Here is a 72,089-nt window from a genome sequence, read left to right on the forward strand (position 1 = left end):
TCTAGCATGGAAGGCTCATAGAGTTTTAGATTATTTACATTTACCACTAAGTAAATGAATATGTATGAGAGTAAACTAAGCCAAAAGGTGTTACCTCCCACCTTTTTCAGTATCTGAAAGGGCCATATGATAGAGAATTGATTTTCTTACTAGGACCATGTAACCACTCTATGTTTTGTAACCATACTATGTGTAAGGTCCTTGAGTTTAACCGCACGGGCGGGCGCACACGACGGACGCGCGGGCGGGCACGCGGGCGTGCGCGCAGGCTGACGCACACGGCGGGCGCGCGGGCGGACACGCAAGCGGGCGCATGCACACGACAATGCGATGTTTTGGCGAGTTCAGTGCGACGAAACAATATGCGATGGAAAATACAAGGGGGAATGCGATGGTGTTTATACCAACTCTTTGGAGCGATGAACGATGATGAAGGTCGACTACATGATGGGCAAACATCATATGTTTGGGGCGCTTAGAGGGGTGTGCAACACGAGTTGGGGTGGTCGGCCAAGCCACCACCCCACCCTTGAACATGCATATATACATGAAGGTTGAGCGTTCAAACAACTCATTCGACTCAAGCATCTTCGCTAGAGCTCAAGAAGGAGTGCGTAGAAAAGAGAAGGGAATGCACATAACTCATGCGCTCTTCTCATAAATGGTTGCACGCTTGATTAGTGTTCTTGGAATGAGTCGAAGGTTGGGCAAGGTGTGCCCGGGGTTGTTCTAAAGCACAGATTTGTGTCAAGACTTGACGAGGGTGTCTTGGTGGCTCAGGTGAGCACCCGTCCATCGTGCAAGGTGTGCACAAAGGTTGTAAAAGGCAGGTTTGCCTTTGATTGTAAAATTGGTTAAGTATGAGACTTGGTCTTGCCAGGACATACTTGTGAATTGATATTCTTAATATATTATCGGGCAGACTCATTGTTCAGGGAGTTGCCCCTCCCTTTATACTGTGCAATTGTTGTTCTCTTTTATAATTGCTGATGATAATGAATGAGTATGGGTGTTCATTAGTATAAAGGTTATGCTTAATATTACTTGGTTGCGAAACACAAACTAAGTAAGGAAAAGTGAATTAGGCGTAGTCCATGAACATTAGTATTGGTGAAAAGAAAGTGTTAGGTGGTGCCGCACCTCGCTATAAGCGGTTGGAAGACTACCACAGGTGTAGGGGCGTGACAGGTGGTATTAGAGCAGTTGATTCAGGGTATTGAAGGTGGAAGCTGCTACACACCTTCACCGAAGTGAAGGTGGTATCAGAGCAGCTGATTCAGGGTATTGAAGGTGGAAGCTGCTACACACCTTCACCGAAGTGAAGGTGGTATCAAAGCTTCGGTTTGAAGCTGGTGAAGCAAGTGTGCATACACTTGGAAGTTGATGACAGGTACTTGCAGGTGAAGGAAGCTATTTCACATACAAGTGGAACAAGGGCTGGTTCAGGGTTGCAGGTGACTTGGTGAACATGGAGAAGGCTGAAAAAGCAGAGATGGTAGATGAACCTACGATAGGTGAGTCTAGCCATAGTGCAGTTGAAGCTTTCCGGCACAAAGTGTTGGAATAGATGAGTCGATGGAGTTATGATTGGGTTTTAATGAAGGCTGAGAACATGAAGATTCAAGAAAGCTGTTCGGAACTAAGAAGAGAACTTGAAGAACTCAGGAGCCAATGCGAAAGTACGACAGATGTTGAACTCAAGGAACTTGATGAGGAGATCCAACGGGGTGGTATTAATCTTCAAGAGCTCTTTGATGAAAGAGCCCGGTTAAGGAAGGAAAGTGCCAGGGTGGAAGCCGAAATCAAGCAAGTTGAGGAAGAGATAAAGAAGAAGCTTCTTGGTAAGAAGGTTGTTGTGATTGAGCAGGAAGAGCTCGACTACATTGACAAGTTGGGAACTCACTACCGAGAGAATCCAGAGGACATTCGGAAGTTTAGTTCTATGAACTTGGTCAGTGGACACTTGGTTGGTGCACTTGAGCAGAATGCGATGGAGGGCAAGCTTGAAGGAAGTCAAGCTAGACCAGGATCGAGTTGCTTAGAAGAGCCAAGCAAGGAGGTGAAGTACCTTAGGAGGAAATTCAAGGTGGAGCATGAGCCAATTGACACTTCTGAGGCCGAATTCTTGAAGAAGGTTGATGATGTGAGGCACAAGACAAAGCCAACAGAGGGAGGTGATTCCTTGAAGCTAAGTTTTGTATAGGTAACTGTAAAGGGCAAGAGATTTGCAGCTTTGGTGGATACGGGAGCCACTCATAGCTTCTTAAGCAGGAAGGCAGCAAAGTCTTTTGGGAAGAAAGCAAAGATGGAGAGGGAATGGAGTGCTTTCAAAGCAGTCAACTCTACCATAAGGGATGTTGATGGTGTGTTGAAGGACACTCAAGTGAAAGTAGGATCGTGGTTTGGAAAGTTGGACTTGAGGTTTGTGGACATGGATGATCGTTCTATGGTGTTGGGGCTGGACTTTTTGGAGCTTGCACAAACCATACCAATGGTGGACCGGGACATTCTCTTGATCACAGCTGAAGGAAGAACCATGATGGTACCTATGAATACAAGAAGTTGCTTGGGGTATAGACCAAGGATGACTTCTATGGTTTTGTATCCCAAAGATTCGAATGTGAAACATGAGGATGTGGAGCAAAGAGGACTTGGGAGTGTGACTCAAACAACGAAGGAAAGGAAGCTGGTTGACTTCATTGCAAGAGCTGGAAAGAAGAATGAAGAAGTTGAGAAGATAACCTCACGAACATGGAGACACTTGTTGGGAGCATCTTCTACTAATGATCTTCACAATGGAGTTGCAAATGAAGGGAGTCCGAGTACTACTTTAGAGGCAGTGGTTGATGAGGATTATGGAGGTAGGGATCCTACTAGGATAGTGGACTTTTGTAGATATGCTATGGGCATATATGACTTTCAGTTGATGAAGGACAAGCTAGGTGAGCTTGGATGTACATGTGAAGAGATTGAGGCTGTGCATAGATATTTGAAGACACAACATCAATCTGACACATGGGTGGATGAGAGTCAGGGAGGAAACTTCCTGGCCCTCCTTTCTCTATAGACAACCTTGGAGATGGGTTGGTGTGGAGGCCTTGATAAGGAGGAACCACACCAACTTTGCAAGGGGCCTTGGAAGGAGGCTTCTTTATGACAGATACAGACTTGGATGCAGATGGCCAGATGTTGGGATGGAGTCTACATGGGTTGGACATCATGGACAACTAGAGTCATGGACATCAGGTTGGAGACATGGAGCATGACAGTTATGCAGGGACATTATGCAGGAGCATGTGTAGAGGTGTCATTCATGGACATTCTATGGAGTGCCGAAGCAAAGGATGTTGTGCTGATGCTGTTATGATATGGAGATATATGAGCTAGTGGAGAAGTTGTACACTCTTGTGCAACAAGACCATGAGTTGAACATGTTGCAAATGAGGTGGAGTTTCCATGGACCTGAACACGGAAATTGAGATAGATTCTTGATGAGTCCGAGATGTAGCAGAAGTCAGGGAAAGACTTGTGGTGGCATAGGATGTGCATTCTTATGATTTTGGATGTATGGTTGGACTGATCACCCGACTAGTTCGATTCATGAGGGGTACCAATGTGCAGAGAGATGTGACTATCAGTTTTACACTTGGCAGGAACATACATAGGTGTGTTCTGATGAAAGACTACATGGAGGGATGACACGTGATGAGGTCGACACAAGATGTTGCAGTGGAGATTGTGGCAAAGGGGTCAATGGTCATGGATCAAGATGATATCTGATATATGACATACTGTTGAGGTGTATACCTTGGTATGGAGTACTTGGTGACAGTTGGTCACTAGGGAGAGACATGATGGAGCTCTACATATGTTGCAGGGATGTTTTCCTTATATGGAGGAGTTGACATCATGGATAGTGAGGATCTTGGTGGATGGCTACCGAGATGGTATTTTGACGAGGATGACAATGACTTCAAGTGGAGGAGGATGTAAGGTCCTCGAGTTTAGCCGCACGGGCGGGCGCACACAGCGGGCGGGCGCACGGGTGGGCGCACACGGCCGGTGGGCACACACGGCGGGCCCGCGGGCGGGCGCACAAGCGGACGCACATGGCGGGCACGTGGGTGGGCGCACGGGCGGACACTCAGGTGGGCGCACGCACACGACAATGCGACGTTTTGGCGAGTTCAGTGCGACGAAACAATATGCGATGGAAAATACAAGGGGGAATGCGACGGTGTTTATACCAACTCTTTGGAGCGATGAACGATGGTGAAGGCCGACTACATGATGGGCAAACATCATATGTTTGGGGCGCTTAAAGGGGTGTGCAACATGAGTTTGGGTGGTCGGCCAAGCCACCACCCCACCCTTGAACATGCATATATATACATGAAGGTTGAGCATTCAAACAACTCATTCGACTCAAGCATCTTCGCTAGAGCTCAAGAAGGAGTGCGCAGAAAAGAGAAGGGAATGTGCATAACTCATGCACTCTTCTCATAGATGGTTGCACGCTTGATTAGTGTTCTTGGAATGAGTTGAATGTTGGGCAAGGTGTGCCCGGGGTTGTTCTAAAGTGCAGATTTGTGTCAAGACTTGACGAGGGTGTCTTGGCGGCTCGGGTGAGCACCCGCCCATCGTGAAAGGTGTGCACAAAGGTTGTAAAAGGCAGGTTTTCCTCTGATTGTAAAATTGGTTAAGTATGAGACTTGGTCTTGCCAAGACATACTTGTGAATTGATATTCTTAATATATTATCGGGCAGACTCATTGTTCAGGGAGTTGCCCCTCCCTTTATACTGTGCAATTGTTGTTCTCTTTTATAATTGTTGATGATAATGAATGAGTATGGGTGTTCATTAGTATAAAGGGTAACATAATATTACTTGGTTGCGAAACATAAACTAAGTAAGGAAAAGTGAATTAGGCATAGTCCATGAACATTAGTATTGGTGAAAAGAAAGTGTTCGGTGGTGTTGCACCTCGCTATAAGCAGTTGGAAGACTACTGCAGGTGTAAGGGCGTGACACTATGTCTCCTGCCTTGAAGTACTTCTTTGTTTTGTGTTAATCATGCCTAGCCTTATATTTTTCTTGTGACTTCTGTGATGTTTCTTGTACCTATATATGGATATTCCTTATCTTCTCGAGAAATTTTGTTGCCCTTAAGGAATCCCATGTAAGATCCTCCCTCACTCCTTGTTTCCCATCTGTAATATCCAAAGATGAAGGTGGCAGATATCTAAACAATTTTCAAATGTGAACTTAACCCAAAGGTGAAGGTGGGAGATTTCTAAAACAAGTTTCAAATGGGGAGTTACCAGTAGAAGCATGAACTACTTTGTTATAAGAGTTTTTTATATACTAAATTTTCATCCTAGATATACGGATGCTTTTGATGATAACCTCTCAAAAGTTGCACCAAAGTCTTATTGACTACTTCTATTTGCCCATATGTGTGTGGATGGAATGATGTATAACTCTTTAACTTTGTGTCCATCTTCTCCCATAATGTAGTCCAAAATGCACTGATAAATCTTGTGTCCCTATCTAAAACAATGCAATGTAGTATCCCAAATTACACTTAGACTTGTCCAAAGAACAAATTCACTGCTTCTTTCCTATTGATGGTCCTTTTACAATGCATCAGAATACACATCTTGTTGAACCTGTCAACTACCATGAACAAGTAGTCATATCCCTTCTTATTTCCCAAGCACAAGTGGGTTTAGATAAGGGATTGTATAGACCCTATTTCATGTTACTAGGCTTGTTGGTACAATAAAGCATGCATCCTCTTATAAACCTAGCTACATGTTCTTGCATCTTGGTTCAATACACATACCTCTACAAGTTGGCCAGAGTCTTGCCTACACTAAAGTGTCCTTGCAACCTTGGAGGTGTGAGTCTCTCTAATCAGCCACAATCACTCACCTTTAGGAACACAGAAGTTATCCAACCTATAGAGTAACCCGTCCTGGAGATGGTAGTTAAATGTGATGTCACCATTGTGCACATTGTTGAAACACTTCCTTGAAGTCCTCATCGTTTGAACATGTTTATCCATATGCATCATGGGTGAATGGCTCTATGTGCATCAAAGTTTCCAAAGCTATGATATTTGATGTGGTTGGCCTTGAAATCATGTCAACCAACTTGTTTTTTCTTCCCTTCTTGCATTTGATAACTAGTTTAAATTGTTGTAAAAATATCATCCAATTGTAATGCCTAGTTTGTTGTAGCTTACTCTGGGCCTGTAGATACTATAGTGATTAGTGATCTATGTTGATTACTATCTCTTTTCCCATAAGATTACTTTTTTATTTCTTCATAGCTTGCACCATGGCATATAGATCTTTGTCATTGGTAGGGTACTGAAGAACAATCCCATGAAATACTTCAAAATGGTAGCATACAAGATTTCCTCCCCACATCAAGACCATTCCCTTAGCATACCCACTTGCACTTGTCTCCACTTCAAAGGACCTTTACAACTAGAACATGGTCTTAACTAATCTTCTTCATTGACGCCTAAAAGGCCCTTTACTGTAACTAACCATGCCAACTAGGGTAAACATGAGACGAGAGGCCACTATGATCAGATTCTACCTTCTTTGTGACCTTAAGGAAGCAGAATCGATGGAACATCACACACAGTCATCCAACATCATCAAAAAAATCCTCAGGAGACAAGTCTGCCACTCAGACAACCTATCCCTTGGCCCCGTTGTTGTTCTGGATCTCTTAGGCCATAGTTTCTCTCATGCTATGGGCAAGGGAGTGACCAACAACCAAATTCGCTCTCACAAACTTGCCTATGAGTGACCAGGGACCAAAATTACTAGTTTTGTGCCAACAACCCTGGGATTTAAGCCATTTTTTCAGGCCATACCACTGCCCAGAATGGAGTGATAGCTTAGAATTAGTAAAAATACAGGGAAACAATGATGCAAAACCAAGAAACAGAACAATACCATACACAAAACCCAACTAGCCATGATAGGAATTTCGTCAAACACATCATCAACATGTAACCTACAAGTGTAAACAACAGAATTAAGTGTAGGGATCTCATACTTACCTTAGAATCGCTATGAACCATTTTTCCCTCATGTAAATTGTTACACTATCATATATTAGCTCATAGACATGTTATCCATTCATATACAAGTAAACATGCTGAGACCCACACATAGTTGTTGTCATAAAATATACATATAACCAACATAATAGGAATAGATATACCATAAACATATCATCCATCAAAATCCACATACACATCAATACATTTACACATGAAAATCAAGGGAATGAATTTCTCATTAATGAATGCAATCAACTAATCAGAGATGGGACTGCCACGTTCCACCCAACCATAGATTGGCTAAGCCAAGTCTCTCTTCAACTAATCACCCTCGTTCCATATTCCAAGCATGAATGTGGGACTCATAGAACACACCGAAAAAACACCAACAAGAATGGATTCCACCGGAGTTCTTTACCTACATCATGAGGAATTTGAGTGCCTCCTAGTCTCTCAAGCTTTACCATGCATCCATAATCTGATATGGGGATCACTAGGCCCTACACTGAGACATACTCTCCAGGCTTTACCGTGTATCCCATCCCAGGACCACTAGGCCCAACAAACATAAAATTGACCTCTTGGCTTTACTATATATCCTATCATTCACCAGCAAGGGTTCCTAGGCCCACCGAGGCACACAATCTAGCTTTACCACAACCCATAGTTTGTCTCAGGGGTTACTAAGCCAGTGGATTTGTGATCCCCAGTCTGGTTCAGGGACCACTTAGACAATGTGTTTATCAATTCGGATATCCACCCACTCAACTTCAAATCCAATCAGGCCATCCCACATAAACTGAATGAGAGAACCCATCTCATCAAAGTTATTAGGAGATGGCAAGGCTAGGCTGAAAATACTGTGACACCTAGAAAAACCCATGCCATGGTAGAAAAGAAACACATGCAATCCCATGCATGCCAAATCTAGCAAGAAAACTACACATGAAATTTGATACTTGTAATGAAGCCTGTTGTAGTTGCTTGATCTTGCATTTCCCTACTTGATCTTTTCTTTCTCTTGCCTTCTTTTCCTTTCTAGCTCCAATGCAAAAGTGCTCCAAGAAAATCTAAGTGTCCAAGAGTGTGTGTGAGAGAGAGAGAGAGAGAGAGAGAATAATGACTAAGATCCAAAACTAAACTAACAAAGGTTACCAACTGATCTCAGAAGCCTTTTTATGAATGAGGCATATATTTTCTTTATTTTCCATTATTTTCCTTCATTTTCCTCCTCACATGAAACCTGTGACCCTTCACATCCCTTTTCTCCTAATTTCCATTATTTTCATAAAATTACGCCAAAAATGCCATTTTTCCTTTCCAAATCCTTAGCCATTTCCTTTGCCAATTTTCTTAGCCATAAAAAACCAAATGAACACCCCCTAGGATGTCTTGCCCAACATTAAGCTTGGAATAAGTGTCCCATCAACTGTGTTTATTGTTTTTAACTTTTATTACAGGGAATTTTCACTAGGGTTTTTACACAACCCTCCCCATTGGAGGACACCATCCTCAATGTTCAATCACACATATACCTCAACAACACGTTGAAAGAAGACATGCTGCTCATGGAAAGTTTATAACACAGCTCAATGTAGTATTTGGAATGAAAGATTTGCTAAAAAAAAAACATCATGACAAGATGGTAACATACCGCATAGTGGAGCTTTATATCACAACTCATTACGGTATTTACAATGATCATCTTACTGAGTACCAACCCACATGAAATCATACCATCATGATAACATGACCACATGATAACATAGTAACATGACAACATAATCATAATGACATAACACCCATACTACATAGTGGAGCTTTATAACATAGCTCATGGTGGTATTTACATCAATATACATGTGTACATATAACAACATTACCAAAAACATATACCAAATCATATACCAAAGCATATATAAAAACACATACTAAACACCATATCTAAGCATATATCAAAACATCATATAGCATATACCAAACCACCATAAAGCACATATCAAACCACAATAAAGCATATACTGACCACCATATCGAAGCTGCTTTTCCTCAATCAACAAACAAGGAAGGATACATAGCCTACATCTGATCCACCATTTCCCATGTAGCTTCATTGGGCCCAAAGTGATGCCATTTCAAATTCAACTTGCTCGATTGTTTAGTTTTGGAGCATGAACACCTTTTTCTGCAATATGCATTGAGGCTCTGGTTGGAATTCTCCATTTGGTTCCACCTCCAATACAAACCAATCAATTACATGATCAACATCCTTAACATACTTCTTAAGCAAAGATACATGGAAAACATCATGGAATTTCACTGTTGGAGGTAGTGCAAGTCAATAGGCTATTGGCCCAATCCTCTCAATGATACTGAAGGGTGCACAAAACCATGGTGCCAACTTAGCACATGACCCAATCCACAAGGAACTCTTCTTCAATTTGATGCGCAAGTACACCTGTTCCCCAACCTAAAACTCCTTGAACAACCTACTCCTATCTACATAAATCTTCTACCTATCCTATGTTGCCTCTAGATTCTTCTTGATCACCTACATTTCCTGTTCTATGTCTACCAACATCTCTGATCCAATCAACACCCTGCTAGTTGGATCACTCCAACTGATAGGAGTGTTACAAATCTACCAATACAATGCCTCAAAAGGACTCATCCTCAGTGACTCTTGATAACCATTGTTGTATGCGAACTCTACCAAAGGGAGATACTCTTCCCACTTCCAATTTTGATGCATCACATACATCCTCAACATTTCCTCCAATATCATGTTGACCCTCTCTATCTATCCATCTGTTTGCAGATGATAAGTTGTATTGAAGGCAAACTTTGTGCCCAAACTTGTAAATAACTCCTTCCAAAACTTGGAAGTGAACTTTGCATCCCTATCTGACATAATCTTCCTTGGAACACCTTGTACCCTAACCACATCTCTGATGAATACCTATGCCACATCACTAGCTGATAATGTATACTTCACCAGAATGAAGTGTGCAACCTTTGTTAACATGTCTACAATGAACATGATGCAATCATGTTGTTTCACTGTCTTTGGAAACCTTGTGATGAAATCCATGGAAATAACCTCCCATTTCCATTCGGGAATCACAATCAGATGTGGCATTCCACCTAGATGTTTACACTCTGATTTCATTCACTGATAGGCAAAAAAACTCACTTAAAACTCTGCTACATCCCTCTTCAAATTTGGCCAATAGTAGAATCTATTCACCGCTATCAATGTGTTCTGATAACCTAGGTGACCTGAATAAGATTTCGCATGAAACTCCCTCAAGGTCACCTTCTTGAGCTCACTATTATCTGGTACATATATCCTTTCTTGGAACATGACAAATCCATCGGCTGTAAGACAATAATCCATACCCTGTGCACCTATGCCTGTACCCATACTGCAACCTGTAACTGTACCACTACCCTGTTGCAACCTGTGCACAATCTCCATATACTTGGCATCCTACTAACCTTCCTACAAGATCTTATCCTATAAGTCCATCCCGTAGGAGATCATAGTTTCCAAGTGATGTACATGTACCTAAATACTGAGAGCATCTGACACCTTGTTCTCTTTACCTTTGATGTACCTAATCTCAAAATCAAACTCGCTGATTGTGGCTAACCATCTAGCTTGCCTAGCGTTCAGATTCAGGTGGTCAAACAAATACCTCAACCTAATGTGATCACTCATCAGTAAAAACCTATTGCCAAGAAGATAGTGCCTCCACACCTTCAATGCATGTATGATCACTCCTAACTCAAGATCATGCATGGGTTAGTCTTTGTTCGTGCTAATTTAGTTTTCCGGACTCATAACATACCACCTATCCATATTGCATAAGGACTCCACCAAACCTTCTCTTACAAGCATCTATGCATACCACAAACTCTTTGTCCAGATCTGCAATCTGTAACACTGGTGCATGTGTTAGCAACTACTTAAGCTGTTGGAAGCTAGCCTCACACTCTTCTATCCATTCAAACTTCTTACCCTTCCTCCGCAATGATGTAATAGGATAGGAAATCTGTGAGACGTTCTTGATGAACCTCCTATAATAGCCTTCCAGACCCATGAAATGTCTTACCTTATTCACACTTTTAGGAGCTACCCACTCTATGACAACCCTTATCTTCTCTGGATCTACTTCAATGCCTTCCTTGGAGACAACATGTCCCAAGTAGTGTACCTCAGCCTGAAAGAAACTACACTTGTTGAGCTTAGCATACAACTGATGCTCCCTCAACAACCTCGACAATGCTACTAAATGCTCGGCATGCACTTCCTCCTTTTTAGAATATACCAGTATATCAACACTGAACACAATAACAAACTTATCCAAATATGGATGCAACACACTATTCATCAAACACATGAATGTAGTTAGAGAATTAGTTGAGCCAAATAGAACAACAAAAAACTCATAATGTCCATACCTGGTCCTGAATACAATCTTGTAAATGTCCTCCTCTTTGATGCATACCTGATGGTATCCGGATCTCAGATCAATCTTTGAGAACATTGTTTCTCCCTTCAACTAATCGAACAAGTCATCAATCCTCGACAAAGGGAACCTATTCTTGATGGTCACTTTTTTCAAATCCCTGTAGTCAATGCATAATATGAGAGTACCATATTTCTTCTTCATGAATAATATCAGTGCACCCTAAGATGATACAATGTATCCCTTGTCCAACATTTCCTTCAACTGCAGTTTCAGCTCAACCAACTCAGGTCTACTCATCCTGTAAGGTGATTTCAATGTTGAAGTTTCCCCTAGCACTAACTCAATATAAAAGTATACCTCCTTGTGAGGTGGAAACTTTGTAATTTCCTCAAGAAATACATCCTAAAACTGGTACAAATTTAGGTACCTACTCAACACATCTGCATCCTCAACCTCCTTATCACTAGAAATGTGTACCGCAAATATTTTTCACCCTTTCCTACAACTACTCTTTGCTTTCATAGTTGTCACCATCCTAAGTGATGTGGATTTCTTCCTACCCTGCAATACTCTTGGTTCCCTATTGCCATCAACACACTCAATGGCTTTTCATAACAATCTACCTTGGTTCTACGAAGATACAACCAATCCATGCCCAACAACATGCTGTATGATTCCAATTGTAACAAATTTAGATGTGTTGCAGTAGGGTACCATTCAAATCATGCACAAGCTCTTACCCAATGATGAACTCGCTTCTTTGTACCTGTAGCTAACTTCACTAACCAAGAATCTGCAAGAAATTCCTTGCTCAAACCACACTTATCCACCAAGTTAGGACTAACATAGTTATAATTAGATCCAAGGTCAATCAAAATATAAATAACTTGATCACAAATCTTACCATCCATCTCAATGATAGATGCATAGTGTTCTGCTTGCCTGTTTCCCATAGCTGCATAGATATGTGGAATACTCTGACCAACATCCCCAACAGACAATGCCTCTTGTGCACTGTATATCCTAGGCCTTCCACCCTGATGCCGCAAGCAGGGAAAATTTTAAGAACATCCCCCCCCCCCCCCCCCCCCCCCCCCCCCAAATTTATATGTATAATAAATGGACGAATCTCCATGGTATATAGGAAAAATGGAAGGCGATTTTATCAATAATATAATATGTATATATAATTTTTTGGCGAATCTCTCACCAAGCATGGCGAATATTTTACTCAATTATAAAATCTTGTAAGATTTTGGCGAGTGTTTCACTAAATAATAAAACTTTGTAAGGTCCTAGTGAATCTTAACATTGTGAAGAGAATTTTTTGAAAAAGTATAAAACCATATATGACAAGAGCCACATGGTGGCAATATCACTATTTTTTTTCACATTTCCATGACATGGAACTTGTTTATAAAATTATAAAAAAGCCAACCAAGTCCCTTATAATATCCAGGTAAGCTTATAACAGAGTCTGATACATCTACTATGCTTGTCTTCATTCAAGTGTCATAGCTGCTATACTTAACACTGTGAATCACAACTCTCTCAGAACTCAACTCTATAGTGTAATTAAAACCTTTGGAAATTGAATCTGACAACTCTATAGAAAGGATTAGTGAAATAGAAGCTTTTGTGAATGAGCCCACTAATTATCACTGCTAAACAATCAATCTAGACTATGAAGTCTTCCATCTTGATCACAATCGTGCTCACGATCAAGGGAGTGCGACCACCTAGCCTGACATAATGGCCATCATAGCTTCCAATAATCAACAACCACCTTGCAAGGACATCCTAGCTCATGTCTCATGAATTTTATTCATCAATCTTAACTGATATAGATCTTATAAAGATAATATTAGAATCCTCTTCGGATTCACTATTAATACAAGGGTAAAGGAAATTTTCTAGCTCAAGGCACTAGCCAATACCAACTTTGGTATTTGTGACCCCTTTGTGGGGATGCACCTACCTTGCCCCGTTGGGTTTCTGCTTTGTAACATAGTTCAAGGATCATAAGACTTTCCAATCTTCCTACTCCATTAGACACACTTTATATGCTATACATAGTGAATGGAAAAGAAGCATTATAGAACACACAATTTCACAGAAGGAAGAAAAATCTTAGCCAGTTCAATATCAAAATCTTAACCGCTGATTAATAAAGAATAACAAGTAGTGTAATGAATTGTTCCGAGTTATTTATTTACAAGCTGTAAAGAATGTAGTGTGTTACATAGTAATTTGTCACCATTGGTCACCGTCCCTGTTACCCCTGTTTCCGTACATTGGAGGACGCATTCCGGGACCTGTGAGCAGTGACATAGCCTAAAAACACTTGCATTATGTTCCCCTGAGTATGTACTTCATGTTCCCTGAAGACACCTTCTACAAATTATCCCTGAAAAGTGCCCTTTTTCCATTGGCGCGGGTCCACAGTGTCTTACCCGCGCCAATCACTGAGATCCTCAAAAGGGGGTGCGACCATTGGCGCTCTGTCTTAGAACAACACCCGTACCAACCAAGTTTGGTAATGATTTTTGACAAACGTGCACCCATATGTTTTTTCCCTTCAGATCACGAAGTCTTTTGAGGATAAAATCCATCTGATAGAGGTCGAGAGTCATCATCTATCCTTGACATCTATCCACAGCGGCTTTTCGGAGATAATGTCAATCCACAATGGGTGTCCTGGTGCATTGTATCTTCCTCCCTTCTCCATCTATAAAAGTCTATCCTCATGCATTAGACAAGCTAGTTTTTGGAGTAATGCTAGTTGTGATTATGCTTGTCTTGAGTGATAGTAAGAGTCTTGAAGCATAGGGAGGTTATGCTGCCGGAAGTCTGAGAGAGAGAAGGTTTATTGCAAGACATACATAGCTGCTCGCCCAGCTAGAGGATAGGTTCAACGTCAGAACCTTGGTTGTATCTTTCTCTGCTTATTATTCATTAATAAACGACTACTGTTATGGTTCCAATCTCATTGTTCATCATGATAATGTTTGGTTTATTTCCTTTCTGACTGAAATATAGTTGTATGTTAGTGGGTTTTATGCTTGTTCTCGTTTTGTTCTTTGCATGTGCAGGTATCCATACGCGGGGATCGCAAGGATCGTGACCTGCCGGAGCAAGGGAACGGGAGTATCAACTCTTCTTCGACATTAGCGTTGGACTCCAGGTTGATTCTCATAATCCACTTTTAATATGCAACTAGGAACTTGCGTAGTAGCGTGATTTGATTGTTGCTAGTCCCATTTTGGGCTAGTGGGATCGCCTCTGTCCGCAGAGGGGATTTACCTCTCCAACAATTTGGCGACTCCACTGGGGAGGAGCTATTTGTTGTTTGATTCATAAACCTTGGACGGAGTCTGAAGCATGGCCAGGCAGCCTTTGAAACGCTATTGCTTTGCATTAGCGGAGTAGATCAACGCCACTTCAGTCGATCTCCGGTTTGGTTTATGAACCGAACGGCTTGGCGTTTGTCTTGCATGTTAGTTTTCTCTTGCCTGTTTGTATAAATGAGCTTTCTGGGTCAGCTTTGAAGTTGTTTCTTGCTGTTAGACCTGTCTGACCAGACCCTGGGCTGTTGTATTTATTTTTTGGGTCAGCAAACGCGGTTGGCGCGTTTTTTCCTCTGACAATCGCGCCACTTGGCGCATGTTGCACAACAGCAACTCGCGCCAATTCCTGAATAGCCCAAGTTGTAGGCTGATAGTCGCGCCAGCTCTGTGAATTTTGCCAGTTTGTTTGTTGGAAGCTCCTTAAACTCAGATTTTTGTTTTTGTATATCTTTCGCAGCTTCTGGAAGTGTGTTGGACCTCCGTTTGACTGGTTGTTACCTTTATCCTTCAGTTGTTTGCTTATTTCTATCGAATTTGTATCTCAGCCCTAGAGCATCTAGTGGCTTTACATGTTGAGCCTTCTGTGGGAAGTTTTGCTTTTTGATTATCCAGTCAACTGTTTGGTTGTTTTCCGCACAGGTCTAGTAGTTGTTAAAGCTTGTTATTCCGTGCTTCTGGGCAATTCACTTCTAGCTTGTTTGGATTTTGCTTGACTTCATTTGAACTTAGATCACATGGTTCATTGAAGGTCTTTGCGCTTTTCTTTGTTTTGACAGTTCATCTTGGTATTTCAGATTTGGTTCTCTTTGCATTGAGTGAATTTTGTTTATGCTTGTTAATATCTCTTGAAATTTGTTTAAATGCATTATGCCATCTTAAAAAGAGAAAAAACAAAAGATCTTTTTGCATTCTATTAGTTAGCATTTATTGTTATTTGTTTCTTTTAAAAAGAAAAGAAAAGAAAAAGTTTCATTTCTTGTTATTAGCTGCATTAGGATCTTTGTTGTTTGTTTATTGTTCATTTTGTTTGTTTGAAAATCTCAACTCTCCTGTAGTTAGAATTCATTGAACGAAATGATATAATTTTGGCATATAGTGTGCATTTAGGAAATTTTGAGATATCACATACGGTAGGACCAAAAAACTGAAACTTAATTGAAGATCAACTGTAAAATAAACCGAATGAACCTAACAACGCATTGGAACCTAACGCACATATTCTAGAGGTCTAGGCTAGAGACGTGTTCCGGCGTCGTTAAACCTGGTAACTATTGCCTCGCTGATGGTTGGGTGATTCCCCCTGAGAGACAATAAGTACCAGTATGGACTGAGCTCCCACGTTCCGTCGCGTATATACGGGAGACCCCACTAGGCTATCATCCTTTATCCCTAGGAAGCCGAGTCTGCCGCCTTACAAGCCGTAATGCACTGAACACAGCATTCGGGAAGATTGACTGCAGTACGGGAAGTCCTTGGTTTTCATCTGATTGCCAAGGTGTATAAGCAGTTTTACGGATTGTTTGGTAAACCTTTTTCCTAGAGTCTCTAGAGTAGTCACTTTGATCCTTTTCGGACTCCTTAAAAGAAAAGGTGCCTATGAGCGTCTTGTCACTTCGTGCTCATTAAACATTCGAAGGAGACTAGAGTCATCTTTTGTCCTTTTCTCGACTCTTAAAATATGAAAAGGTCAAGTTGTGTCTTTGTGTCCTAAAATTTATTCGGCCACGATAACATTTACCCAATTAGATTTTGTTTGCATTAGTTTGAGTAGGGGTGTGTCTCGGTAGATTCCTTAGGTTTTGTGAAGTTTCATCCTGGAGGAATTACCAATTTCGTCTTCTGCCGAGATACCATTTGTGAGTCTTCCTGTGGTTCCAAGTATACAACCACTTAGTTCTCGTGCCCCAGGCGACGAGACTTACCAGTTTCGTTGGAACCCTACTTGGGAACCTTCTGAGGACAGTGTCCCTTTTTGGGACTATACTTCTCCTCATGTGTCAGTCCCACATTCTTCCTCTAACATGGAGGATTTGTCCCCTACAACGACTGATGAATCCGTTGCGACGAGCGGTGAAATTCCCACCGCAACGAACCCTATACTTGTCAGTAGTACTCCCACTACTGCAAACCTACCACCAGGCTATAAAGCGTTAAGAGATACTATGCCCTTTGGAACTCCTTTCGCGGGTTTTATTTGGTCACCACTCACTTTTCCTACTACGGAGCCTTTTACTCCGTAAAGTCGCAGTACATTTGTTACCTCAATCACAATCGCTCCAACGGTCTGTGCAGCCTCTTTGACTCCTATTTTTAGTCGCCCTTCGGATTCCTTATTCGGAGTCTTTGATCCCATGACAAATGTCCCAATACAGGGGCCATACGATCCGTTTTTGTCATCTCAACCGGTTGTTGAGGTATCAGTTCCATTGTCAATTGAATGGGGCCCCACCTCTTTTCACGGTGGTCAAGTTTCATCTGCGCAGTCTCCAAGACAACCTCCTCAAGACCAACAAGGGCAATCCTTTCATGGAAACCCTTTCGCTTCTGGTGGTCCATTTTTCTCTTCTTATGTTCAACCTTCTGGTAACTCAGGTCAGTCTTCTGTTCAACAAGCCCAACCTGGTCTCCAGCAAGGTTATCCTACTGGACAAATTGGTCAATCAACTGTTAACCCAAACCAACCCAATGTCCAGTATGGTTCAATATCTGGACCAGCTGTTCAACCACATGGTCAGCCTACCGTCCAGTATAGTCAACCTTCTGGGCAAGTCGGTCAGCCTCAAATCCAATTAGGCCAACCAACTGCCCAGCCCACTCAGCCATATGGTCCGTTAGGACAACCTTCAATTGTGCAACAACAACAACTCCATTCCCAGCAGGCACAACCTTCTGGGCAGGGAGGTCAACCCCAATATCAACAAGGTTATCCTTCCGGCCAGATAGCCCAACCTACAGGACATCTTTCTGGTACTGCTCAACCTGGTTTTTCGCCCCAGGTTGGACCCCAGCCCCCTTCAGGTTTTCAAATGCAAGCTGGGATTCAATCCCAACCGCTTTATCAACCTCCGCCTACTCCTCAAACTCAGTTTGGAGTCCAGCCACCCTATGGTTACCAGCAACCTCAAGGGCAACCTTTGTTTGCCCCGTACCAAAATTACCAACAACTGTAGACTAATCCTTATTATTCGCAACCATATGGTGCTTCTACAGGACCGATTGGTAATCCATGGAGCGCTGGGGGGAAAAACCCAAATCCTTACGGACAAAACCCTATGGGGCCAAATCCGTCCGGACCAAGCCCTTGGGGGCAACCGCCAGCTGGTTGGAACCCTGGTGCTCCATCCCAACAGTAGCCCCAGATGTCCTTTAATCCTCAATTACCTTTCTTAGCGACTTTAGAATTACCAGATGTGTCTAAATTGACTAATGATCCTATTCTACATAATCCATATTGGCCTCCGGTTCCAACGAAAATTCCCGGTGACTGTCCAAAATTCGATGGTAAGCCTAATGAGGATCCACAAGCTCATGTCATGACTTATCACCTATGGTGCTCATCCAATTCATGGCTTGATGATTCAATTCGGCTTCGCCTTTTTGAAAGGACTCTCACCGGCTCTGCCGCTAAGTGGTATATTGAACTCAATCGCGGATCCTTTCAGGATTTTAACTCCCTGGCTATGGCATTCCTCACTCATTTTCAATTGCCCGTTCGATATGAAACGGGCACACACCTCCTCACGTCCTTAAGACAAACGACGGCTACGCATATCTCTGATCATATCCATGAATGGAGACGGCGTAGACGTATGATCAAATTTTGGATTCCCGACCAGCTTCTTACCGATTGGTTTACGACTTCGTTCGTTCCTCCAATAGCTCGGGACATCGTCATGGGGGCGTGTGTTACTGAAGAGCAAGCTATCGCGCGAGCTCAGTACCTTGACTTGGTTTATTCTCAGTCAGGTACATTGTATGATTATCTGCTTGATGCCCCTAGACTAGGAACATCCAAAGCCCCGCCAACACCAACTGTTGACGGTATTATTGGTACTGTTAGTTCATCCTCAAAGAAAAATTCCGCGAACCCTGGGAAGCAAAAACCACCTGTTTCGAATGAACCCACCTCCCAGGTAATACCCACTTCAAATGTCACTTCCGAGGTCAATGCCGTCCAATCCACCACGGCAGACAAAGCCTCGAAAGCAAAGAAGAAAGGGAAAGCGAAAAATAAGCCAGATCAACCCAAGCAGAAATCCCCTAAACCTCCGCCCGAGGACAGTGCCAAGCGCAAACCCAAGTATCCTTGTCTTATCTGTGATGAGGATCACTATACCAAGGACTGCCCTAGGCGGTCCGAACTTAGTCGTTTGTTGAAAGGCGCTCTCGGGACTCCTGCGGTGCTTAAAGAACCCTTTCCCTCACAGCAAACTCAAAAAACTCAAATGGTGGCTGACCCATCTCAGCCTCCCTCTTCCTTCAGCTCTCAAGTGTTTATGGCTGGAACGATACCTATCAATATTAGTACTCGAACAAAAGATTATCCGCCATCCACCGGGAAGGAGCCTGAGATACCCTCTAGCGCTCCTCCATTCAGTTTGGGTCCACTCCACATTGAGAGACCTACTACTGAGACGCCTCTTCGACCCCCTCCAAAAGGATTACTCCGGAAATCTTCTTACAACCCAAACGCTCGTGCTGCACAGCACTACAATATCGTTGAGGACTTAGCGCAGACTCCGTCGGCTATGTCCGCTTTAGAAGTTCTCCAGAGCTGCCCTTCTCAGAGGAAGTCCTTGCTATCCGCTATTGGTGGCATAGACTCCACAGATTCGGATTTAATTACTTTTGACTTGGAACGCCATACCCAAAGACTTCCTCCTCAAATCGCATTCCTTATACAGGTTATCATTGACTCCAAAACGATTCATCGTACAGTCATCGATGAAGGTGCTTCAACTTGCATCATGTCTGTCGCCTGTTGGAAAGCTATTGGATCTCCTACACTGAGTCAGTCTCCCACAACCTTGGAAGCCTTTGATGGAAGGGCCTCTCGTCCTTATGGTAGACTCCAACGTTTGCCCATCACTTTAGAAGGGAAGAAGGTCGAAATGGAAGTTGAAGTCGTTGATTCTACTCTTACCTACAACCTCCTTCTCGGACGTAGCTGGATCTATGCGATGAAAGCTGTTGCTTCATCTCTGTTCCATATCATCCGTTTCCCTCATCAAGGGAAGATTGTTACCGTAGACCAGCTATCTTTCTTCGCTTCTTCGTCTGAAGGTAACATCCCTTTTGTGGAGCATACCTCGAAATTATCTGAGAGTTTGGGAGCCGGACTTTTCAAAGATCCCGCCCTTATGGGTGTTTTTCCGCTCCCACCTCCTAACGTCGCCTCTGTTAATATGATCACTACTTGTTCTGATCCGTGGATCATTCCTCCCACCGACCAAGTAGATTCTTGGGGCGACAAGATGCCATTGAGTCCTGCCGAACTCAACTACGTTGAAATTATTGCTGCATCGGCTCCCTCTTCCGAACTCGCTCTTTCGAGCACAGTTCTCCATTCATTTGATCCATCCTCAGGGCTTGTAGATGAGACTTCTTCGGATCCTTTGCAAGAAACATTCTCGTCCGATGAAGCCATTATTGAGACTATGTCTCTCGAGGAACTTCCTTGGCATGATTCTCACCATCGTTCCTCGTTTCTCCCTGCACCTCAGGATATTCTCACTTGCCTTGAGCGGTTTGCTCCTTGTCTCCCACTGCAAACACCTGTTCAGATTTATCAGGTGTCTTCTGAAGGGAATATGGCAAATATTACGCAAACCCAGCCCATCGACATCTCTGTCAAACCAGGGGTTGTCGAGCATCTTCATATTGGAGTCACTTGCACTCCCGAGGAGATTCAACTTTATTCCAACCTCTTTCGCGAATTTCGTGACGTTTTTGCATGGTCCTACGAAGAAATGCCCGGCATTGATCCTAGCATAGTGGTGCATGAGATAATCACATACCCAGGTGCTAAGCCTGTTCGTCAACGTTTACGCCCTGTACACCCCCGAAAGGCTGCAGCGATTAAGGCCGAGGTAGAGAAGCTTCTTAAAGCCGGTTTCATTTATCCTATTCCGCTCACAGATTGGGTTTCGAATATCGTACCTGTGACTAAAAAACAAGGTACAATCCGGGTTTGCGTTGATTATCGGGATATAAATCGAGCCTGTCCTAAAGATAATTTTCCCACACCATTCATTGATCAGATTATTGACGAGTGTGCCGGAAGTGAAATGTATTCTTTCATGGACGGTTTTTCTGGCTATAACCAGATCAATATTGCTCCCGCTGATCAACACAAGACCGCCTTCATCTGTCCATGGGGTACTTTTGCCTATAAGAAGCTACCTTTCGGTCTCAAAAATGCCAGTGCTACCTTCCAACGTGCAATGTCCTATGCTTTCCATGACATTCGACAAATTGTACAGCCATACCTGGATGATCTTCCAGCTCATTCAACTAAGCGTCAGGACCACCCTACTCACCTTCGCGAGATCTTTCTTCGCTGTCGACACTACTGAATCAGACTTAATCCTCACAAGTGTGTCTTCTGCGTAGAATCGGGTCGACTTCTAGGATTCGTCGTCTCCCGGGAGGGCATCCGATTGGATCCCCTCAAAGTCGAGGCTATAGTGAATCTTCCTCCCCCTGCTACCTTACATCAATTGCAGAGCTTGCAAGGTAAAGCAAATTTTTTACGTCGTTTCGTTCCAAACTATGCCGAGGTGGCCAAAGGTTTTACACGATTACTGAAGCGTGATGTCCCTTTCCATTGGGATGCCATAGCTCAGGAATCTTTTGAGCGTCTCAAGGGCCTCCTTGTTTCTGCTCCATTGCTCCGTCCTCTGAATTATTATCGCGACTACACCTTGTATTTGGCCACCGCTGACACCACCATCGGCATGGTTCTTGTTCAAACTGACGATGATGACACTGAGCATGTTATCTATTATCTCAGCCGCAACCTTTTAGACACGGAAACTTGATATGCTTATGTCGAGAAGTTGGCATTGGACGTTGTTTGTGCTGTCCAACACTTCCGTCATTATATTCTGCTGCGTACTACTATTGTGATTTCTGATTGCAACCCCATGACATATATATTGTCATGCCACTTGCTGGGGGGCAAGTACTCGAAGTGGATTGTTATCCTCCAAGAGTTTGACTTGGAATTTACTACTGCCAAGTCCAAGAAATCCCTTGTATTTGCTGAGTTAATTTGCTCTTTGCCATCTTCTTCCCCAACCTCTCACATTGAGGATCAAATTCCGGATGAGACCCTATTTCTCATTAGCACCCTTGATCCATGGTACGGAGATATAATTATATATCTACAAACGTCCTCCTTTCGCCCGGGCGTGTCCAAGGACGCTCGGCGAAGGATTCGTCATCAATCTCAACCATACCGTATCATTGGGGATACATTATACCGCCTCGGCGCCGACTCTGTTCTCCACCGTTGTCTTACTCTCGAGGAAGCTGAGCAGGTCTTGAATGACTGCCACTTTGGTGCCTGTGGCAGTCACATGTCCGGATATGCTACTGCCCAAAAAATCCTCCGTGCTGGTTACTTTTGGCCCTCTATCTTTAAGGATTGCATTCTTGCCGTCCACTCTTGTCATGAGTACTAGATATACCAACGGAAGATGTGAGCGCCTCCTGCTCCGTTGCACCCTGTTGTCGCCGTCGGCCCTTTTGCCAAATGGGGCATTGATTATATGACATGTAACCCTCGCTCGGCCGGGGGGCATGGGTTTATTATTGTTGCCATCGATTACTTTACTAAATGGGCCGAGGCGATGCCTACATTAACTGAAGACGGTCACATAGCAGCGCAATTTTTATTTAATCATGTTATTTCGCGATTCGGCGTCCCTCAAGCCATCGTTACTGATCATGGGAAGCATTTCCGTAATCATATGATGTCGAAATTAACAACCCAGCTAGGCTTGTAGCACGATAGTTCAACTCCGTACTACCCTCAGTCCAATGGCCAAGTTGAAGCTATCAATAAGGTTTTGGTTACAATGCTTCAACGTACCGTTGGCATGCATAAGTCTAACTGGCATTTGATGTTGTTCCTTGCCTTGTGGGCCTACCGAACCTCTGTGAAGGATGCCACTGGTTTCACTCCATTTCAACTAGTTTATGGGCTAGAGGATACCCTTCCGATTGAATGTGAAATCCCTTCATTAAAGTTAGCTGTCGAGCTACTTCCCAACACCACTCCGTTAGAAGAACGCCTTCTTTACTTAGAATGGCTGGATGAAACTCGTCGCCTGGCCTCCTTGGCCATCGAAACGCAAAAGAAGCGAGTCAAGACTCACTTCGATCAGACCGTACGTCCACATTCTTTTGTTGAGGGAGACTTAGTCCTGCTCTATGATCAGGCAAAAGATAAGCTAGGAGCAGGAAAGCTCGAGTCTATGTGGCTAGGCCCTTACATTGTCAAGAAAGTTCTGCAGAAAGGGGCCTACGAGCTGATTGATTATGAAGGAAACCCTCTTGGGAAGCCCCGAAACGGGCTATATCTGAAAAAGTACTATGCGTAATGCTGGTACATTTTATTTTGTACATACATGTACTCTAGCTAGTGTGTTGTGTGTGTGTGTGTCAGTTTTAAAGGCGTAACTACCACTTATTGTGTTTTTCCCTTCTTGTGCAGATGTCGAATACACCTTATGTTGGTTTCGCTGATGGTGCCTACCGCAGTATTCGCAACTTGTCCTCTGCGGCGTGGGTGATCTACGATCCTCATGGTGAACTGATAGACTGTCAGGGTGTGTGTTTGGGTCATACTACTAACAATGTCGCCGAATACTGTGCTGTAATCGAGCTACTTGCTGAAGCAATTAATCTCGACATTCGTGCATTGGTAGTGAACCTGGACTCTCAACTTGTCGTCCACCAGCTCAATGGGCAATATTCCGTCAGAGACCATCGTATTCTAAGGTTGTATTTACGTGTGAGATTGTTAGAAATGAACTTTGATTTTATCACATATCAACATATTCCACAACAATTAAACGCATTATCTGATGCATTGGCCAATCATGTATTAGATAGACATTTGCGTAATTTGTAACTAAAACATTATACAAGCAAGCACATGAAAAACACAATAATAAACCATAGGCATATGTATATATATATGTGTGTGTCATAATGTTTGCACCACGCGCATTACATAATCCAAAAAATAATACATGTCCAAAACTCATACAGCCGCTAACAACATGTCTCTCAAAAACGTGCAAAAACGAAACCTAGGCGTCTAATCACGGTGATGCTCATGATAGCATGTCACCGCTCGCACCAAATGTCTCAGCAAACGATGGACACGAGTAGATACTCCCACTGCGTGCCTCTGGTACGCTCTAGGCACGTCTGCCAATCTGGCATAATCTGGAATTCCTCGAGTAAGTGCCTCAAGGTTCTGAACTAGATCGTCACCCGCATCACCCTCTACCTGAGGGTCGGCTGCAGGTTGTGCTCTCCGTGCGTTATGAGGCAAGTCAGCTGGTCGCTCTGCACCAACATCTGCATACATATATATAGATGTTGTCAGAGACAGGCATGTATTGCAAAAAAAAAACTTAAATACATAAAAACATCAAAAACACAAAGAGTTCTTACCTAGCTCTTCGTCCCAGTCCTCTCCTGCAGGCAATGGGAGATCTGGATCTCCAGTAAAATCCGTGCCCGCATAGGGCCAGTCCTCGATGACAATCATCTGGTGACGAAGCCAGATAAAGAACTCGGGCCTCCAGGCCATCTGCTGGCCCCCTCCTCCTCTGGGCATAAGTTCTGCCCATCGATTCAACCTCGGCTCCCGTGGCACTGGATCTGCCACTATACCTCCCTGTACCCAGAATATCGGCAGTCGCTCCAGGAAGAAAGTTACTACGATAGATCCGTAGCCGAACTGTTTGTTCCCATCACGCTTACACTTGGTAAGCTGCCTTTTGATGTTTGTCGTCACTGCCGTGGCCCAATCAAACAGTGTAGGTTGGAGACACTCAGTTGCCAGCAGCAAATGGTTTTTGCTGGCCTCGTGAGGTTCCTGTACCCTAGCTGTCCGTGTAATAGTGAATAAAATCACTCGTAGCACCAGGTCGGGAACCGTGATAATGTCTACTTTGGCACTGTTTGATCCAAACTGTGCCCCAGGACAAACTCTTTCCATTACCTCTCCCATCTTCTCTCTGGAGGGCCTGCTACCAGTCAAGATGGGCCGTGCACCTCGCCGTGATAGACCAGTAATAAAGTAGACATCGGAAACATCTAACTCCAATGTCTGGTCTTTCAGGCGAAATACCTGATCCTCCGTATCCCAAGCATCCACGATGAATCGCAGCAACTCAGGTTGTGCACGTAAGTATGAGGTGAGGAAGAACTTTTTCAAGCCACAGTCTCTCAGAGCATCCATGCATGCATCATCCTCCATTGCCATGGCATCCACGGCATCATGCTCTCTTTCTCTCCATTCTATAGCCATTCTGACGAATTCCTGCAACCACAAAGTTGAAATTTTCATCATTAGATCATTGGTGAAACCAAAACTGAAGAAAATTTGCAATTTCAACGGTCAAATTTGTGGCAATTTTAGGTTGCGCGGTTGGCACGACTGTTTCCAAAACAGTCGCGCCAAGGTCGCGATCCCTTTGGGTAGAAAATCCCATTGGCGCGATCCCGAGTGGGAAACTCGCGCCAATGGCGCAACCCTATGAAATTGCAAATCCTATTACAGAGGACTGATCTATGGATGAAAAACTGAAAGAATGGAATGAAAACAAAGCTAAGGATGAGGCCTCTTACCTGCTTCAGACGGCGGCTCGAATGATCTCCTGGATTGATCGCAATCAGCAGTTGAAATTTGCACCCAAAACCCTCCAATGGTAAACTCACAAGGTAAAAAGTGAAAAGTAAATTTATTTTTTACCATTTCACTATTTATAGCATTTTTTGACCTAAAAATACATTAGAAATGATATTTTTTGAGTATTTTTGGAATATTTTTATGTCAAAGTGGGTTTTACGCTGTTTTTTTTATGATGACAGGGGTTGGTGCAACTCAAAGCGATGAAACGAGCTCCTTTTTGACTTTTTCAAGCTTGGTAAAACATGAGAAAAGGTTACTTTAAGGTCCACTTTCAGCTCTTTTCTGACCATTTAAAGAGGAAAAGATTGCCGAGTTACTCCTCTTGACTTGTTAAACGTTAATAAGGGGCGGTCGTTTTAAGTTCTTTTTGTCGACCGTTAAAACATAAAAAGATTATCGGGTTTTTGTCGTTTCAAACTCGTTAATGGTTACGAAACGACGTGGTTTTGATCACTTTTTTACTTTTTCAGGTCGAAATCACTATTTATGAAAAGTACTCCTTGATCGTAATGATCAGGTGGTTCTTTCGAGCATTGTTTTATAATTTTTCGGGCTCGAGAGACACAACTTTACAAAAAAGGACACCCTTGGAGTTTCCTTTTCTGCTGTCTTTTCAAACTCTCTAAATATGAAAAGACGCCAAGTTCTTCCTTTGTCAGACTCGTTAAAACCTGATGACATCGGATTTTGTCGAAATGACACACCACAAGCATATGTTATCCCCATCAAGCTTGTTAAAAATAATTGGGGTACTCGGCAGAAATGGCGGGGGGAAAAAAGGGACCATAATTACCATCGTGTCGGCAGTGTGTCGCTCTTGAACATGGCACTTCTCTGCTTTCGTGTCTGGGTGGAGATGTCTCATCTCATTTTTCACTTGCCTTCGTGGGTTTGGATAATCCTATTTGACCTCTCATCTGCTCATTGCCTCGTCACCATGACCTCTGATCCATTGATGTCAAATACTGCCAATTCCACTATCGTGCCGCCGATATGTTCAAGAGAAGTTGACTTTTGCAAAGAAACAACCTCCCTCTGATAGCTCGCACAGTCTTGATTCACAACATTATCTCTCTGTCTCGTGTCAATGATGTGGGAAACATTATGGCCCACCTTTGATCAAGGTCACTTCCTGTCAACTTCAGCTCATTATCCAGGAAGCTGATCTAGAGACTCCCTTCTGGTGCCTTGGAGCCTGCATGCCTCAATGGCAGGTTCTTCGTGTTCGACGTGAGGTTTTCATCATTGGCCTCCGATCGAATGATTCTACGGGTGTTCGACGTCAGATCACTAATTCTCACGCCGTAGATTGTACCTATAGTACCTTGAGGGCCATTGTCATTATTGGTGGTACCTCTCGCGTCTGTTAACAGTTTTCAATATTGACTGGTAATCAGACGATGTTCATGCATGTTCGACTTCAGCTCATATATTCACATGCTTGAACTTGTACTTCTGTTCGGGTCGAGATGGAGCGCAAGACCCTGGATTGTGTCTGTTGTAATCCAGGCGTGATTCTTGATACATGACTCATTCACTGGATGGCTGCGACCATACCTGAGTCAATTCATTGATCCTAACCAGATGGCTGCATCCATATTATGGATCTAGATTATCATGTGCTCTCTTATGGATGGCTGCGACCATACCACGTACATCATGTATTTGAGCTATCAATTGTATCTCTCAATGCAGATTCTCGGCGGCAGCTACATGTGTTCTTGTAAAGCATTTCACCCCTCTCTCTCTCTCGGGCCTCATGCTTTAGGGGGCATCTGTTACATAGTAATTTGGCACCATTGGTCACCGTCCCTGTTACCCCTGTTTCCGTACATTGGAGGATGCATTCCGGGACCTGTGAGCAGTGACATAGCCTAAAAACACTTGCATTATGTTCCCCTGAGTATGTACTTCATGTTCCCTGAAGACACCTTCTGCAAATTATCCCTGAAAAGTGCCCTTTTTCCATTGGCGCGGGTCCACAGTGTCTTACCCGTGCCAATCACTGAGATCCTCAAAAGGGGGTGCAACCATTGGCGCTTTGTCTTAGAACAACACCCGCACCAACCAAGTTTGGTAATGATTTTTGACAAACGCGCACCCATATGTTTTTTCCCTTCAGATCATGAAGTCTTTTGAGGATAAAATCCATCTGATAGAGGTCGAGAGTCATCATCTATCCTTGACATCTATCCACAGCGGCTTTTCGGAGATAATGTCAATCCACAATGGGTGTCCTGGTGCATTGTATCTTCCTCCCTTCTCCATCTATAAAAGTCTGTCCTCATGCATTAGACAAGCTAGTTTTTGGAGTAATGCTAGTTGTGATTATGCTTGTCTTGAGTGATAGTAAGAGTCTTGAAGCATAGGGAGGTTATGCTGCCAGAAGTCTGAGAGAGAGAAGGTTTATTGCAAGACATACATAGCTGCTCGCCCAGCCAGAGGATAGGTTCAACGTCAGAACCTTGGTTGTATCTTTCTCTGCTTATTATTCATTAATAAACGACTACTGTTATGGTTCCAATCTCATTGTTCATCATGATAATGTTTGGTTTATTTCCTTTCTGACTGAAATATAGTTGTATGTTAGTGGATTTTATGCTTGTTCTCGTTTTGTTCTTTGCATGTGTAGGTATCCATACGCAGGGATCGCAAGGATCATGACCTGCTGGAGCAAGGGAACGGGAGTATCAACTCTTCTTCGACATTAGCGTTGGACTCCAGGTCGGTTATCGTAATCCACTTTTAATATGCAACTAGGAACTTGCATAGTAGCGTGATTTGATTGTTGCTAGTCCCATTTTGGGCTAGTGGGATCGCCTCTGTCCGCAGAGGGGATTTACCTCTCCAACATAGTGGAATGGAAAATATTACTTAGGCAACCCTTCAATATTTTCTACTAATGTGTCTATGCATGTACATATGAAATTAAGAGCATTGTTGAATACAAAGTTTCCTTTTCTCTTGCCTCCATTTTGACAAATCAGTGTGAAATCAGTGTCACTTTGAATCTCCTTTATGTTTTGACAAATCAATGTGAAATCAAAGTCACTTTGAATTTCCTTTCCTGTGAGGGATCACATCCACAGTTGATTAGTAAAATATAATCTACTGTATATTATGTTCAAGAAACTGACTACAATCTACAGTGGAAACGAGACCTCAATTCTGATTCTGAATTTGAATATCTCAGGACAACATAAGAGTTAAAAATGCATATGGCCTTAGTAGCTAGAAAACAATCACTCCATCATTACAAGACCACCTAGATTTTGGGACTTAATCTAAATAATGGCACTAGTTGTAGTGCTTATTTGCATTAACACCATGGAAAAGAAGAAACAATGTTTCAAAGCACACTTACTAGAAAAGTTGTAACGTTCTGAGAATATTTAATGATAACATCCGAACCTCATAGCTGTGGTGGGGAAACTAGGGAACCCAAATATTGGAAGATATCTCATACCAAATCTGAGAAAAAAATAAAAAAGGGAAAAAATCAAAATCTATAAATCAAGCAATGAATTGTTTACAAATCAAATACAATTCCTTTAACTAACAGTTAAATTGTGGTGATATATTTAAATATTTAGTAAGAGGGTAACTTCAAACCATGGAATATTACCTTTGTCATTACTGTCATCCCTCAACAACTGAGATTACAAATCAATACTTATGGAAAGATTGTAAGAAATTATGTGAAATAGTAAAGCGTAACCTCTATTTTCAAGCAACAAAATCAAGACATTATTACATAAAGAGCCATAATTGATACATAATCAATGAATCAAGTCCTTGTATGGCACAAGCTTGTTTCACAACCTCTATTTTCTCAATAACAAAATCAAGACATTGTATGTGGTTATTGCCAAAAGGAAACTGCGTTCTAATTTGGAAGAGGATCTTATCAAAAGAAATGGATTTATTCAAAGCTACAAAGCCTAATGGGTTATTGAAAAATAAGTTGGAATATGGGATCATGATGCTTAAATTGAAAAAATATGCTTTCCTTTTAGAAACATTACAGTTATACAATGCTTTTTGAAAGCATTAGAATTTGAAATTGGGCCTTTCTATCAAGACAAATTTTCATTAACAAAATGTATTTTCCTACCTGAAACGTTGTAGATATCCAGAAAAACTTGAAAAGCATAAGAGAACTTAGCATAATGAACTTTCTTTCCTTCCTTAACATTCTTAAAGAGTTGAGGTTCTCCAAGTCATCAGGTAACTTTCGAAGGAAATGACAGTTAGTAATAGTCCAATTGACAACTGAAGATGTGTCACAAATACAAGGGGGCATCTCCTCCAAATCACAAAAGTGCTCCAGGTTAAAATCAAGCATTATTTGAAGCTTAATGCTCGACCGGTTGTTATTGAACCCAAACATTTTTCCATTCTTCACTAAAAGCTTAAAGATAGCTTCTCTAAGTTCTACATGACTTTACTATGCTCTTGAAGTGGGGGCACATGCAGGCTCTCCAAGTGAATAGTCTTAAACTAAGTGAAGATAATGCCAATAGATCATTCAGTGTGGATCTCCTTAACCCATAATTGAGTACTATGTCTCTCTTGAACCCATAATTGAATACTATTAGGACTTTCAAATTTATCATGGAACTCAAAAATGTTGGAAGAAAGTATTTGCTTCCAAAAAGAGTAAAACTAAAGCCTCTGCTTGAGGAAAATTGATGTCACACCACTAACACTTCTCCATGGAATCTATATAGGTAAACCACAAATCCAGAATTCCATTATAATATTGTGTTTATTGAATACACAAATGAAATCATTGCATTTCTTTAAAATATCTTTTGAAATCAAAATTACCGAAATTACATATCGATAACCTAGTGGGTGTAGGATAAAATTCACCCGTGTCATTCACAGAAAGCATGAGAAAAAATCTAATACTATATATAAAACCAAGAAAAATTCAAATTCATCACTTCTAGGGACCTCGTAACCACCCTGCCAATACACAAGTATGTTCCTATTTGTAGTTAGAAAAATTACCCAAATTACAATCTTTTTACTCTAGCATATGTTGGAAAGTTATAGAAGGATGACTAGTGCAATCAATCCATTCATTTTAGCCCTGGATTTGTTTATGTTTAAAACAGAAGTATACAAATATACTTGTTCAATGTCTATGCTTTAACCATTCACCTTAAGATGTTTTTACAATATAATTTCCTAAGTCTATTTAATATCTTCATTATCATAAAAACCAACCTATATCCATCTTAACTCCACATCTACCACTCTTAGGGGGATGGAATCTATTTATCCCTATGAGCACTTGGTAGACCCAGAATTAAGATGGATCTAAGATGATAGAATTTCCCCTTTAAATAGTCTATGCTCACATGAATACCATGTTATTACCATGGGTTATCATAAACCTGGAGCTTAAAAATTACTATTAATAATTTATAAAAATTAATAAAATTAACAGTTGAATTTTATTTTGTTTTTTATTTTAACCAAGCTAAAATGTTTAACATACATTAAATTACAACATCCATTTTTACTCTTGATCCACCAAGCCCCGAGAGGGATCAAATATTTTTTCACTCTATGCTAGTTTGCATATCACGATATTTGATACCTCTTGAGGGTTAGTAGATCCACAGTAAAGATGGATCTATGCTGGTTTAATTGCCCCATTTAAATAGGCTACATTCTAGGTGAATACCATGGGTCAATACCATGTGCCATTTTTATTTTTATTAATACTAATATTAGGGTTAATAATGTTTTTTTTCATGGTATTAATAACAATCTAGTCCATGGTATTTGTCCCATAGTATTTTGCCAACAGGTTTCATCTAAATATAACGCATTTTTTGAGTGTTCGTAAATATAAGGTGACTTATGGAGTAAATATAAAAAAAAGTTTTATTTGTTTACCATACCTCTCGTTTATTTATATTTTTATTAATTTACCATACCTCTTTTACAAATATGGTATTTGGCCCATAGGATTCACTTAAATAAAACCTCTTTCTTGAGCCTTCATAAATAGAACGAGGGTTATGGACTAAATATAAAAAGAGGTTTTATTTATTTACCATACGTCTAGTTTATTTATATTTTTATTTATTTACCATACCTTTTGAGTAAGTATAAAAAGATGTTTTATTTATTTACCATACCTCCACTTTACTTATATTTTTATTTGTTTACACCCTTGCATGTATATAAGGTGACTTATGGAGTAAATATAAAAAATGTTTTATTTATTTACCATACCTCTCATTTATTTATATTTTTATTAATTTACCATACCTCTTTTATAAATATGACATTTGGCCCATAGGATTCACTTAAATAAAACCTATTCTTGAAAATGGGTGAATGGATTCACTTAAATAAAACCTATTCTTGAAAATGGGCGAAGGTTGTAACTCCTAGTTTCAAGGGCTAAATTTACCTTTTTTACCCTCTCCCTTAAAATAAGGTGGGCTATTTGAGGTGATTTGTATAAATGTGCTATGATACAAAATATTTGCCCACTAAAAATTTAGAAACCCATTAATTTCACCAAAGGGTGAACATTCGCCCCTAAAATTTTCTATGGCTGCAGGCAATCTCCCTAAGGTGTTCCTCACCACATGTCAAACACTCCAACTGACCAATGCCCTCACCTCTATGCTACTGCTACTCTTGTGACCCATGTCCCTATCTAGCTGCATTAAATCTCTTTTGTGGTTCCATATTCTCTTTCCTATCTGCATTATGAGGCCTTGTTATCTTAGGCTTCCATTTACCTTTACCTTCATTTTTTCCCTTCCATCCTTGTAAGATTCATTCTTAGGCTTTGAATTGTCGTAGAAGTGTTTCAATTTCCCAATGATTTCCTCAAATGACTGAGGTTCATCATACTCAATCCGATCTCTAAATGCTAATGGAAAACCACTGACAAATCTCTGAACTTTAGCCTTCTCTTCAGTAAGATATGGTACATACCTCAATAGCTCTTGAAACTTGGTTGTGTACTCTTCATCTGTCATTGATCTCATATTTAATTTAGAGAATTCTTTAGCCTTACTTTCGTAGTATCTTTTTGGCAAGTATTTCTTCCTAAAAATCCTATTGAATTCCCACCAACTCAAATCATTTGTTCTAATGTCTCTAACCTACTTAACATCTTCCCACCAAATGTATGCTTTACCTTTCAAGCCGAAGATAACTATTATGGCCTTCATGTTATCTGTGTACTCATGCAATTCAAAGAATTTGTTCATCCCAAGTATCTAAGCCTCTGCATCTTCCAACTTCTTCACATCTCCATTAAAATTAAGTTGTTTTTATTTCTTGAACTCATCATGTAAGTATCCCCTATCGTTCCTCCTGTAAGTATAGTGATGACAATCATGATGTCTATCAGAACCAGAACTAGAATAGTACTTGTATTCATTTCCCCTCCAATTTGGGGTATCCAACAACCTAGCATCTCTCAATGTGTCAGATCTATCTGACATGTATCTACTAGGAGACCTAATGCCATATGCCCCATTAGTTCCATCCTCATGTCCATGGCTGATCTAAAGTTTCCCTTGTAGCTGCAAGCCTAACAAACTCTGAATAAGTATAACATTAACCTCTTCTTACTTCTCTTGTGCATGTATGATCCAGTCATTATCTACCTTACAACTCCTTATCTCTTCATTTAAGCTTCTCAGTGTAACTTCCAAATTAATATCATTCCCAACACCATACTACTCTTCAGATTCATATGGAGAGTCTTTGTAGTCAACCATCTTGCTAGCCATTTGATTTTTCCTCATGCAATGTATAATATGTCAGATAAACCAAATCACAATAAACCAATGTACCTTAGTATAGCTTAGGAAGTATACCTTGTCTGCAAGATCACCAAACTAGCGTGATACATGTATAACATAATCATAACAACATATGGAAATATACAAATAAATGTATCAACACATTATACATCACTCTAACTAGAGTCCAGACATTAATGCAAGGCCATATCAACAATGCATGATATGACCTCATGCATGACAACAACCATTGCTCCATTCTACACATTGCCACATGTAACCAACAATATGCATAAGCAATGCCTAATCAACTACACATATGCATAAATGCATGTAGTCGAGCATAAATGATGAATTCTTGTAATCAGCCTACAATATTGATACATGTAAGAAAAATATTCTAGAATGTAACCTAACATACAAGGATGTAAGTAGGCGAAAAAAAATCAACATGTAAGTGACATGTAACCATAGGAAACCAGTCACATACTCATGACAATTACATTCCAAAAGATCAATATCAAATTATCCATATCAACCACACTACCACCATAATCAATCGTCCAGCACATGCAACAAGCACATGAAATGAAAATATAAGAGACACACATGCAACTGGCATGCATGCATGACCGACGCACATCACCCATCAATTCAAGAGTTGAACCATGCTTTGATACCACTCTGTAACACCCTCGTCCCACATCCACACAAGTAACCATGCCAACCGAAGTAAACATGAGACGAGAGGCTACTATGATTATATTTGACCTCCTATTTGACCTTAAGGAAGTGGAATCGATGGAACATCACACACAGTCATCCAACATCATCAACAAAACCCTCAGGAGGCAAGTCATCCACTTAGATAGCTTGTCCCTGGGTCCCACTGTTGTTCTGGATCTCTTAGACCATAGTCGCTCTAATGTTATGGGTATGGGAGCGACCAGAAACCCAAAGTCGCTCTCATAGGATTGCCTGCCAGTGACCAGGGACCAAAATCTCCAGTTTTGTTCCAACGATCCCTAGATTTAAGACACTTTTTTAGGCCCAGAGCCCAGGCCACTGTCCAGAATGGAGTGATAGCTTAGAATCAGTACAAATATAGGGAAATAATGATGCAAAAGCAATAAATTGAAGAAGACCATAACCAAACCCCTATTAGCCATGACTTGTATTTCACCAAACACATCATCAACATGTAACCTACAAGTGTAAATAACAAAATTAAGTGTAGGGATCTCATAGTTATCTGAGAATTGCTATGAACCATTGTTCCCTAATGTCAATTGTTGCATTATCATCTATCAGGTCATAGACAAGTTATCCATTCATGAAAAAGTAAAAACATGCTGAGAGCCATACATAGTTGTTGTCATAAAATATACATATAACCGATAATAGGAACATATATACCATAAACATATCATCCATCAAAATCCACATATACATCAATACATTTACACATGAAAATCAAGGGAATTACTTTCTCATTAATGAATGCAATGAAGCAATAGGAGATGGGACTACCATGTTCATCCCAACCATAGATTGGTTCAGCCAAGTCTCTCTTTAGCCAATCACCCCCGTGCCATATTCCAAGCATGAATGTGGGACTCATAGAACACACCAGAAAACACCAACAATCATGGTTGTCACCGGAGTTCTCTGCATACACTATGAGGAATGTGAGTGCCTTCTAGTCTCTTAAGCTTTACTGTGCATCCACAGTCTGATCCGGGGATCACTAGGCCATACACCAAGACATACTCTTCAGGATTTACCATGCATCCCATCCTAGGACCACTAGGCCCAGCGAAGAGAAAAGCCACCTCTTGGCTTTACCGCATATCCCGCCATTCACCGGTAAGGATTCCTAGGCCCTCCGAGGTGCACAATTTAGCTTTACTGCAATGCACAATTTGATTCAAGGGTTACTAGGCTAGTGGCTTTGTGATCCTTAGTCTGGTTCAGGGACCACTCATACCATGTGTTTGTCAATTCGGAGATCCACCCCACTCAGCTTCGAATACAATCCGACCATCCCACATAAAACGAATGAGATAACCCATCTCATCAAAGCTATCAGGAAATGGCAAGGCTAGGCTAAAAATATTGTCACACCTGGAAAAACCCATGCCATGGTAGAAAAGAAACACATGAAATCCCATGCATGCCAAATATAGTGAGGAAAATACACATGCAAGTCGATACCTACAATGAATTTTCTTGTAGTTTCTTGATCATGCCTTTCCCTGCTTATCTTTTCTTTCTCTTGCCTTCTTTTCCTTTCTTATTCCAATGCCAAAGTTGTCCAAGAAACTCTAAGTGTCCAAGAGAGAGAGAGAGAATAATGAGAGATATCCAAAACTCAAATGACAAAAGGTTACGAGCTGATCCTCAGAAGCCTTTTTATGAATGAGGCCTCTGTTTTCTTCATTTTCCTCCTCACATGCAACCTGTGACCTTTCACCTCCCTTTTCTCCTAATTTCCATCATTTTGATAAATAATTGTGCCAAAAATTCCATTTTTCCTTTCCAAAGCCTTAGTCAATGCCTTTTCCAATTTCCTTAGCCATAAATAACTAAATTAGCACACCCTAAGACGTCTTGCCCAACATTCAGTTTGGAATAAGTGTCCCATCAACCATGGTTATTGTTTTCAACTTTTATTACATGGAATTTTCACCAGGGCTATTACATTTATTGACACTTTCCACATTGGAAACTCGTCACTCATTGTGATGGTATGGAGTGGTGCCAATATCATTGAAAATGATGCTATGAATGTCCTTAGGTATTGTGCTATCCTAATGAAACTCTCAACCTTAGAAAAATTAGTAGGAGCCAACCACTTAATGATGGCCTCCATCTTGACAAGATTTACCTTCAACTCTCCTCCACCTATCACATACCATAGATATACCAAAGACTGATGTGAAAACTCACACTTCTTAAGATTTTCTAGTATTGGGTGCTTCTTTAATTCTCTATCACCTACATCAAATGTGAATGTGCTCCTCCAAGATAGCACTATATACCAATATATCATCCAAATAAACAATAAGCAATGAATCTATAAAAGGGTGAAATATATCATTTATTAATCTAATAAACATAGTTGGTGCATTGCATAGGCCAAATGACATGACTAACCACTTATATGAACCCTGCCTAGTTTTGAAGAAAATATTCTAGGCATCTTCTTCTCTAACTCAAACTTGGTGATATCTAGACTCTAAGTCTAGCTTGGTGAAGGATTTCATTTGTTGTAATTGATCCAGTAGATCATCTATCTTGGGAAAGGGGTGCATATTCTTGAGCATAATTTTGTTTAATTCCCTATAATCAATACACATATGTCAAGTCCCATCCTTGTTTGGCACAATGATGATGGTTGACCCACATGGAAAGGTAATTCATCGAATGACACCTTGTTATAGTAGTTGCTACAATTATTTCTTCACCTCACTTGCTTCTATAATAGACTACCTATATAGCCCAATGTTTGGCAATGGGGAATTTGGTAATAGTTGGATCTTGTGCTCCACTTCCCTCTTGGTAGGTAGCCATTTAGCCCTTTGTGCTCCCATATGCATGTAGAAACTCTTCTATTTGTTGTTTTTGTTTCTTAGTATGCCCCTCCAATGATTCCTTTTCTCTTATTGACTCTTGTAAAAATTTATTTTCTCTTAAAAATAATAAGACACACTTCTTGCTAGAACTGATCAATTTCTTGGCTAGCTTGGCACTTATCAACAAAATTTTGGACTTTCCCTTATGCGAGTTGATGGTGAAGGATTTTCCATCTTTGATGAGGCAATATTTGTTAGCTCTTTGTATGAAGATTGCATCCTACATGTATAAATAGGGACTTCCAATCATCAATCCATATACATCAAGGGGAACTAAATCTAGTTCTACTTCATCAATAAAATCAACACTGATAGAAAATCTAATATTGCATTGTTTGGTTACCTTTATTTTTTGCATCCTTATTTACCCATCCCAGTGGATACGGGTTTGGATGACGACGAACCTCGAATCCCAATTTATTGACTAGCTTGGTTGCAATGAGATTCACCTGTGATCCTGAGTTGAAAAAATATCAATCTTTGTCTTTTTGACTTGTATCTTTATATGGAAGAGTCTAGTCTTTTGTTCTCATCATGTTATGAAAGGATACCTAGATTCACCTCCTTTTTCACTAGTGTACAGACGATATTCTCATCGATTTTTGAGTTACCTTAAGACTGGTTACTTGAATCAGTGCCATGATATTCTTCTTCTTATTATCTTTATATTTGTTCTTTAGGTTTAGCTTTGAATGGCACAACTTCCAACACCTCTTCCTTATATGATCATCAATGTTATAGTGGTTGTTGGGATCTTTGTACTTGCGTGATGTGGTTATTGTCTTCTTTCATTTTTCCTTTTTCACTTCTTCTTCCCCTCTTTGAAATCGTCTTGGTGCTCCTTCTACTTCGACCCAATTGAATGCCCTTTCTTCTAGCCTATGTTATCAGGTATTGTGCCTGTACACAAGCCTCGTCCACTAATCTAGGCTTGAACAACATCACTTTCTTTCATAGATGGCCATGTAGACCCCCCAAATACTTGAGAAGTACATTTTGGTTATTTGGGAATATATCTAGCATTATAACCATCTTTCTTAACTTTATGGTGTACTCTTGTACACTCTACTCTTGCTTCCACTTGAAGTAATGGCATCAGATCCATTGGTCCTCTACATACTTCATAAGATACAATTGTGACTTTATGAGGGTTTTGAAGTCCTCCCACTTAGTCACTGGAGAATCTCCCTCCAACCTCATGGTCTCTATGTGGCTTTCCCACCATGTCAGGGAATGGCCCTCTAATTCAATCGAGAAAAATATAATATTTTTTTCTTATTCTACATGATAAACACTAAAACAAACTTCTAATTATTGCAAACAATGATTTATCTTTAGAGTGTTGATCTTACCTTGATACAACTTGATGTCAATTTTCACTTCTACTTTTAATAGGGATTTTGAATGGTTCATGACACTCGAATTGGGTTGATCTTTTCTAAGTTCTTCCTTTGGATAATTCTGTGTTTCTTCTTGATCTCCTGATCTCCCCTTTGAATGGGCATCTATTTTAGAAACCCCATCTTCTTAAAATAACCCATGCTTATTGGTTAGGGCCACCATGAGGAGGCTCACATGATGATTTATACCTGCAATTTGTGCTTCTAACTACATGAACCTCTTCTCTACAAGATCTTCAGGGATATTGACAAATTTGTCTACCATGGTTGGGTTTTTATGACTTTCGACTTATGGATCTTGATCCCTGCAAAGCTCCACAATATACCAAAAGAAACTTGATCTGGTACCAATATGATCTATAAATTGTCGTGGATATTCCATTTTCCACTTCATCACAACGGATCTGATAAAATTATGCTTAAAATATGAAATATACACTATGAGATCTCTTTCTCATAATTTAGGATTTGTAAATAATTGTTTATTGCGTATGCATGAAAATTATAACTATGCAGAAAATAAAGAACAATGAAATTCACAAACCACAAATTAGCACAAGATATATCTTGGGAAACCCTTTTGGGGGAAAACCCTACTGGAAGGTGAGGTCACTCTATTCTCTTTCTTTGAACGGAAAAATGGGTGCAAGTACAAAGAAGTGAGACTTGTGTCTTTTGGGATAATACGGTGGACAAACCCCCCATGCTTTCTCTCTCCCTACCCCTCTCAACTATTCTACTTATCTATGGAACAAAAGCACTCAAATAGCATGGAACCCATTTTCGTCCTAGTTGCTCGATTATAACACAACTTGATAGGCTACTAGTGGTTAGATTTGACTCCTTCAAATCTTAACTAGAGTTACAATATCGAATATTCTAGAGTTGTATTCATCATGATCATGTGGATAACTATTTTTTCCATGAGTATGGGATTTGACATGGCATTCTTTTGAATGATGGTGGTTAAATCAAGAAGGTCAACTTCTGAGTGGCATAACTATTGCATATAACTCTATTTGAGGCAAATTTTTCATTATTGGAAATGCTTATGTTTGTCGATTAGAAAAAAAGTGTGGGGAATTTCAGTTGCAATGTTTTACCCCCCAAAAATGTTGTTTCATACCTCAATCTTCTCCTAGAAAGTTTCATACCCCAATTTGCCAAACTGGGTCTTTCTGATTAAAATGGTTCGGTGAGCTTATTCCTCCACTTTTTCCACTTTGTAAACAATTTAACTTGGAAAGAAAAACAATTTGGAATTTGGAATTTCTTACTTGGTTGATCCACATCTCTTGCCATATTTGTCAAGTTTTTGCCAAAGGCACCAACTGCCATACTGAAAAGAGTAAGTTTTCTATGTATTTCCAACTGGTCTACATGGCTAGGGACCATGCACTCCAAGCAATCAATCAATCTAGCTCTGACCTCCCCATCCTGTAGATCTCTTAGCCTAGCTTTATAATGATACTTTGGGTTCAAAAAATACCTAGTTCCATGTATAGGACGATGGAGTTGATTGTTCCATCTGTTATCAATGATCTCCCATATACGACCATATTTAGCTAACATGTCCTTGTAAGCTACCCATATCTTCTCCTTTGCCTAATCCATAGCCTCATAAATGTAGCCCATGGCTAATTTTTCCCATCCACCATCCTTAGCACCTTAACAAGGGGCTCAATGTTTTTCACAAGCTTTGCAGAGCTTTTCCAAAAATAATTGTCAAACAATTTATTTTTGGTGTCTTTGCCATCTTGTCTACGAGCCCATCGAGATTCAGTCCAATCATTAGAAGAAAACATTTTCTACAGGTTTTTATGTTGAGCATTGAAACATTACAATGCAAGGAAGTGAGTTGCAAATCATGTAATTATAGGCCTAACAAGCTCTTTTCCCCTAGTGCTTTTCTCATTAGTATCAATACCCATGAGTGGTTGTAAATGTATTTTGTAATGCACTTGGCATGCTCTACAATATTTTTTACCCACTCCACTTTACCTATGTCCTCAAGCATGAGGCCTATGCAATGTGTAGTACATGGAGTCCAAAATATGGTGTTATATTTGGACTCAAGCATCTTTCTAGCAAGAACGTAGCTTGTGGCATTATCAGTGATGACCTACACAACATTCTGCTCCCCCACTTCTTGAATAATGTCATCCAAAAGCTCAAATAGAAGGGTTGCATCCTTCACCTTATCAGATATATCAACTGATCTCAAAAACATGGTTCATTGAGGGAAAGAAATGAAGAAATTAATCACAGTGTAGTTCTTTCCATTGATCCATCCATCTGACATGATGGAACAACCTATTTTGCGCCATGAATCTTTATACTCATCCAAATACTCATCAATGGAAGAAATATCTTTTTGCAAAAGAGCTCTCGTCAAGTCATGCATACTAGGGCCTTTGAAGCCATTTCTTGCAGCTATAACAAAGTCCCACATAGCTTGGTAATAAGGCGAGTGAGCAACATTAAATGGGATATCTACATCATATCACCATCTATAAGAATTTTATTTGCATATTTTTTTCCAATGTTGATCCAAAGTGGGTTGACGACTTGGCTAGGAGGAAGTGGTATTAGAAGAGGCAATGTTGGAAGAGGATAAGAAATAACTATGGATGTTTTTTCTCTTTGTTCCTTTTTATTGTTGGCCAAAAGAAGGATGAACATAGTGAAAGGGATCATTGGTGGAAGGGATAGAAGAGAAGTCCTGAATCTCATAATAATCATACCCACTTTCTTTCAATGCTTCTAATAATTACCTCTTCCTTGAAATGTCATCTTGGACAACCTTCTCCCTAGCCTTATCCTCATGAAACTTTTCAAACTTGGAAAGGTATTATTCCCTAATAGGACATAACACTTCATTTGGTGCTTCACATGGCTTTACTTGACCTCTTATTCCAACCATGTGTTGTTTCAATCTAAGAATATCCCCGCCTCCAATAGGTTTATGACATAATTTTCATATCATTTTTCCATCAATCAAATCACAAAGATTCCATGAACTATCCTTGGCTTTTGGATCCATGTTGACTTGAAATATTTAAAATTTGCAAAGAAATCTGCCATTTAAAAAAAAACAATTGCAGCTAAAAAACAAGGAAAACCAAATCTAAATTTAGGAAAACAAATGCACATGTAACCTACAAAATTCGATAGCATAGAAATAGAGATTCGATAGCATCAATGATAGAAGTTAGAATTTTAGAACACATAAAAATATTTAATACATGGACAATATTCAAATGAGGAATTTTCAAGTGAAAATCCTTATGTGGAAATCAAAACTAGCTTCCTTAGCCTCCTCTTGAAGATGCCAACTCCACTGATAGCTCCAAACTATCTACAAAATAGCTCCAACTCCAAATTGAAGCCTCCAATATGACTCCTCCAGCAAAAACTCAACACTCTCCAAGCTCTCAATCAATCTCACAAAAACTCAAAATGAGATGTGTGAGACAAATGAGAGGGGCAAGCTCCTTTTAAAGGCTTGGAGAGGTTGTTTTTGGAGGGAAAGAACCCTCATTTCCCCTCCAAAACACCCCACAACCTTCGAAAACCGCGTTGCGTGGGTCCTTCTTGGCCTTGGCATCTAACCGATCAGTTTAGGACATAACTGACTGGTTTGACCATAAATCGGCCGGTTCCATCCTAAACTGGCTAGTTACGACTGTTTTTTTCCTTTTTTGGTGAAGTGAGGGGTCAAACCGGGTTTCTCTGCTGGTTTGACCAGTTAATGGTTCAAACCGGTTGGTTTTTAAAACACTGATATGTATTAATAGCATAGGTGGGATGCCTGACTTTCAACAAACATTATAATAACTTGATTGATTATGTGCCTATGCATTTCATGGCCATGGAAAAGGTTGTTAAATTTAATACTTTGAAACTCATGTTCAACACACACACTTCATTATTTGATCAATGGATCGTATGTTTGAACCCCTTTTTCTGCAATGTATTTGTACTCAAAAATATATTTTTGTTGTGAAATTTACTTTCTCATGGAGGTAGGTATCCCTTGAATTTTTTTATGTATAATAATGATCATGAAATGATGATATAGGTATGCCCATGAGGATCTTATAACTATCAACTTCATGGATAAATCATTATTGTCAGTATAATTATAAGTATGTGAATTATGTATGAAATATAAATACAAGCATATATAATAATATACAACTCCCTATAACACCATGTACTAATATGAAAACGTGAACTACAAATTCATGTCATATAACAACTTCTTATTTCTGTAAGGGACCCCACTTACTAAGGCTTACAATTTTAGTTCATTTAGGGAAATTATTTTTTAGTCCTTTTAGGACTCAAGAGCCATGAAGAAGTACAATGGCTTGCATAAATTTTAATAAAACTGCCTTAATAGAGTGTTAGATTAATATTTGTTGCAATCCATCTAAATTGGTCTCCCATATTCTCACGGTTCACTCTCAATGGAAGATGCACATGGAGCCATCCATTTCAACAACCTCCAATAAATAACTCATTCACCTAAGCTAATATCATTTCTATTTTCTATTTTTTGTTGTAACAAAATGTAATTTTCCTTATTTGAATATCTTTGTATTAGTATATAAAGGAATCCTGAAGGACTTTGAAGGGGTTCTAAACTTTTGTAAAATAAATGATTGCATTGTTGTAAAAGGTCCATTTTGAGAAATAAAAGAGCTATTTGAGCTTTTATTCCATAATTTTCTTGAGGTGAAATCTAGTATTGTGCCCTTTTTTCCATGGTGTTTATGAGATCTATTGTGGTTTTGATTAATTGATTAATACGCTATAAATTTGATGATTAGTGATTGCACTATTGTTTCTCACTAATCGTTACATGATTTTCATAATTGATTAAGTAAAACCAATTTTTATGAATGTTGTGGTTATGTTAATTTACATTTAAACTATTTTTTGTGGCTATGCACATAACTTACAGTTTGGTTCAGTTATGTTTTAGAGTTGATGATTTGTATCACAACCTTTTATGGTTTCTATTCATTCATACAAAGAAGTAACCAGTTCTTAGAATAAATAATTAGAAATAATATTTCAAATAACTAGTTTGTTTCATAATATCTATTATTAGAATAGAATTTATCGTTTCATTACACCCACTTTCTATTATATTCCATTTCAAGAAGTCCCCTCTTTAGCAACAATTCCTTTTGGTGGAATCCTGACCCACATACTAGTGAGGATCCTTATTCCAAACGAATGAAGGCCTAACTGGGACCTTCATCGAGCGATCTATCCTAATGTTGACTTTGTCAAATCCAAGCTTCAAATAAACTCTAACCATGCATTAGACCTAGATTGTTCGTAGCTCTCTAGGTCTATCAATGAAATTGAGGCAAGCTTCCAACCTATCCAAGAGTTTTTATGTTGTATCATCATTCAGAAGGACCTTCATTCTAGTGATTTGTGAACATTATCCTGTAGTTTCCACGGAGCAATCCCCAATTTCAATCCCCAACCCTAAAACATGATTCCAACTACTGGAATTTTGTACTAAATCACCTTCTAAACAAATTCTCCTTGAAAGTGATGAATCGAATTGTGATGATCCAAATAGCTTCCTCCCATAAAAATATGTCTATATAAAATTTGTGGAAAGCAAATATAATACATGCATAAATTTCACTTGGAGTTTTGAGTCATCTCCCAAAATCATGAACATGTCATACAAATTTCCAATGTACAACCCTTGTTTTACTTTCTTCATTCCCTCTTACTTTTTCATCTCAATCCACATGTCAATATGTGGATATAAAAATGCAGTGGAAATTGTTTTACTTCAAATTCATAGTGAATTCAATTAGAACAAATAAGATATGACCAACCAAATGCATGGAAAAACGGGTTTGATATTTAACTCACATACATAGTTCAAACAAGTAAAATGTGAGTAACCAAATATATATAGTTTTAATCTCCATTCATGGACTAGTTTAAACAAACTAGTTAATTAATTATAGGATGAATAGTAGGAGGTTAGCAATGCTAATAATGCACAAAAATCATTGCAGGAATATCTAAAATCATGGCATGAATATCGCAACTATATCCATAAATCATGGTAGAAAATATGTGAGGCACTTATTTACATGGCATTGTACTATGAAAAGGCTACAATATGACTTAGATTGGATCATTATATTCTTTTCATCCATATCGATGTTTTCAAAGTGGAAAAAGTGGAGGAATAAGCTCACCGAACCATTTTAATCAGAAAGACCCAATTTGGCAAATTGGGGTATGAAACTTTCTAGGAGAAGATTGAGGTATGAAACAACGTTTTTGGGGGGTAAAACATTGCAACTTAAATTCACCACACTTTTTTTCTAATCGACAAACATAAGCATTTCCAACGATGCAAAATTTGCCTCAAATAGAGTTATATGCAAAAGTTATGCCACTCAGAAGTTGACCTTCTTGTTGTAACCACCATAATTCAAAAGAATGCCATGTCAAATCCCATAATCATGGAAAAAATAGTCATCCACATGATCATGATGAATACAACTCTAGAATATTCGATATTGTAACTCTAGTTAAGATTTGAAGGAGTCAAATCTAACCACTAGTAGCCTATTGAGTTGTGTTATAATCGAGCAACTAGGAGGAAAATGGGTTCCATGCTATTTGAGTGTTTTTGTTCCATAGATAAGTATAATAGTTGAGAGGGGTAGGGAGAGAGAAAGAATGGGGGGTTTGTCCACCGTATTATCCCAAAAGACACAAGTCTCACTTCTTTGTACTTGCATCCATTTTTCCGTTCAAAGAAAGAGAATAGAGTGACCTCACCTTCCAGTAGGGTTTTCCCCCAAAAGGGTTTCCCAAGATATATCTTGTGCTAATTTGTCGTTTGTGAATTTCATTGTTCTTTATTTTCTACATAGTTATAATTTTCATGCATATGCAATAAATAATCATTTACAAATCCTAAATTATGAGAAAGAGATCTCATAGTGTATATTTCATATTTTAAGCATAATTTTATCAGATCCGTTGTGATGAACTATCTAGTGGAAAATGGAATATCCACGACAGTTTATAGATCATATTGGTACCAGATCAAGTTTCTTTTGGTATATTGTGGAGCTTTGCAGGGATCAAGATCCATAAGTCGAAAGTCATAAAAACCCAACCATGGTAGACAAATTTGTCAATATCCCTGAAGATCTTGTAGAGAAGAGGTTCATGTAGTTAGAAGCACAATTTGCCGGTATAAATCATCATGTGAGCCTCCTCATGGTGGCCCTAACCAATAAGCATGGGTTATTTTAAGAAGATGGGGTTTCTAAAATAGACGCCCGTTCAAAGGGGAGATCAGGAGATCAAGAAGAAACATAGAATTATCCAAAGGAAGAACTTAGAAAAGATCAACCCAATTCGAGTGTCATGAACCATTCACAATCCATTAAAAGTAGAAGTGAAAATTGACATCAAGTTGTATCAAGGTAAGATTGACACTCTAAAGATAAAACATTGTTTGCAATAATTAGAAGTTTGTTTTAGTGTTTATCATGTAGAATAAGAAAAAAATATTATATTTTTCTTGATTGAATTAGAGGGCCATTCCCTGACATGGTGGGAAAGCCACACATAGACCATGAGGTTGGAGGGAGATTCTCCAGTGACTAAGTGGGAGGATTTCAAAACCCTCATAAAGTCACAATTGTATCTTATCAGGTATGTAGAGGACCAATGGATCTGATGCCATTACTTCAAGTAGAAGCAGGAGTAGTGTGTACAAGAGTACACCAAAAAGTTAAGAAAGATGGTTATAATGCTAGATATATTCCCAAATAACCAAAATGTACTTCTCAAGTATTTGGGGGGGTCTTCATGGCCATCTATGAAAGAAAGTGATGTTGTTCAAGCCTAGATTAGTGGACGAGGCTTGTGTACAGGCACAATACCTGATAACATAGGCTAGAAGAAAGGGCATTCAATTGGGTCGAAGTAGAAGGAGCACCAAGACGATTTCAAAGAGGGGAAGAAGAAGTGAAAAAGGAAAAATGAAAAAAGACAACAACCACATCATGCAAGTACAAAGATCCCAACAACCGCTATAACATTGACGATCATATAAAGAAGAGGTGATGGAAGTTGTGCCATTCAAAGCCAAACCTAAAGAACAAATATAAAGATAATAAGAAGGAGAATATCATGGCACTGATTCAAGTAACCTGGCTTAAGGTAACTCAAAAATCGATGAGAAGATCATCTGTACATCTGTGAAAAAGGAGGTGAATCTGAGTATCCTTTCACAACATGAAGAAAACAAAAGACTAGACTCTTCCATATAAAGATACAAGTTAAAATAAAATTCACTCTAACCATGTAACACAAAACCTGTCAACATTGTATGACATGTATTCCAGATAGTACACGATGTAAATGAAACCATAGAGAGCCCATTCACAACATGCATGTGGCATTAACTATTTACCAAAGTCAAGGAATGAGTAATACGAGGCATATAGGGGACTATAGTTATACACCTCGTGCTATTGTTGTATGAAACACACATAAGAAGATTGAATGTTGTCAATCACACCGCCACTCGAACGTGAATATTAAACTGACGTTGTAAATTTGTAATGCCTATGGGAGCTACATGTGAATCATACGATAAGAGTTGGCAATTTATGAGACACGACAAGTATTTAATCCACCAATCCCTGAGGAGCACATCATGATTTGCAACTGAGAGTAGTTGGTATTTTCGTTGGCATTTTCTTTGGCTCTTGAGGAGTTTTTAGAGGATCTTTGGAACTATAGTATGGTGCTGAAAATTACGGGTATTTTTATTTTGATGGTTAATTTGTTGAATATTCGGTAATCATACAGAGATAGGCGTCATCAATTATTTAACCGTGGTTATAGTCGTTTGATTGTCGAATATTTAACTAATCAACAATTGAATATTCAACAAATCAACAATCCAGATAAACTCATGGAAAAATTACTGGGGAGAATTGTTAGCAACAGACTCTGGGATAAGTAAATAATGTTGGTCATAGGTATGGGAAATATTTTGGCCTCAACCTCTGTTATTTCTCACCCCAATTTTTGGTTTTTTAGTCTTGAGTTAATCCCATTTCATTCTACTTACCTTTCGTTACTCCCTCTATCGTTTTAATTCCATATAAGTAAGGGGTTAAGAGTTTGTCTTCCATATTTTTTCATCGTGTAAACAAACTGCTCATCCTTGCTTGCAGGATGTCTAACTATAGTTTCCAAGTCACCCAAGACTCAATATCTTCTCGCACGACTTGCCCATGAGTTACATTTTTTAAAAAGTATATTGTGGAGGTAGCCACACATTGATACTCCCGAACCCTTTTGTACAGTTCACAGATTTGTAAATGGCGTAGATTATGTGTATCTCAGCACATAATTCTTCTGCTCTACATAATATTCGATTTGAGTTATTATGGTCATTTTGACTTGCATTCTCATACCATGACCGACCACCAGTTCATTCTCAACCAAACGCTACCCTCCATGTAAATCTGTTTCAATTGTTTGTGTGCTTTTGTTTTATTTATATGTTTGGTGAAACCCCTAACCATGGCTTATAGAAATGATGAGACCACTCCCCATTATCTCGGCAGCTTGACCTATGTGTTCTGAAGAAGCATTCACCCTACATACTGTCTACCACTGCATGTAATTTCAACCCCTAGCCTTTTTTAGACCTAACCTTTCCCTCAGTCCACATTTTTCCTATGTGCACAAGCATTATGCTAAGCCCCTCTGCCATGGATTATTGAAGGCCGAGACTTATAACAAAATACTCACCCGGACCCGTATTTTGGTCACATCACAGTGGGCTTATAACTTCTTTTTGCATTTGATGCAAAAACGTATTCAATATGTTCCATAAAATTCTGCTTACCATCATGACCTATACTTACATCTTTGTTAATTCACTCCATAACCCTTTGTTACAAATTTCAAATTGGTTTCATTTTACGGTTCACGTATGGTATATAGATCTCTGGCCGCGGTGAGAGAATCAAGAAAAACCCACTGTGCAATCGTTGGTTCCCATATTCATGGCCATCACACAATACATAGGTGGCCCATCTTTCAAAGTGTTAAAAGAATTTGTTGCATTATGCTTTTTTTTTTTTTAGCTTACATGGCAAGCCCAAACCACAATAAAGAAAAATAATTTGAGTAACATAGAACTCTATCTACTTCCTAACAGAATTTCATGCTCTTCCCTTTCAAGTTATGCATTTAGAATTGTGCCACATCATCTTGGTTATTCATTAGGCAAGCATAAAAAGCCTTTTTTTTTGGCAGTCTATAGTCTGTTTTATATGACTCATGTATTATTGGTTGATGCCAGCTTATTTCCACCTTCATTTGGCTGGTCATGTATTATGTTAATTTCAAAAATCATCGCCCAAAGAAGCCAAAAAAATGACATATGTGCACAATAGGAATATTCACGCTCCATCATGTTGAAAGAGTGTCCCCCACCCTCAATTGTTTTCAAGAACACACTCAAAATTAAGTGTTGGGTGATTTACAAAGTTATCTATATCTTAAAAACTAGTTTGGATAGGAAAAGGTAAAAACTCAGCCCTCATCTCTCTCTCTAATGACCAAATCTACCTGATTAAAAGATTATTCTCTAACAAGTTGCTCTTTTAAGTCTTATATTTGTTCATTATATTTTCCCATTTACGTATACAAGTGCTCATCCATATTGACACTCGTGGCCATCACTGTGAAGCAAAGGGAAAAACTCATGATATTGTCTTGACCTTTACTCAACTAAACATATTTCATGTGCTTTCCACTACATAATGTAAAATATATATATGCTTTCCACTACATAATGTAAAATATATATATGCTACGTGTTATGCTTTATATATACACTAGCCATGCTTTGATTTGTGATGGGGAACATCTCAGAACTGATTGCCTTTATTAGCACACTATAACACTATACATATTGCTCTTTGCATATAGTTTCACGATGTTTTAATAAACAATTTATATGAGCAAAAAATATTGCATTTCTCCTATCATCTTCATTATACCAATATACATGTTTTCATAACACTTGTACTATTTGAATGCATGAAAAATAATTCCCCATTTTATATATATATTTCCTTATGTGAATGCAAAATACTTCAACATTTATGTGAAACATACTTTTAAGCAGTGTTTTGTTTTGTTGATTATGTATTTTCATACTTAGGAAATTAATAGTTGCATGACATATTTTCTTGATTTATAGTACACCATGAGTTTCATTAGCATAGGTTCTTGGGTAACAAAAGGGTGCAAGATAGAAGAACCAATGTGTCATGGAGGGAAAACATGAACAAAAGGATCAAATTTTATATTCACTTTGTTGCAGACTCTGAGGAGTTTAATTAGGTTACCTAGACAAGTCACTTATACCTCAAAGGTCCTCCTCCCACTCCTCCTACCCAACATACTTCATAGAATATACCCCTTTTGTTTCCTAGCATAATGGAAATTCAAGAAGCACATGCATCCCAACAACAGCCAGTACAAAATGATGGTTGGGATACCAACCCTCTCAAGCCCAGATCTGACTTTGCACACTGACCTACTATTTCTTATCACTCATTCCACCCTATGATCATTCCTCCTTATATACCCTTTGCATTATCTCACACCACATCTTTTCATGCTCAACAGCCCCTTGATTTCCCTGCAAATATGTCATTAAGAAAGTTTCATATGTCAGTTATACTAGTACATTCTTTCTCCAAGGCCACCTCATCACATACATATTTTTACATTCCCACAACTAAAGGAGGGAGGAGAGAAATCTCCTTCCAAGGCATGCATTTGGAGGCATAGGGATAAAAAGGAGGAGGAGAAAATACCATTCCACATGGTTGGCCCTAGCAGGCCTTCTGAGCTAACATGAGTTATTCCTTAGGCATGATGTGTTTTTACTTTATTTTACCTGCACATATTTCAAATCACGACATTATCCTGTTTTGGGAGGACATTATTTTTTGGATATGGTACATAGTTTGATAACATTAGGATTGATGGGAGATACAAGGGTGGTTCCACATGCTAGCCACATGTTTATGGACATTGGTTTGCTTCATATATGTGATGATTATTTTGGTGAAGGTATTCTCATTGATGTCATATTTATATGTGTTTTATTACATGGGAGTTACAAGGTTAATGGAAATGTTTCATGGACATAATTGGGGACCCCACCTACTAATATAAGTTTAATTAATTAGAAATATCCCTTCTAAATGCCTTCAAAATTAAAAAGAAAAGGAGTTTAACATAATGCAAACATTTCTACATGTTTAGAGCCCTGTTTGGGTACGTCTTGCAATTACATTACTTGAACTGTGAGCTACTTCTTAACTGCAAAAAGCATCGCTACACCATTACTTAACAAGTTATTGAACTAAATCCACTTCATAAATTTAACACTATTGCAGAACAAATTGAATAAAAGATGCAATGCAACAACAGATGACAAACCATTTTCCACTTGTTGATATCCTTCATGAAGCCTTATCTTGTTGTTTCAAACTTCACCTTAACATCACCTCGATAGTTTGATTTCTGCTATACAAATACAGAAATTCAAGTTTACAAACATGTTGCTATCTTACAAAACCTTGAAATAAGCAAAGTAGATTGTCTTGCTACAAGTTCCATCGAACAATAGCTAGCAAGTACAAAAATATTTTGCCTCGTTATATTTTTGGAAAAATGTTGTCCAAAATAGTAATTCTCAAATTTATGAAAATTATTTGTTACATAAGATCCAAAAGGCATGGCATGTTGCATCAACAGTGAATTATCCACAAATTTATCTTCAATTTATCTTATACATCCTAGTTTTCTTACATTTTGGTGAGACAAGGAGATGGGCTTGGTCTGATTCTTGTTCAAATCTGTCTGTTGTTGTTCATTGTCTCAAAATATTTTACATTCGAGACTTACTGGAGGTCTCCAAGGAACAGAACTGGTAACTATATAACTTGAGCCACCCATCTTATGGCTCTGGCAATTCCTGGTAACCTGAATTTGTACATTCCCTTTCAATCCCTCCCTCTTTGGTTGTTTCTTGCTTGCCTCAAGGGTTTTTGTTCATTCACAGGTTACTCTGGTGACCTGATTGCTGTATTTTATGGGGTCTTTCTACTATACATTGTTTTTCATCATCATAGTCATCATTCTTAATCTTTTCAGCAACATGAGGATCCACATCAATTTCAGAAAATAATGTCATTAATGACTATAATTCATAAATAGTAACCAATAAAACAAGTGCCTTGGGGACCGAAAGTTGAAACAACATTATTTTAGACATAAAATAAAGCATTTATTATGAAATGCTGCAAAAAAAAAAATATTCTTCACAATAAAAAAAATAGTATAGATCTCTCAAGAGCCCCAGACGAGAACATGCAACAAATTTCTTTAGATTCATGTGAGAACACACGCACAACGCTTTAGAAACTCAACTACTCACATGGCTAGCGGTGCATCTCAAATGGAATGTATTGTCTCATTCCCATATCACATGAAATATCTTCACATGCAAAACTATTATTCAAATGATGTCTGTTGTCATGAGAATCAACAAAGGGCATGCCTTGTCATGAGGGCACAGGCAGGCGATGGCAATGGAAATGTCAATTGCATTGAGACTTATTCTTGTGCACTTGTGAACACATGAATCATCAAAACAATATTCTGCTCATATAACTCTATATGGAATTCCCTCATTACTTTGTATGCAAACTGTGGGATAATAAATAATGTTCTGCAACTATTTGACAACATGCCTAAAAGGGATGAATCCTCATGAAATGGAATAGTTGGGGGATGCTCCCATAATGGACTTGTCGAAGAGGCATTGAAGTTCTTTAGCCAAATACTACGTGTTGGCTTCAAGCCAAGTAAAATAACCTTCACAGTTGTCCTCTGCGCAGTAGAATGAGCCCCAATAGAGTAATATTGAATACCTTAGCCCTACCTTTGGTAGAGACCTCAGTAATAACCAATATTTGAAAGAACTCTACAAACCCTAAAAATACCTTCAAAGGGAGAATCTACTATCGTGGCCCAAATGCAATACAAAAAAAAAAAATGCAATAAAGGCTCAAAAAAAGAGATCCACATTCATTAAGAAAATCAACGTGACAGTGAATGGCCTCCCTGAGTAGTGACCTGAAGTTGTCATGAACAATTGTCCATCAACTCTTCGCAAAGGGGTGCTACCAATGAATGTGTTTAAATGTTTCCAATCTCATACATTATGGACATTTGTCATCCATTAGACCAGTCTTGTCAATCAAGACTATGGTAGTATTTAAATAATATATTAAATCCTAATTTGACCCACCTAATAGGCATAGGAACCTATAGAGACTCAATATAATGATATTATGCCTTTCAAGTATAATAAATCACAATTCATACTCGTATCATTACAAGACATGATACGATATTTTACTTTTAGAAAATAATACAACACATATCTTGTAATGGCTTGTTCATGTGTTCATTCTGAATTAACAATGATGTGCAGGAAATATGTCAAAGAGTGGGACTTTTATATTCACTGAAGTATTAAAGAAATTATATGCATGAAACTTATACTAGCGCCTTCTAGTGGAATTGATGGTGCGCTAATCCGTTGCTTGCCATTATTTTGGTTTTGGTACCACCTTATAGCATATCTGGGTTCAAATGCTATTTTCCATGGTGGTGTTCTGCTGTACAACAACCCCCCATTTCTTAAATTTTTTCTTTTAAAATCATAATATGAAATGGGTCCCTTTTAAACATAGATGTGTGAATAAATTGGTATTAACTTATTGTTAGAAAAAACCCTCATCAAAAGGTCCGACTGAAATATGATATCCCTTTCAAATAATGATAAAATAGGTCTTTTAAACAAATCATAAAGCTTTTTATTATTACGATAAAGCGATCGCAAGATCGCATATCGCAATAATAAGAGAAACATAAATAAAGGCCCATTGAATTACTCCGATCCGAAAAGGGAAATCGCTATCGGATATCGGGGGAAGGCAAACCGCATCATTTATAAGGTATCCCCCATTCCTCCGATGTGATAAAAGGTATCGCTATCGGCAATCGGCTGTGGTAATAAATTCATTAACTGTGACACCTTCAAATCCCCCGATGCGATAAGGCGTATCGCCATCGGCGATCGGCGATTTCGCAATAGCGTAAATAAAGTGACTCGAGCCCTGTCCCGATTGCGATGCATTAAATCAGGGCACGTGTTTCTAAGCATATTAAAGATTGGCATGCATTATATCACCTTTTGTGATTGAACGATATTTTGGACTATTATGAAAACCCTCCCTTTCACGTCACCAATCATCAAATGCGATTAGCAGCCAAAAATCTAAGCCACGCTTGAATCAATTATTCACCATATAGACATTATGATGGATATTTAAAAGCTCCCTTATCATGATTGACAGGTGAAGCAGCCCATTAATGAAGCAGTTATGCCGAGATTTTCCACTTAGATTCTATCTGCGGCAATTTCACCATGATCTTTGTTTACTCGCTAATAGATATAACTCTTTCATATTGGCTCATGTTATCTATTTCTCTGTATCACACTAGTTTCCTTCCTTGTGCAGAATTTCATCGAAGTATCAAGTTTAATGCAAATGGGAAAGAAATCTAAGAGATCCGTTGCGGCCGCAGCCCCTGCAGTAACAATCCAGCCCACTAGTGACCCAGGACCAAGCAAAAAGGGCCTAATTTCGGACACTACATGTCTCAGCCTTGGAAATACAAGCTAGCAAAGCATCTATAATTTGATTGAGGCAGAAGAACCAGAGGAAGTGTCAGAAGAAGCTACGGTAGGCTCAACTAACAAATCAGAAGCCTCGCTGAAAGATTTGGCTGACTCATTTTTACACAGGATAGCGGCTCGGGAGAAAATTCTTCCTTACACTGATGTGGTCAGATGGGTGGTCGAACAAATTCCTATTTCTAATAGGACCTTTTGCAAAGTTTATGGAAGAGTTTTCGGTTCATTTCAGCCTAACGACTTGAGGAAAATGTACCATTTTCCCGAACCTGAAAAGAAATACAACAAAGCTTTTCTGAAGAAATTCGCAGAGGAGAATGAGATGGAATTAGCCCCAATTAGACAGTGGAGACAGAATCCCACAAAGCACAAACATGAATCATCGGGTAAGTACTCCGTGGATTCCTTAGCATCTCCTTACTGTTACACTGGGGCAATGATGTGTAGGATATGGGGAATGCATGATTCAACAAAATTTGATATCAAAATGGTTCCTTTAATGGAAGCAACAACTAGTAGTTATGTCATGGATTGGGCGAATATATTGTCTGATAAGTTAGCCTCTGCAATTCTTGATTTTAGATTCAATTCACACAAAACCACTAGGACTATTCCCCCCTTCTATTACAGTGCTTATGTTATGGATATGCTTTGCTTTAATTCCGAATACCTGATACTTGGGTGGAGGTGGACACCACAGGACCCTAAGCCAATCCACATCTATCATCAGATGTTATGGAAGGCACATTATAAAGACCACTTGTATCAAATCTGTAATGGTTTCATGTTGCCTATCTGTTATGCCATTTTTGATAAACCTGCCCCAAGGATTTCCGAGGAGGCAGAAGTTGACTTGACTGCTGTGGTAAATTGGTTCGGGGAAGATAAATTCACATATATAAGGGTGTTTGGTAGCGCCACAAGACCCCATGTCCTCCCATTGTATGTACCAGATAAATTGTTGGCACAAGAATTAGCTTACCAAATCACAACCGCTGGAACATCCAAAACTCTTAGGACTTCCAAAAAGCAGCTATGGCCCATATTCCCTTTGAGATGTAGTGTTTATACCATACTTGAATGGAAACATGCTGAGAAGGAGGCAGGAAAATAAATATGCTCAATCTTGCAACCATCCCTAACAGGCAATTCGATCCCCGGAAGGTTGCCTATGATGTGCTTGAACAGGCCAAACTTACTAAGTTTGACCATGAAAAAGATGAATTTGATGATTTATTTTCTTCAGCAGAATCATTGTCTCAGGTTAAAACATTGGCCAGGATGAAATATAATGATGAAGGACTGGTAGAATTCAATAGGCTCAGAGAACAGAGGTTGCAAACTCTGCCTCTGGATTTATTGGCTACTACACCAACAACTAAGTCAAGCGAGCCTGGGTAGAAGAGTATTGACGAGCCTCCTGCTACAGAGAAAATTCCCGAAAAGGGAAAAGAGTCAGAAAAAGGTAAAGAGAAGGAAATAGAGCAGGAGAAAGAAAAGAAGCAGGACAATGAAGTTATTGATTTAGAGACTCAAATTGATCCCAAACTCCTCCAAGAGTGGCAACAATTTGACTCTATTATAAACAATCCCGAGACTTCTCAAGGATTCGGCACACCCCAAGTGACAGTCAGTCAAGAAACAACCACAACTACGGTTCCAAGTGAAGGAACCAACGGCCTACCCAGTAGCATAGATGCGGAAATAATTCCCACAGACCCATCAGATCAGATTGTTTTACAGATAGAAGACATACCACCATCAGATGTCTTTTACAGTCCTAAACACAGGGCTGTGGTGAAAAGACAGAGGAAAAGGAGGAGACTTGATCAATCTTCCCTTTTGCGAGATCAAACAGAGATGGCTAATGTGGTGTGGAAGGAGGAATTGAACCCTTCCGATGATGTTATGAAACTCTCCCAGTATGCCGGAGCATATTCAGCAGCGACCATGGATAAAGCCTCGGAAGTGAGCAGTCTCCTTAAGGAAAAATATCGAATGATTGATTCATTGCAGTCGTAGGTGTCTGAAGCACAACAAAAAATAGAACAATTGGAACAACAACTATCAACACAGCGGCAGACAAACAGCCAATTAAATGAGCAATTGCTCAAAGAGAAACAGAGGATAGATTTGAGTGCAGTGCGGAAATAGAAGGAATTGTCCGAAGCATTGACCAGATTAAAGGCGATGAATGAAGAAATGAGCAAGACTAAGGATGAGCAAATCACTCAACTGTCACAAGAAGTAGAAAAGTTCAGGAGCCTTCCTCAAGTAGCAGAGTTCATAACAAAAGCTCTACAAATCAATAAGGCATTGATTACACAGCTAAAACTGCTATGTCATAACATTTCTCTGGCTGAACCTCTTTGTGAAATTACTACATTGATAGTTGATAAATCAGTTGAAGCTAGACAGGATTTAGAATAGGCCGATGAGACCTTAACCAATTTTCTTGCTTGGCAAGACTCCCTTGAAGGACAGGCTTTGGATCTGCCCAAAATTCTAGAGTCACACAAAGACATCTTGTTCCTAGAATGGTAGACGCAAATAATGAAGGCAGAAAGAGAAACCTCAAGATGTCGGTTATCTACTAGCAATTTAATTGAATTTGTCAATGGCACTCTTTATCTGTCTAATATGATTTCACAGTGTAATCCAAGAAAATTGACATCGGCCAAAGCCTTGGAACAAACATGCAATCAGGAATTGGAAAAGAAAGGAAGACTAATCGCTGGCATCCAAAGTTTAACTTGGGATACCTTTTGGTTTTTCTTAATCAAGCCATACAGTCAGAGGGCCGCACTCAAATGTTTAACTGATTCCATCAATTGCATGATCCCCGAGATCCAAGATGCCACATATTCAGCTCAACTGAATTCTCGCCTAAGTTGCCCTCCAGAGTTGCAACCAATGCTAGATATCTACCAGCTCAAGCCGAAGGGAGATCATTCAAAACAATGAATCATATTGCCGACTGAGGACAAGCTGATTTTGAGGAGATATTCATAGCATAGTTGTACCAATTAAATAACACTTTTATTTTGTAATTAGTTAGCTTAATTAGTATTTATAGGCCCTTTCATGCATTTGGAAAGGGTCCTCAGTTTTTGTATAAACTCAAATCAGAAAGTCACACTATTGTGCTTCTGATCTATTTTTTATAAAGACTCGGCCAGTATTCTGAATTTTGACAAAGAAAGCTTTAATGATATGTGCACTATTGCCTTTTGTGGAAGTGTTTCTAAGTTGGAAAAAGGAATTTGAATGCGATTGATATCGGGAGTGACTCAAATAACATATGGTACTATTATTTATGCTCTTGTGTCATTTTTATGTGAATCAGCATTTTTAGGTCAACGACTTCAAAATCAGCCTCTTCGAGGGGGAAACCTCATTTACATTAAACAAATGAACAGTTCTTGGATGATATAAATGACAAGACCTCCTTTCTATATATAGGAGTCTAAGGTGTCCCAATAAAATCAGAGCCTACATAACAGAATATTGTAGGGGCATAACAATAACAATAGTGAGCTTCTATGAGGCACAATAATAACAACATGGGGACTATATGGGCACAATAATACAATAAGGGGTTTGCAATAATAACAATAAGGGGTTAGACTAGTAGTATAGGGACCTAACACTGGTCGTATAAGGATCTACACCATTTTTATTGTTATATTATTTAAAATAACATTTTAATCGAGGGAGGTAACGTGATAAGAAAGGAGCTTATCAATATCCCACTTGAAAAGATAGTCAAGAAAGATCCAAAAGAATTATTTCCTTTTAGCTTTCCTATTGAGTACTTTGGATAGATTTTCTAGTCTCATGCTTGTCAAAAAAAGAAATCATAATGTATGTTTATGTGATGATTTTTGTACTTTAAATGGGACAAGAACGAAGAACAAATCCCCTTCCCTTTACACAGACAAAGACAAAATAATTGTTTATGATCTTTCATATACATCTTTTCTTCCTTTTGAATTTCTTCTTGTTGTTATTTTTATGTTTCCTTTTACATTACTTTGTTTCTTTACTTTGGTTGCTTTTCTTTATTTTTATTTATCATTGAATACAATGTTGTTCCTCCCTTGAATTTGGGCCATTTATGATAAGATTGTATGCTAATTTTGTAAATTTTGTACTCACAACTTCTTGTTAGCTATATCTATTGATGAGCAAGAGAACATAGCAGTTGTCTGTTGGTACACAAGAAGATTATGCTACTGAACTTGGCTTTTCCTCATCACTTTTTCTGCATAAAAGCATAACAGGTGATGCTTGATCCCATTTTCTAGCATCATATGCTTCCTTTCCATACATGACAACTTGTCCACCCTCTCTCACTACTCCAAGCTTCTTACCAAAACATCCCAGAAATTTTGAGTTCTGGCTTGTAACATACATCACTACCTTTGAAGTCGTGAGATGTTGAGCTACTTTTATTAAACATTGTGCAAGCCATTGAAATTCTTCATGACTCATCTTCCTAAAAGGACTTAAATTTCTTTTCCCTAAATTAACTAAAATTTTAAGCCTCAATAGGTGGTTCCCTTGCAGAAATAAGAAGTGCTTATATAATATCAATTTTTAGTTCATTTTTTCATATCAGCACATGGTATTACACGGAGTCATATATTTTTATATATACTTGTATTTACATTTCATACATGGTTAAAATACTTCTAATTATACCAACAATATTGATATATCCATGAAGTTGACAACTATAGGATCCTCATGGGCATACCTTTATCATAATTTCACAATCATTATTTGGCATAAAAGGTCAAGGGATACCTACCTCCTTGAGCAAATATGTTTCACAATAAAAATATATATTTTAGAACAAAGACATTGCATAACAAAGGGTTCAAACATATAATCCATTGATAAGATCATGAATAGTACTTATATATTATATAAGCATGAATTTCAAAATATTAAACATACCAACCTTTTCAATGGTCATGAAAGGCTTTGGCGCATAATCAATTAGGTTATTACAATGTTTGTTGAAACTTAGGGGCCTCACGTGTGCTATTAATACATATACAACGTCATTTGGACAACATAGTTGTAAACATGTGTCACTCAAAACATCAAACACATATTTTTGGCATAGTCACAAACAAAATGATTATAAAGGTTATTAAAACCAGCGCACCCTACCAAACCAAGCATTGTCAACTCATATTTGGCCTTAACGACGATGTAAGCTATATTATTAAGCCATCCATAGTGTGTGTATGTCAAAAACCATCTTGTGCACAACACATATTAAAATATGGTTAGCACCACAACATGGTCCGGCTAGCAAAGCATCTATAATTTGATTGAGGTAGAAGAACCAGAGGAAGTGTCAGAAGAAGCTATAGTAGGCTCAACTAACAAATCAAAAACCTCGCTGAAAGATTTGGCTGACTCATTTTTACACAGGATAGCGGCTCGGGAGAAAATTCTTCCTTACATTGATGTGGTCAGATGGGTGGTTGAACAAATTCCTATTTCTAATAGGACCTTTTGCACAGTTGATGGAAGAGTTTTCGGTTCATTTCAGCTTAACGACTTGAGGAAAATGTACCATTTGCCCGAACCTGAAAATAAATACAACAAAGCTTTTCTGAAGAAATTTGCAGAGGAGAATGAGATGGAATCAGCCCCAATTAGACAGTGGAGACAGAATCCCAGAAAGCACAAACATGAATCATCGGGTAAGTACTCCGTGGATTCCTTAGCATCTCCTTACTGTTACACTGGGGTAATGATGTGTAGGATATGGGGAATGCATGATTCAGCAAAATTTGATATCAAAATGGTTCCTTTAATGGAAGCGACAACTAGTAGTTATGTCATGGATTAGGTGAATATATTGTCTGATAAGTTAGCCTCTGCAATTCTTGATTTTAGATTCAATTCACACAAAACCACTAAGACTATTCCCCCCTTCTATTACAGTTCTTATGTTATGGATATGCTTTACTTTAATTCCGAATACCCGATACTTGGGTGGAGGTGGACACCACAGGACCCTAAGCCAATCCACATCTATCATCAGATGTTATGGAAGGCACATTATAAATACCACTTGTATCAAATCTGTAATGGTTTCATGTTGCCTATCTGTTATGCCATTTTTGATAAACCTGCCCCAAGGATTTCCGAGGAGGCAGAAGTTGACTTGACTACTGTGGGAAATTGGTTCGGGGAAGATAAATTCACATATATAAGGGTGTTTGGTAGTGCCACAAGACCCCATGTCCTCCCATTGTATGTACCGGATAAATTGTTGGCACAAGAATTAGCTTACCAAATCACAACCGCTGGAACGTCCAAAACTCTTAGGACTTCCAAAAAGCAGCTATGGCCCATATTCCCTTTGAGATGTGGTGTTTATACCATACTTGATTGGAAACATGCTGAGAAGGAGGCAGGAAAAATAAATATGCTCAATCTTGCGACCATCCCTAACAGGCAATTCGATCCCCGGAAGGTTGCCTATAATGTGCTTGAACAGGCCAAACTTACTAAGTTTGACCATGAAAAAGATGAATTTGATGATTTATTTTCTTCAGCAGAATCATTGTCTCAGGTTAAAACATTGGCCAGGATGAAATATAATGATGAAGGACTGGTAGAATTCAATAGGCTCAGAGAACAGAGGTTGCAAACTCTGCCTCTGGATTTATTGGCTACTACACCAACAACTAAGTCAAGCGAGCCTGGGCAGAAGAGTATTGACGAGCCTCCTGCTACAGAGAAAATTCCTGAAAAGGGAAAAGAGTCAGAAAAAGGTAAAGAGAAGGAAACAGAGCAGGAGAAAGAAAAGAAGCAGGACAGTGAAGTTATTGATTTAGAGACTCAAATTGATCCCAAACTCCTCCAAGAGTGGCAACAATTTGACTCTATTATAAACAATCCCGAGACTTCTCAAGGATTCAGCACACCCCAAGTGACAGTCAGTCAAGAAACAACCACAACTATGGTTCCAAGTGAAGGAACCAACGGCCTACCCAGTAGCATAGATGCGGAAATAATTCCCACAGACCCATCAAATCAGATTGTTTTACAGATAGAAGACATACCACCATCAGATGTCTTTTATAGTCCTAAACACAGGGCTATGGTGAAAAGACAGAGGAAAAGGAGGAGACTTGATCAATCTTCCCTTTTTCGAGATCAAACAGAGATGGCTAATGTGGTGTGGAAGGAGGAATTGAACCCTTCCGATGATGTTATGAAACTCTCCCAGTATGCCGGAGCATATTCAAAAGCCACCATGGATAAAGCCTCGGAAGTGAGCAGTCTCCTTAAGGAAAAATATCAAATGATTGATTCATTGCAGTCGTAGGTGTCTGAAGCACAACAAAAAATAGAAAAATTGGAACAACAACTATCAACACAGCGGCAGACAAACAGCCAATTAAATGAGAAATTGCTCAAAGAGAAACAGAGGATAGATTCGAGTGCAGTGCAGAAATAGAAGGAATTGTCCGAAGCATTGACCAGATTAAAGGCGATGAATGAACAAATGAGCAAGACTAAGGATGAGCAAATCACTCAACTGTCACAAGAAGTAGAAAAGTTCAGGAGCCTTCCTCAAGTAGCAGAGTTCAGAACAGAAGCTCTACAAATCAATAAGGCATTGATTACACAGCTAAAACTGCTATGTCATAACATTTCTCTGGCTGAACCTCTTTGTGAAATTACTACATTGATAGTTGATAAATCAGTTGAAGCTAGACAGGATTTAGAACAGGCCGATGAGACCTTAACCAATTTTCTTGCTTGGAAAGACTCCCTTGAAGGACAGGCTTTGGATCTGCCCAAAATTCTAGAGTCACACAAAGACATCTTGTTCCTAGAATGGTAGACGCAACTAATGAAGGCAGAAAGAGAAACCTCAAGATGTCGGTTATCTACTAGCAATTTAATTGAATTTGTCAATGACACTCTTTATCTGTCTAATATGATTTCACAGTGTAATCCAGGAAAATTGACATTGGCCAAAGCCTTGGAACAAACATGCAATCAGGAATTGGAAAAGAAAGGAAGACTAATCGCTGGCATCCAAAGTTTAACTTGGGATACCTTTTGGTTTTTCTTAATCAAGCCATACAGTCAGAGGGCCGCACTCAAATGTTTAACTGATGCCATCAGTTGCATGATCCCCGAGATCCAAGATGCCACATATTCAGCTCAACTGAATTCTCGCCTAAGTCGCCCTCCAGAGTTGCAACCGATGCTAGATATCTGCCAGCTCAAGCCGAAGGGAGATCATTCGAAACAATGAATCATGTTGCCGACTGAGGACAAGCTGATTTTGAGGAGATATTCATAGCATAGTTGTACCAATTAAATAACACTTTTATTTTGTAATTAGTTAGCTTAATTAGTATTTATAGGCCCTTTCATGCATTTGGAAAGGGTCCTCAGTTTTTGTATAAACTCAAATCAAAAAGTCACACTATTGTGCTTCTGATCTATTTTTTATAAAGACTGGGCCAGTATTCTGAATTTTGACAAAGAAAGCTTTAATGATATGTGCACTATTGCCTTTTGTGGAAGTGTTTCTAAGTTGGAAAAAGGAATTTGAATGCGATTGATATCGGGAGTGACTCAAATAACATATGGTACTATTATCTATGCTCTTGTGTCATTTTTATGTGAATAAGCATTCGTTTAAATTTTGCTATCATTGAATATATGTATGTGTTTTAACAGCAATCCTTGTAGTTTTCACTATTGAATGTCTAAGGAATGTTATTCTTTCAATTATATCTATGTCTATGATATATATGAGGAATAGTGTAATAATGTTTTCTTGATTGCTTTGTTCAACTATTTGGGCTTAGTAATTATCATATGAATAAACATCTTTGCTTACCAACAAGAGTCATCTATATGCCTGTTTGTGAATGAAGACCATCCAAAGTTACACTAAAAGCAGCAATTTCCCGAGATAGGATAGTTATTTATAATTTTACTTTTAGATTAGATCATTCATCCATTATCATTAGATATCAGAAAATCAGTCATTTATCCATCCTATTTACCAATCATTGGGAAACTGGTCCCATTATATCCAATCAGAGCCACCACACCAAACAGAAAAGGAGCTGCCTTTAAGGTCCGAACCAGGTGGTTATCCCCGATGTTGATGCAGCTATTTTCGAGGCATCAACAGGTGGACAGTTGAATCTGTTTCAACTCTAATTATTATCGAGGGGTTTCACAAGGTTGTCACATGAGCATCTGCGATGCCCATTTTGACTTAGATAGCTACCCATACTAAGGCTCTATTTTGCAGTTCCATGTTATTATTTATGAACATTATGTAATATTGATGCGTTTGGTTGGACACGTGAAACTACTTATAGATTTGATATTGATGAAGGAAATGGTTGATGTATGGCCTAAATGTATGACTCACTTAGTGGTGAATTATCTAGTGGGTGACTTATTAGAATTATTTTGTTTCATATATGGCTCAAGAGGATATGATTTGTTTAAATGAATGACTTAGTGAAATTATGATGAACTGCAAGATTGACACGTGGATACTAGACTTAATAACATGATGATTATATATCTTGTTGTTATATAATTGCATGAATGAGAGCTAATTCATAGGGGGAAAGAACTATATGATAGCCGAGATCTACTCTTCCATTGAGGAAAAGTCGAGACATCTCATGAGGAAGGTATAATGTACATTGTTCTATTACATTTGGTATCTACTTGATATGCACTCATATGACATGAGTAAAATGCAAATGACAGGTGGCAAGACGACCTGACTGGAATATTCGATGACAAGTCTAACCAGCTCTGTAGTGTGGTTCGTATTAGGGCATTGACCCTAGTTGTAAGGCGGGATGTAGAAATTTCCCACCGTGTATCCTCCAAAACCTGGAATCGTGGGAGGGTAGTGGTGGACATGCTCCCCTAGACGTGTGATGACGATTGCCAGTTGCCTATTGGGGAAGTTAGGTCGATGTAGTCGACGCTTCCACCATGTCAGTTTTATCAGTGGTTAGTACATGGTCGATGCCACAGGATAAAGCAGTAGAGGACAAATAGGGTGGGAACGGAAGTAGGTCATGATGGATAGGAAGATATAGATAAGTTGGAGACTCTTGGGGGAAAGTAAATCCATTGTCTGACTTATCAATTTTACTACTACCACTCTCTCTATTTTGTTATGCCTTGGAACGCATTGTATCTTTTCACTCTAACTTCGGGGCGAAGTTTTCTAAAGGAGGGGTGTATGTAATGCCCCATTTAATCTTATCATGCAAATTTTATTGATGTTTACATTACCTGAAAATATTGAGAAATATTGGTGAATACCTTCATTTGAGAAAACTGTAAATTTTATTTACAGAGGTAAAATTTATTATTGCTATTAATCATATTTCCAACTTGTCTTCTCAAAATTAATCTTGGATAGGATATAGTCTCCTACCATTATTCCAATTTAAATATTCATCTCACATTCCCAAATGTACTCTCACATTTACTTGGGAGAAGACATGGTCCTCTCCAACTAATTACCAATATATATATTCATCTCACATTCCCAAATGTACTCTCAGATTTACTTGGGAGAAGACATGGTCCTCTCCAATTAATTACCCAATTTTATATTCATATCTCATATTCCCAAATGTATTCTCACATTTACTTGGGAGAAGACATGGTCCTATCCAACTAATTACCAATATATATATTCATCTCACATTCCCAAATGTACTCTCAGAATTACTTGGGAGAAGACATGGTCCTCTTCCATTAATTTCCCAATTTCATATGCATATCACATTTCCAAATGTACTCTCAGATTTACTTGGGAGAAGAGAAGTCAACTATAAGGATGAAGGAGAAGTTAATGACATTAATGCGAGGTGGTTGAGGGGGAGAAGAGAGGAGAGGCATAAAAGGGGGAGGAGGAAGAGAGAAAGGGCGGATGCTAGGTCTTGCTTTTGATTTTGAGTTGGCTGTGATTTTGGGAGAGCTAAGGGAACCTGTGGAGGTTCCTTGGGCTTGGAGTTTGGAGGGATTATTGTTTGTCTTGGTCTGGATTATTCATCTTGGACACACACTACATCTGGTTGGACTTGGGCTCGGAGGCTTAGGGAACCTGTGGAGGTTTCCTGGGCTAGGAATTGTTTCCTAGTTGGCTAGGAGGTAAATCCAGTCAATAGTCGAGAGGAGTGTTTCAGCAAGAGCATCAGCTCAAGGGCATCTCCACCGGCCATCGGTACAAGTATTCCTCTATGCATAGATTACTCATGTAAATTATTGAAAGGAAATGTCCACTATAAGTTGTAAGGATTAGAATGTAAATGGTAAATTATAATTTTTGAGATGTCTTGTGAGAAAGGATAAAATTATCATTGTTTAAATGTCTTGTAAGAACGTAAATTATTGCCTCTTATTGTATTTAATTTCCAGAGAAAATAGATTTGTTAGAAGACCCTAGGTTAGTGCCTTACAATAATCAGGCAAAAAATATAACTCATACCCAACAAACATTTAATCACTTTTTCTAATGCATATTACAATATCGGTGCCAATGATATCGACACCTACATGTGGTTGTTTGTGAACTCCTTAGAAGGAAAGACAACAATCAATTTTTTTGAACTTCTACCTAAAGCCTTCTCTACTTGGAAAAATATCTATTACTAGTTTGAATCTACTTATGCCCAACCTCAAAGCCTTATTGATCTCCTCCAAGGATACAAAAATGTTACCTTTAGCAAAGGTGAAACTATTGAATCATTTAATCTTCATTTCACCAAGTTTCATAATCAAATTCCAGAGATCATCAGGCCACAAAATCAAGCACCCATGATGCACTACTACAATACTTTGCTTCCCACTTATTGTCAACAGTTGGAGGAGAAAAATGTGAATAACTTTGGGTCTGCTTTACAAACATGTTTGTAATACAAATAGAAATTGTGTCACATTGGTCTTTCACTTGAAGACTCAGCTAACGAATCTGACATATCTTCTATCTTTCAACTAATGCAAGACATGAATAATCATTTAATATCTTTTGAGAAGAATGTTGCATTGCAAGCTCACATTAAAGCTTCTACTTTAGCTCCCATTAGAAACCATTCCCAGACATATCCTCTGAATTTTCTCCTTTCCCAACCATGGTGTAACTTTTTTGAAGAATACCATGAGGAAAAGACCTATGAGGTTAAAAATAATGCTCAGGAAAGAATCTTTGGAATAATAACAAACCCCATGGTTCCAACCTTGGATTGGGAAGATCACAGTGAATTCATAATGGTTGAAACAAGGAGTTCTTTTAGAGATACAAATGTTAGGTATAATCCCTCCAAGGAGGCCAATAACCAAAAAACCCCAGATGCCACTTCCTTGCATCTAAATGTAAATCATTCCACCCCTTCCTCTTCATATATCTCTCATTTCAATATTCTAAAGTAGATGGAAAACATCAAGGGCGATGCCACATTACTTGATATGGCTACCATTCCTAAGCAACAATAACATTTAAAGAATTTTCTTGAGGGAAAAATACCTAGTCCTATACATTTCCTTCAGGATATCCCAGAAGAGGATTCTATTAAAGATAATGTCTTCATTGTAAATAGCTCTATAAATCTTGTCAAAAACCATCCTTTTTATGTATTTATTTAAGTACGTAATAAAATGTTCATTGATGTTTAGTTGGCGGTGGGTCAGAACCCAATGTCATGCCTAAAATTATTATGGAGGCATTATGCTTGAAATGTTCTAAGGAAATACCCAAGAAAGTGGTGGCCTACAACAATTCTCAATAAAAAAATATTGGTGAGATTAAATATGTCACAATAGTTTTATGTGCGCATCTCAAAATTAGAACAACTTGTAATATCCAAGTAATGAATATGGTAGTAAGTAGCTATTTGATCATCATCGGTAGATATTGGTAGACTAGAATAGGTAGGTATATTTCATTGGTTAGAACTCATATGATCCTTCCTAAATATGGTAAAAATAATATTTTTTAAGGGAAGGAATAAACTTGCCTTAAATTGAGAATTTTCCTCAACCCCATGTTAATTACATTAAAGAAGAATTGGGGGTTTATTCTCTTTTCACTGAACAATAATCACCTCTTCCTTCCCTTATCAATCAAGAAGATCAAGTATGCCATATGCACTTCAACGATGCACCCCCAAATGAAGGAAATGGTGTTGGAGTCGTGTTGTATTCCCCACATGGTAAGATACACCATTCACTCTCATACTTGAATTTGACTATACACATTTGGGGGATTTTGGGGTAAAAATGGGCCTCGAAATGAAAAATGTACTAAAAAAATCAACTTTAAGAGAACCAATAGGATTCAAGATGATGATGTCATCCCTAGGGGATAATACTTTTGGAGAGAAAAGAAGAAAAATACTTTTCTAAATGATATTTTTGACTTATCTCCTTGTAGGTTTACTCAAATTTCAGGTGTATACACTTTTTGGAAGCATAATTAAATTTCACATCCAATGAGTGCACACCTAAAATTTGAGTAAACCTATAAGGAGATAAGTTGAAAAAGACAATAAAAGAATGTAGTTTTATTTCTTTTATTTTAAAGATTCATAGCTCTTATTTTATTAATTTTATATTATTTTATTATTTTTAGGAGGCCCATTTTAGACCTCAAAATTACCCTAATGAATAACATTGTTGAACTCAAAGCTTTACTTTTAGGTATTCAATAAGCCCTCGATTTGGGTTGTAAATAATTGACCACTTTCGGTGACTCATTTTATTGTCAACCTTATAAAAAAAGTCTATTATCTTTCTAATAAGTTAATCAAGCAATATACTCAAGCTACATGGCAGAAGTTTTTTGAATTACTTTATTTTCAACATTACTCATGTTTGGAGGGAATTAAATGCCTTATCTAATCTCTTATTTGTATATGTTTCTAGCCCCCAAAAACAACCTCTGGCTAAGAGGATCGATTGAATTCTACAATCTTTATATCAACCTCATCTACCAAATAATAAGGATGATTGGTAGGTATTCTCGAATGATGAGAGAATTTGCTCATTTATCCAAGGATAACCCCTTGGTAAGAAGGAAATTATTTCACTAAAAGACAATAAGTACCCTAAGGGACTTTCTCCCCTTGAAAGTTCACTCTCACCCAATGATGTGTCTAACAATAAAGAGAGACAAACGGAGGATCATGAAAGAAAAACATCTGAAACCATACTTTTGGATATTGGAATCCGAAGAGACCCAAAAGTAAACAAGTTAATTTCCAATGTTCCAGTGATAAAAAAAGGGTTTTTTTTTAATTGTTGCACGAATTTAAGGATGTCCTTGCTCGGTTGTTATGCAACTAGCTCACAAAATGGAAGAAAATATAAATCAACGACTTCAAAATCAACCTCTTCGAGGGGGCAACCTCCTTTACATTAAACAAATGAAAAATTATTGGATGAAACAAATGACAAGACCTCCTTTCTATATATAGGAGTCTAAGGGGTCCCATTAAAATCAGAGCCTACATAACAATAATATTGGAGGAGCACAACAATAACAATAGTGGGCTTCTATGGGGCACAATAATAACAACATGGGGACTATATGGGCACAAAAATATAGGGGCTTGCACTAATAACAATAAGGGGTTACACTAGTAGTATAGGGACCTAACATTCCCCTCTCCTTCAAAAAGTGTTGTCCTCAACGCTTGAGTAGTTTTGGATGCTTCTGTATAAAATTATCATCCTCCCATGTGGAATCTTCAGCAGGTAAGTTCTTCCACTTGATGAGATACTCTGAAATTGATCGATTTCATCTCTGACAATTTCTTGTTTCTGTAATTGCTTCAGGTTCCAATATGATTTTTCCTTCCTCATCAAGTTCTGGCAATATTGTTTGAACTGGGATCTTCTCACCTATAAGCTTCTTTAAGTATGAAACATGGAAAACTAAGTGCACTCAAGAAGATGCAGGAAGCTCCAATTTGTATGCCATAGTACCAATATTTTGTAACACCTTGTACATACCATAATACTTTGGTGATAATTTATTATCGTTCTTAGCTTGCTTGAGGGGCATTTTTTTGTATGGTTGTAATTGTAGAAATACCTAGTCACCTACATCAAAACTTCTTTCGCTGTGATGTTGATCTGCCTGTTGTTTCATTCTATTCTACGCCAAAGTGAGCTTATCCTTTAAGAGTTTGAGAACTTGTTGTTGATGCTCAATGTGATCTTCCACTGCTTGAACTTTAGATTTTTCTTTTAAATATGATGTGACGGATGGTGGATGATATCCATAAAGTGCCTTAAATGGGGTCAGTTTTGTTGCAGTATGGAAGGAAGTGTTATACCACCATTCAACCAGAGGCAACCAATTGACACATTATGTCTGTTTATCAGATATAAAGAAACGAATATATCCTTCCAAACATTTGTTCACTATCTCAGTTTGCCCATCCGATTGAGGATGATAAGATGAGCTATGAGCTAACTGAGTACTCAGACAAGAAAATAATTCTGTCCAAAAATTTCAAGTGAAAATGGGATCTTTGTCGCTTATAATAATCTTTGGTTTTCCATGTAGCTTTTGAATTGTTTCCATAAATGCAGTAGCAACTGTACTAGATTTAAATTGATGAGATAATGCACAAAAGTGTGCATACTTGGCAAGTTTATCAACTACCACCATGATGACACTCTTTCCTTCGGACTTGGGTAAACCTGTGATAAAATCCATTGAAACCTCCTCCCAACGTTGACTTGGAATGGATAAAGGTTGTAATAGACCCAGGGTCTTAACTGTCTCAACTTTATTTTGTTGGAAAACCAAACATTCTACCACAAACTTTTGAATATCAGATTTAAGCTCATCCCAAAAAAATTCTTTCTTAACCCTGTGGCAAGTTTTTAAAAATCTTGAGTGCCCTCCTGAGGGAGAGGTGTGCAATTCTAGAATATTCTTTTGTTTGAGTTGGGAATTCTTACAGAGGTATAAGTGATCTTTGTCCATAACAAATTATTTTTCCAGCTAAATGTATCATATGTATTGGGATCTTGTTGCAATTTTTGAATGAGTGCCCACACTTCTTCATCATTCTTCCATTTATCCCTTGCTTTGTTTATCCAATTTGGTTGGATAATAGAAATGACACAAAAAAAAAAAAATCTTCCACATCATCATCCTTTCTTGAGAGTGCATCTGCAACAACATTTTGTTTCCCTTTTTTATAGATGATTTCAAAGTCATAACCCAACATCTTTGTGACCCATTTTTGTTGTTCTTATGAAGATAAACTTGTTCTAAAAAGTATTTAAGACTATCATGATCCATTTTTACCTTAAAGTGTCTTCCATTAGGTAAGGTCACCATTTCTTAAGTGCATGTATTATTTCCAACATTTCCTTCTCATAAATAGCTTTGTGTAAATACTTTCCTTTGATTGGACGACTTTCGAAAGCAATGGTTGTTTCTTCTTGCACTAAAACAACATCAATTCCATTTCCTGAGGCATCACATTCCACAATAAAGGTTTTTGTGAAGTCTGGGATAGCTAAGACCAATGCTTGGCACATTGCCTCTTTAAGATGTTCAAAGGCCTTCGTTGCTTCTGGAGTCCAAGAAAATGCATCTTTCTTTAGTAATGTTGTTAGAGGTGCTGCTATTCTCCCATAATTCTTAACAAACTTGCGATAATACCTTGTAAACGTGAGAAATCCTTGCATATGCTTTATGGATGTGGGAATTTTCCATTCGTTAATGGCTTTAATTTTACTAGGGTCTACTTTAACACCTTCATGAGATACAATATGACCCAAATATTCCACCTCTTGTACTCCGAAGAAACATTTGGAGCTTTTTTCATATAATTGTTTCTCCTCCAATTGTTTGAGCACCCTGGCAACATGTTGAACATGATCCTTCCAAGACTTGTTGTAGATTAGTATATCATCAAAAAATACTAAAACAAATTTTCTAAGGAAGAGTTTGAAAATGGAATTCATTAAACCTTGAAATGTAGAAGGTGCATTGGTAAGGCCAAAAGGAAAGACCAAAAATTAATAATGACCCTCATGAGTCATAAATGTTGTTTTTGGAATATCATCAGTCTTCATTCTGATTTGATGATATCCTGAGCAAAGATCCAACTTTGTGAAGTAAATTTCCATGTAATTCATTCTATAACTAATCAATGACAGGAATGGGAAATTTATCTTTAATAGTAAGCTTGTTGAGCTCCCTATAATCCAAAAACATGTGCCATGATCCATCCTTCTCGTGTACCAATACCATAGGAGCAGAGAAAGAACTTTGACTAGGTTGAATTATACCAACCTCTAGCATTTTTGCAACCATACGTTCAATTTCACTCTTTTGGGCATATGGATATCTGTAAGGCTTGATGTATGGGGAACACTTCTGGGAATCAAATGAATAGCATGATCATGATCACGAATAGGTGGGAGGCCTTTGAGAGTCTCAAATTCCTTGGAATGATTGTC

The sequence above is a fragment of the Pinus tabuliformis genome, chromosome X (genome assembly GCF_031772625.1).
Source record: "Pinus tabuliformis cultivar Carrire ecotype Pingquan chromosome X, CPIR1, whole genome shotgun sequence".
NCBI lineage: Eukaryota > Viridiplantae > Streptophyta > Pinopsida > Pinales > Pinaceae > Pinus > Pinus tabuliformis.